Raw genomic sequence first — 72,089 nt, forward strand, 5'->3', positions numbered from 1 at the left:
CATCCTGACAGACACCTGAAGGAAGAGGGAAAGTGAGTTTTTATGTGGACGGCAGAGGAGAACCTTCCAGGAAGAAGAAACCCAAAGCTTGAGCTTCCTTAGGGATTGCAATGGAAGCTGAGGGCATCATCCCTTAGCAAGCATGCGGGGATTGAGAAGCTCGGAAGGGCTCCCAGGTCAGAGAAGTTTCCAGACTGAAGGGATGGAGAGGAAGGAGACCACCAGGCAGATGAGTGGAGGGCAAGTGTGCTGTGATGCTTGGAAGCTAAGGAAAGAACGTGTGTGGAGAAGGGGGTGCCAACTGCATTCACCGAAGAGCAGACATGCAGCAGAGACCCGGATCGCTCAAGTAATTGGTTCTTCCCACGAACGTCAGTGGAGTGGCGGGATGGCTGAAGAGTAGTAAGGCTGGCTGGTACGACCGATCCTCGTTATTCAGGGACTTGGTATTTGCAAATGTTTTCCACATTTCTGTGGGGTTTTTTTGTGTGTTGGTAACTTTGCTGTTTAAAATGCCCCCCTCCAAAAAATGGTCCCCAGACAGTGCTTAGGGGCTGTCTAGTGTTCCTAAGGATGCCTGTGTTGTGCTGTGTGTTAGGTGAGCGCTGTTCAGGCATGAGTTACAGGGCTGTTGGCCACGAGTCCCATGTTAATGAATCAACAATATATAATACATATTCAACAAGGTGTCTTTAAACAGAAGCACACATCAAACAAGGCTGTCTATGAATTGGTTGATGAAATGCTGTGACTGGAGCGTTGCAGGAACCTGACCCCCGATTTCCTCTGGAAGCGAGTCTCCAGGTTTTGCTAACTCAGTTTCCAAGGTGACCATAGAAAACTGTATCTAGACTTCATAGAACCACCATGAGTAATGAGTGTCAGCTCTATTTTGCCGTGTTCTCTGTATTGTTTAATAGATTCCTCACGCTCGTGTTTAAGGACATTTTCACCACGTCGCGGAAGCATGGTGGAGAACTGACATCTACACATGTTCTGTGTAGGCTACGTTCCAGGCCAGGAAATGCAGAACGGGATGGAAAGGAGACGGAGGAGCTGGGTCGCAGGTCCCCACTCTACCACTCACTCCGCTTGGTCTCTGGCAAGGTAGCTAATCTTTCTGCGACTCAGTTTGCTTGTCCGTAGGATGGGGAGGTTGGTAGCCTTTACTTCTCGGCCTGGGGCAAGGATTAGGGGAGAGGAGGGTCGTGCACACTTCGTCCTGTGCCCGCGCATAATAAGGATTAAAAACAACTTTTGCGATTTAGATCAGGCTCTCAGAAGAAGGGAGCGATGCGGTCAGAAGAAAAAGGAAAGACGGTCCCTGGGTGTCTGTAACGGAAAATCCAGGTTAGGCGTGCAGGAAGGAGATGGAGACTCAGAGAAGATGCTCTGTGCAAGACGAAGATCACATCATTAGCTTGGGCTGCACCCTCACTGTATCTCCTGGGAACCAGGAAACCGCCAGGCAGGTAGGGATGGAGGGACGCTTGGAACTTATTTTCAGAACAGCCATTAAAAATGAAAATACGGCCCCTAGCTTCACTTTCCTATCAAAAAGGTTTTTTTTAAGTTTTTTTTTTTTTTTTTTTGTTTTGTTTTGTTTTGTTTTTGTAGAGAGAGACAGAGAGAGCAAGCAGAGGAGGGGCAGAGAGAGGGGTGGGGAAACAGAGGATCTGAAGCAGGCTCTACGCTGACAGCAGAAAGCCTGACGCGGGGCTCAAACTCACAAACCATGAGATCATGAGCCGGAGTCGGACGCTTAACTGACTGAGTCACCTGGGCGCCCCAAGAAAGCATTTAATAAAGGAACCTGATTTCCTTGCTTTCCAAGCCTTAAATATTGTCTTTCCTACCTGGAAACATTATCTTACCTGGGAACTAGAAACTGTCAACTTCATATTGATCTATTGCCAATGAAGAAAATGAAGGGCATCATTCCTTTCCATATTGACCAGCAACTCTCCTCAAATAAAACAATTTGTTCTGCAATTGACTATGTGCTCAGCATATAATCAGGTTTTTCCCTTTTAAAGAATAACTGTAATGGGATCAGAGATTGACAAAAACTTTTGTTTTACTGGGTCCCTTCCTGGTGGAAATGTAATTTAATGGGAGCCACACAAATCTTTAGTAGAGATGTGTAGCCAATATTACTACAGGATTTTTTTTATTTTTTAATGATTTTTTTTTCATACTCTCTGGGATCCTCGGTTGATCTAATTTCAGAAAACTCCTGAGCCATAGTTTAAGTCCCGTACGGGAATGGCAAAGCCTTCAGAATCTACAAAGGCTGAACCAGTTGTTATAAACCCCCTGGATTTCCACATGCCAAAGTGGCTCTGCCAGTTTTTAAAACATCGGTACTGTAGTCCCAGTACTTACCAACTTCAGCATGCTTAAGAATCATCTGGAGAGTTTGTTAAAACAAAGCTTCCTGAGCCTCATGAGCAGAAATCCTGATTTAGGAGGCGTGGGTGGGACCTGAGAACATGCATTTCTGACAAATCCGTGGATGCTGCCCATCCAGGCCACACTTAGAGCTGCGGTGTGGCCAGGCAAGTGGTCTCAGAAGGATCAGCTCACCTCTGCCTTCTTTGCCATCACATCGGCCCGGCCCACTCGTGCCAGGCTCATGTGGGAGCCCATTGAATACCTGTGGAGAGACTGAAAAAGGACTAGTCTGAATCAGCAAACTTGTGACGAAATCAGCCGAGAAGCCTAGACCAGAAGGACCAGCTACTATTCTGCTTGTTTCCGTTCACCTGTCTGTCCTCTGCTTTAATGCATGTGCATGTGTGTGCGCGTGCGGACATGTGTGCACATGTGGGCAAAGGCTGGAGGCAGGAAGGCAGAAATCAGATGTTGGCAACCCGCGCAAGTCCCTGAATCACTGATTTTGCTGCTTTCCCCTTCTATTTTTCAATTCGTTTGGAGGCACTTACACAGCAAACACAGTTAAAAGATTTCAAATCTCAGAGCCTGGCATGTTAGTTCATAATTTGCCGTAATCAGCACCTTGCTAAGAATAGCGTTTGCAGGCTTCATGCGTGTAGTTGGGAGATAATTTGCATCTTTCGTGTTTGCTGACTTGGGTCCGTCCGGAAGGAATACCGTAGGGTGTAGCTCAGGCAGGGAGGGGGACCACGATGTGATGCGTACAACACAGCATGGTCAATTGGCGTAAAGCCAGGAAATTTACTTGCCACTGGGAAGAAGCTGGTCTCTTTTCAAGACGGCTTTGGGTGGAACGTCTTTTCTAAGAGTCTCATCTGGTTAGAAAGTGAGACTACAGAGAAATCTATTTCCCTTAAGCACTGTGTATATTGTGAACGTCACGTTGCAGGGAATCTTGCCAGACGAATTGGGAAGGAGATTTTACGGGGAAAAGGGCCAATGGTAGAGACAACCTAATGGGTGTTCTCGTCCTCTGTATTCTTTGACAATGTTAGACATGGCTAGGTCATGGCTATGTCTGTCCATCCTTGTCTGCACTGCCGTGGAATCCCTTTTTGGTGTTTCTTGTGGGTATCCGGGCTGCTTACTGGATGTGCCCTGTATTATCAAATATAAACCCAGTCCAAGTGCAGTCAAGGACAAAAGCAGTTTAATGGACATAGTTTAAGAGGCTCCTCGGGAGTACAGACATTAACACCACCGTTAAGAACACACAAACCTTGGGGTGCCTGGGTGGCTCAGTCGGTTAAGCGTCCGACTTCAACTCAGGTCATGATCTTGCACTCTGTGAGTTCGAGCCCTGCGTCGGGCCCTGTGCTGACAGCTCGGAGCTTGGAGCCTGCTTTGGATTCTGTGTCTCCCTCTCTCTCTCTGCCCCATCCCCGCTCATGCTCTGTATCTCTCACTCTCAAAAATGAATAAATGTTAAAAAAAATTTTTGAAGAAGAACACACAGACCTTATCTACAGAAAGGCACTTGGTCAAAGACAGCCATTCTGCATTTTGCAAATAGAAGCCTGGGGAACCGAAAAGGCCAGTGAGCTGTCTGGGTTGCTTAAGTCATGCGTAGGCCAAGTTCAATCTTGCTTGAAGAGTTGGATGCGAGTGGCCTCTCCCTCCCTCGACCCTTTCATATCCTGGTAGACTGTGGGCTAGAGGGTCTTGGAGTCAGTGAGTACTCCATGATGACAAAAATCCTAGCTTGGAGTGGGAAAGGCTTGGAGGTGAATCTCTGTTCCTCTGTTTACTGCTGGACAGTTTCCTCAGCAACAAGCTGAAACTTTGCATTGTAAAGAACACTAACTCAGTTTAAATGGCATCAATTACTCTGAGGATTCTGAGCTTCTTCATGAAACCAAAATATAGGATGCTATCAAATCTGAATAGCAAATGGGAGTGGGGCCTGGGATGCGGATGGCCCAGGCTTTCACTGTTGGGGAGTCTGCCTTTGTCCTCGGCATCCCTTACCTTTACAGGTGAGCCTTCCGCCCTGCCATGGTCCACCTAAGAGAATATGTGACAGCTCACTGCTCCCCACCTTTCCATATCTCAGCCCAGACACGCAAAGAGAGACTGATTTGACTTTTTCAGGCTCAAAATGAACATGTTGTCCTGTGGTTACTCTCACTGCAGCCACACAGGTGGGGGGCACTCAGGCAGTCCTTGACCGCAGGGCTCTGAGCAAACCATGCCATGGGGGCCATGTTGCCAGTACTCAATGATATTGTAAGTACAATGTTTTAAAACACTGCAATGAACAGTGTCCTTTATGAAAAGCCCTAGGTACTAGGAGGGGAAAGGAGAAATTAGCAGCAGCCCCAAACAGAGCCAAATCTATGGCTTTAAAACTTGCAGACAGATCCCTTTGATCTTTAAGTTTATCTTCCCTCTATCCTTAGTCTTTAACATTATGATTTGACCTATCTCACTCAGAGAGAAATTACAAGGAGGTAGATGTCGGGTTAGCAGAAAATTGAAGATTTTTCCAAGATTACCCAATCCCGCTGTTAATAAATTTGCTGTCTGTGTCCATATGTAACAGTTTGCGGCTGAAATGTCCACTGATTAGACACAAGCCAGGGCAGGCTTGGTAGATTTGACTCCATTTCTCCCCTTTATCCTTCCTATCTTCTTGCCTCCTCCCCATCTCCCTCTCCTGCCTAGGAGTGGACAGGCCTGTAAGAAGAGGGCTCATTGTATAAGGTAGTCCAAGGACATCTAACCAGGAATAATGGGATGGAATTCAGCAAGGGACAATTTATGCTGAATTATAAGAGAAATTTCCTAACAGCGAGATCTATTAGACTGGAGAATAGGCTCCCACGGGAAGTAAGCGCCATTGCTGGAGTCATTTAAGCTCTGGCTCAGGTCCATAAGTACAAATAAATTTGGTTGTCTCATTTTATTCTCCATTTGTGTGGAATCTGCATCACCACTGAAAAGTTAGGTAGAAAAGTCATCAAATAATTGGCTTGAGGGAACTCTGGCAAACTGGAAAACGATTTATCCCTCATTTGTCTGAGGATGTATATGTATGTGTATATCATATAATTGATATCCCTCGCAAAGTCTGATCAACTAATTTTAGGTTATTTCAGCAGGTGTCTCTGACGTCTTCAATATGTGGGCCACATGACTCATTTTCCCTGACGGCACTTCTTCCGGTGATGTCCTAAGGTCAATGACAAGAGTTAAACGAGGCGAGAAAGAACCAAGTGTCCGCAGGGGCGCCCAGATGCTGGCTTGTGAAGTCCCACTAAAAGCACTACCACCCTGAAAGACATGGTCCCAGCATCGTGCTTGTCTCTCTCCGAAGGCCAACCTCTACCTCCATCTCTTGGAAATGGGTATGCGTGATGGATCCAGAATTTGGCTTCAGAAAATGCAGCCAATAATTTTCACTCAGGTTATGATTTTTTTTTTATGAAGTGACACACATAATGCTAATGTGTTAAGCATTTAACACGATGGGAAATATTTTCAGAGCTTTTGTGCATTAGCAAAGTTCCTAGATAATTTAAGGCAGTCTCGTTTACCAGTTGGCCAGTTATATCTACCGGGTATCTGAAATGTAAAAGAGCTTATCAGTATGGAGAGATGGCAATGGGTCCTTCTCATTCACCAATTGAAGCCAGGGGGCAAGTAGTTTTAAACAGTTAACAACCTTTCGCCAGGAAGGTAAAATGTGCTCATGTAACCACATATTTGAATATCGGAAAACTCCTTCTGTAGAACTTTTATTCATTTGTTTCTTGGCGTTCATGGACGTATCAGAAACACAGGAAGACAGAGAGAAAAAAAAAGCCCATCTTTTTCATTCATCAACACTTTGCTAAGTGGTTTCTTGATTAGGATACCAGTTTGTAAACATGGGCAGAAGTACGAGATAATAGTGAGATGAGCAAGACAAATATTTCTCCCATGTAAGGTTCTATGTTGACGTGGCTGCTCTAACTATGGGATTATCAGGAGCAGGCTCTACCTTGTTGCTCTAGGTCCCCAGAGTGGCCAGCACGGTCCGCCTTTCATGACGCTGGCCCACATGGCCCGCCCCTTCTAGCTACCATTTGTGTGTTTCAGAGCTGGAAGGGAAAATAGCCAGATGGCCACATACTACGCCTGCCGTACTCCTTTGGTCAGAGCGACTGCGTGTGGCCACACTTAGCTGAAAGGTAGGCTGGTAGGTGGCATCATTTTCATTCTGGGTAACCACGTGCCTAAGAATTCAGTTCCTATAAACTAAAGGGACACTCACCAGTCTTCCTTAGAGTCATGGAGACATCATTTTTTTTGAAACGTTTATTTATTTATTTATTTTTGAGAGAGTTGGGGGTGGGCAGAGAGAGAATCCCAAGCAGGCTCCACGCTGTCAGTGCAGCGCCCGACGCAGGGCTCGATCCCACGAACCATGAGGTCATGACCTGAGCCAAAATCAAGAGCTGGACGCTCACCCGCCTGAACCAACCAGTGCCCCCAGATGCCTGTTTTTTTTTTTTTTAATGTTCTCTGGAATCATCACTCACTATGGTGGCTATAACCATACTTTGTAATATTTCTAACATAACTTAATGGGGAGTGGGTATTAAATCCTCAATCGCCCCTTTTTATAACCTCACATAAAGTAGTTTTATCCCAGAAAACCAGAATTCTTCACGGCCATGAATTGCCAGACCAATTCTCTCAGTGTTTTGTAATAGTATTTTCAGGTAAAAATGTGTTATCCGGTGTCTTGGCCATTTGGATACAGCTTTCCTTTCTGTGTTTTACAACTTCTGTTTCAGGAGTGAGAGCTGGGATTTAACCAAGGAAGTACAAATATAATAGGAAGTACAAATCTGGCTTTCTAATAGTAGGTCCGCAGCTGCCGGAACTGTAAATACATCTGTTTTCGAGCTGTTTGGAACAACAAAGTATCCATTATGATGATTTGACATAAATTCTAGCATCTCCTTCTGGGGCTGGTGGATCATTTACAAAAACTCAGGTATCTGAGGTTATAAATTTGCTAGGCTTCGGCTAAATGAAACGTCATTTAAAAATATAGTTTCCTACTTTTTTTGTTATTTAAACAAGTATGTTGAAGTTAACAATATCTTAATTATAGGGAGGAATGGTAGGTGTATTGGTGACATGGGTTATTGATGGGCTCACTGCAAAATACCCAGCATTATTTCCCAATAATCACATAGTAACCGCCTGCTAATTCCATTAGGCACAATGGTAACTGTGGAGTAGTTTGCACATAGCACAACATGGCAAATTGCTCGAGTCACTGCTCTAAAGTTTCCTCACAAAAGGAAGGCATTCTCTAAGCTTGTAAGTGACAGAAAAGCGAGCACGAGGAACTGGCAAACTACACTCAAGCCAGAAATGACCTCATAAAAGTGCTTAGGTGGCTCTGATCAGCAATTTTTTTTTTAATTTTAGTAAAATACAGATTAATAGCTCTGTATAGAAAAGACTGGCTTCCTGCAGACTGTACTTAAGTAATTATTATTATCCCCAAGGGTGCCAGCACCATGTTGGGGTAGAAAGCCCTCAAGTACAGACTCAATGGGAGTCAGACCCCAGCTCCCACTTAGCAGCTCCCTGAGTGAACCCCTCTGAGCGTCTGAAATGGGGGTAATAATACCTACAGTGCCATTAAGTTTCAACGGATGACAAATGTGAAGTATCCATCACATGGCAATTATTTCTATTACGTGTATATGTACCCTACACCTTATTGACAATTTGTTAATGTTAAACAGCAATATCTTTAATTCCTAATGCCAAGGGGTTGTCCATGGGAGTTGCATAAAAAGTATTATAATTTTGCCCAACCAGATGTTCAGCAGGAACACATTCTTCCCACCAAAAGAGGTTGAAAATATTGCTTCCATTACCACAATACATGGGTTCTGAGGGGGAAACAACAGAGAGGATAAGCAGAACCAAATGCTAAGAGGGAGAGTCTCAGGGCTGGCCGGATGGTGGGAAGGGAAGAAGAGGTCTGTAGAGGCTTATTTACTGGGAATTGTAAGTGTCTGCAGATTCAGAGTCCGCAGCAACTGGTCAACAGTGAGAAGGAAGCAGCAGTCCCAGGCTGGAACTGGAACGAGGGGGCATTAAGGTGTCAAAGGAAGTGAGGGCCACAAAGGATTCTGTTCGGGATGGGAAAGGTTATCACGATCTTGGCCTTGCTGGCTTAGAGTTCTCACTGCTACTACATGGATGGTTTTTATGGTTCATTGGCTATATAATGATGATGAAGTCCTAGGTGTAAAAAATATACATGGTTCTAATTCCACCAAGGGGGTTCAATTATTCTCAATAAATCCTGCTCCATAAATCTGAATGTCTGTATTTCCCCCTAAATTCATTTGTGGAAATTCTAACCCCCAAAGATGGTATTCACAGGTGGGGCCTTCGGGAGATGATTGGGTCATGAGGCTGGGGCCCTCAGGAGTGGGATTGGTGTCCTTGTAAGAGCTCCAGAGAGCTCTCTCACCCCTTCCATCATGTGAAGATATAGCGAGAAGTCTGTGATCCAGAAAAGGGATGTTTCCGTTGGCATGTGCTGTGTGGAATGAGAGGCACCATGCCAGCAACCATGGGTCCCAAAAGGCGGAGGACAAGAGTTCTCCCCTCTCACCGCTTAGGGTTGGTGGCATAAGCATAACGTGCTAAAATACTAGGAGGGATGTGTCACCATTTCCTCCTCCCCAAATGCTCCTCTTACTATATTATCCCGGCCAATGGGCACTGTCTTCCTTATCATGGTCCCAGCAGGATTGGGGGCATCCCCATTGAACTGGCTCAGCTCCCATTGCCTCGTAACCAAGGAAATCTCAAGTCTGGTTGTTTTTGCCTTCTTAAAATATCCTGCATCTGTTTCTTTTTGTTCCCATTGCCACGTCCTTAGTTTGGGAAGAAGCCACCATTGCATATCTCGGTGACTCTCAACAGCAGGCAACTGGCCTTCATGCCTCCTGTTTTAGCCAACTCCAACAACTTATCCAATGTCACCTTTAGAAGAGGTAAGCCATAGCATGATTTTCGCCAGTTAACACCCTTCAGTGAGGTTTAGGAGCCCTGGATCATCTGACCTCTAGACTTGCCAGTTAAGTCTTCACTGACCAGACTCCAGCCAAGTAGACCTGCCATTCATGGAAAGTATATCTGTCTGTCTCTTTCCTCTAAGGTACATTCAGTTACCTCCTGGATAATTCCAACATTTTTTTTCCCTCTCATCTTACAAGTTGCTTCTTCTGGAGCTGTGCTTGACTCCTGCAATATCACGTTACGACCATCCCATACAATCCCTTTGCATTTTTTATTTAGCCTAATCATTGCGCCTCCTCACTCTCCAGCAATTATCCCATTATGCAGGTGCTCTCACTGGAGAGATTTGCTCATAGAATCAAGTGCTGTGGCCATCTACAATATCTCCCATTGCCTGGCACCAGGCATGGCTAATAATCAAAGGTGGTTGAATGAATGGATGAATGAGTAGATAGTAAATGAAGAAGCATTAGCGGTGCCCTATGAGCAATGGGGATGAAATGCTAACTTAGCATAAGGATGACTATTTCTTTTATTTATTTATTTTTCTTTTTTTATTTGGGGAGGGGAGGGAACGAGTGAAGGAGAGGGGCCAAGGGGGAGAGAGAGAGAGATAATCTTAAGCAGGTTCTGTGCTTAGCACGGAGCCTGACATGGGGCTTGATCCCACGACCCTGGGACCGTGACCTGAGACGAAATCAAGAGTTGGATGAGCAACCAACTGAGTCACCCAGGTGTCCCAGGATGACTATGTCATGTTTGGGGTGAGGGAGGGGTGGACATGCTGTGCCTTGTGGGTAGTAGGAGGGGCCAACTCAGAGGTTTCAGTGAGACGGGAAGGGTGCGTTCGGCAGTCAGTCAAAAGTGTGGAGATAGATATTAGCTAGTGGTCTAGACTTGTGACATCAGCGTTTATCACTGGAGGGGACATTTAATACAAGGAGTAAGCGCAGTTTTCACAAGCAGAGGAGAAGAGGGCAGCACGTAGTTGTTGTGACATACCTAAAGTCACCAAGGGGGAGGGGAGGGGGTGTGGAAGAGAAGATCAAGAAATGGTAGTAAAAAGTGAGAGATGGGTGCATGTTCTTGAAGCCAAGGGAAGAGTAGTGGTCAAGAATTCAGAACATTCTATCAGTAGAGTGATCAGAAAACACAGGGAGAAATACAGGAGGGGTGAGAGAGAGCAAGTGAGGGAGGGGGGATAAAAATATCCATCTCTGAGATGGAGGGAAGGCAAATTCTACCTGTGAATAGCACGCTTTTTCTTTCTGCGAAGTAGGAAGTAGAATTATTTGACAAAGTTCGAGGCTGAGGGGAGTGTACGAGGTTCTGAGAAGTTACGAGAAGGGTTGAGGGGCAGGGCGTGAGTTGAATCTCCTGTTGATGATGGGCAGTGGACCCTCTGGAGGCGGACGGCATCAGCTCTGGCAGGACCAACTTCACAGCTTGCCGACAGGCCACCAGGCCAGTGGGCTGAGGGGACAGCCAGGAGGTGGTCAACCTGAGCTACGACGGGTCCAGGAGGCCAGGCCCACAACCCAGCGGTGTTTGCTCAGGGAGACACCCTCTACCTGACAATGTACCCATGTGTTAGTGGGTGAGGACAAAACAGTGCCAGGAAAAGGTATCGCTTAATGTTTGAATCCGAATAATGATGTATCCTTCTATTTTGAACATTTTTTATTAACGTGGCTTGGTTCATTTCCACAACTGTTTGCCTTTGTGGAGAAAGTGTCATTTCCTGTTGTAATTCCTCCTGTTACTAGTTTGTATTCACCTGCCTCGCCGTGCCATCGATATGTGTTGATAATGTGCATTTTACAAGTCTTTCGACAATGTATGTTGGTTCTCGTGGTCTCCAAGGTATTATACTTAAATGTGATATGTTAACCATGCGACTCAATTTTATTCCTATGGAAAACACGTTCAATATACATTTCCTTGCAATTTAATGTTCTCGAAGCATGTTTGTGACCCAGCGTGCTTCTTTATGTTGACATATTGTTCATCGAGTTTCATTAGTCAGATGATATGTCACATCACATATGGAACATGAGGAAAAGTGACATTAATGACAATCTGGTGACATTCAGTACTCTGCAACACATCAGGTTAAAAATAAAGCAGGAAAAAAGAGTCTTTCTTATTTTCAGTCAGGTCTTCCTTTTTTCTTGTCTTTCTTTCTTTTCTTTTTTCTTTGTTTTTACTCCCGAAGGAGCTGCTATGTGTTTGGATGAGGCGGTGATGATTACGGGTGAGGTTTTGCGGGGGTATAGTGGCAAGCCCCCCCTGCATTTGTGGGGGCGTCAGCGTAGGGGGTTTTCTGCTGGGGTACCCCCCGCTTCTCAGGGCTCGAGCTTTCCAAACTGCTCGGTGACGACACTTCATCCTGTGTGTATGTCAGCTTGTTTGGCACTCAGCTTAATGGGGGGGGGGGGGTTGGTGTAGCTAGAGGTAGGGATGCCCCAGACCGGAGCGAGTCAGTGCCACGGAGCGAGAGAGGGGAAGATGAGTGCGAGTTCACAAGGAAGCGCAAGCTTTCTTGAATCCGAGGGCTGCTGTCTCTGGTGTCAAGGGAAGACTTCTGATGGGGGCCACCCAGTCACAGAGGCAAAGTAGGGGAAGTCACAGGGGACCGGTACCTCTTCCCGGAGAGGACGTTCAGTTCAGACACAGAGACCCCAGACTTGCCCACGTTCCCTCCCAGGGGCCCCAAGAGGAGGTATTGCCCCTGAATTCATGCACTATTGTCCAGAGAAGTTCTGAATAAAATATATATATATATATATATATATATATATATATATATATGACATCTGGCTAACTGGAGATCGCAAAGTGAGGGAAAAGAATGGAACGTTGGGTTCTGAATGTAAGTCAACCCCTTAATTTTCAGGTTGTGTTTTAAAAAAAATGCAGAAACAAAGGGAGCTCTTCATTTAAAACCTAAGTATCCTGTAATTTTCTACTTTTTAAATCCACAGACCTCATTCTGATACTCTATTTATGCGCATCCCAACGTGGTTTGGGCCGCCTTTATACAACCGGCTGGTTGGATTTCTGAATGCTGGCTTTCAAGAAGTGGGTTCTTCGTTCTGATGACTGCTCCTGCCCCCTGCTAGGGAACCGCCAACGATGCTCCCTCCACCCCTCCACTCCTTCTCAAGGACTACATCTTCTTTATCATCTTCCCCACCTTCTCGTAGGAGGCCATGCTGTTCAAATGCTGGGATTATTCTTAAGTGGCCATGTGTCCGGGCAGATAGATCTACTTTAGACAGTTTATCGCAGGTGCCAGCCTCTGTTTCCCCCCTTTCCCTAGAGCTTAGCTGTTTGAAAGTAAGAGAGACAGGAATCACATAATCACCTGGCGATTTCTAGGCTTTCATGGAAAGGCAAAGGCTCTGTGGTTGGTCACTCATGCTCTGGTTCCTTCTCCAATCTCTATAGTCACCGGCTGCCGTAATTTGGGTGGAGTTAGCTCGAAACAATGTTTATCTCTTTACGTTTTGTTTGTTTTGTTTAACATCTGCTTCCTGTGTACAGCCTTTTTCACTGCTACCAACACCAGAAGAACAATAAAAGTGGCTTTTAGAGGAAACAACACTCAGGCAGGGACAATATACAATTTAATTGATTATGAGCAGAGAAATGATATGCTCAAAACAAAAATTAAGTTAGAAAAAATAATCTTGTCCAATTCTGTGTTTGCCGTCACATATCTGAATTCACGTATTGCCTCATCCGAAGTTTTTATGGGGCTTACTCCAGGTGCAATGGTTTTTTAGAGTCTCCATAACAAATTACCACAAACTGCGTGGCTTAAAATGTCAGAAAGTTGTTCTCTCACGGTTCAGGAAGCCAGAAGTCTGAAAGAAGTGTCACGAGGGCCAGGCTCCTGGAAGAGACAATCCTTGCTCCTTCCTCCTTTCTGACGCCTGCCGGCGACACTCAGCATGCCTTGGCTGGTAGCTGTATCTCCTCAAATTCTGCCTTCCTTGTCACATATCGTTCTTTCCTGGTGCATCCCTGTCTTCTTGTGAGAACACGAGTCATATGGCTTCAGGGTCCACCCCACTCCGGTGCGACCTCACCTTAACCAATGACATCTGCAATGACTCTGTTTTCAAATAAGGTCGCATTGTGAGTCCTGGGGGGATTAAGGCAGGAACTTAGCTTTTCAGGGGACACAATACCGTCCACCACACTGAGCACAACCACCAGCAACAAACCCAGGAGGGCACGGCTTCCACTTTCTGAAGGCACGCTCACTCTGACTGTGCCACAGCTCCTGATGGACACCAGGCTCCGCCAGCCTCAAGACATCTGTTTCCAAAATAACTGGTCATTGAGTTCAGAAGAGTTTGTGGAAAACCAACAAGCATACGGTGGACTTGTTTGTAAGTTTACAGAACAGTTAGATAAGACGTGTGGACAATGACTCACTTATCCTCAAAGTTGGGGATGAGTCTTATCCACTCACTTCTCCTTTTTCTCTTCTCTGTGGGCAGGTGCGGTGTCTCCCAGCTGGAGCCTGTCCAGGTCCCCTGCCTCTTGTCCCGTGCTGTACCGGTGATGCTGCCTCACGCCCTCCTGCCTGCCCCTTGCTTCTGGCTGGGACGGGAGGGACACTAGACTCCAGCTGGGAGCGATGATCCCACCCTAACCACCTCTTCTTCCTGCCATCCTGGCTCTTTCCTTTCATCCGGCTATAATGTCGTACTTTAGCCAATGCTGAAACCGTTCTGGCTGCAGAACGGGGACACGTTCTCAGCGCCGGGTCTTCTCCTGTGGGTATTGATCTTGCCTCACCTGGACCACCGGTTCTGTTCGCTGACAGCTAGTTTCCATGTTCGTTCCAAGAAAACAAAATGAAACACAAGGCAAAGCATAAAACAAAACTACAACCAGAGAAATTTCAATGGGATGGATTCTCCTCTTTACGCCCAGATCTATAGGACACCAGGGGAGACTGGAGTTGTTGTGATTGGGGTCTTTTAGGGGCTTCTTGTCCTCGGTGAGTGAGCTCTATCTGCTCTGTTGAGGACCCCGGTTGACAGGCATTGGATATAGAGATGAACTTGACACCGTGGGTCATGGGTGTTTGCTTGCCTAAGATGGGGCCAAAGGGGCAAAGTTGGTGGCTGCCACTGGCCACAAAGGTGCATGAGAACTGGCCAAGGGAGCATCTGTGACCTCAGTAGAGAGAAGCCACAGTGGCCAGCACTGGCCAGAATGAGATCACGGGTTCTAGTCAGTGAGAAGTGAGTAAGGAGAATCTAGGGCAGGCTGACCGCAGATGACCAGACAGGCCAGAGTCGTTGGTAGCTCTGCCCTGGACAGGGAGAGAGGAGAATACTTCTATTTCTGAGACTGGCAAGCACCCTGTGGAGCCCCTGCTGTCCCTAGTAAGGAGCAAGGGGAAGCCCGGGCAAAGCAGGGGTGGGAGAAACAGTATGTTGGGGTACCATATAGGACTTTAGTATCAGACACATAACACATTCCAGCGTCAGAATTCCTTGACATAATAATAAAATAATAATAGTAATAATAATAATAATAAAAAGAGACTTTCAAGAGGTGGCCCTCAGTTCCCTGGGAGTGCCGCCAGGAACAGTGTCCAAGCTCATTGCAGGGTCCTGTAGTGAAAACCATGGTCACTGTCCCTTGGCTTCAAAGATCTTAGGAGTGAAGAGTAGATACACCTTAAAACATTGTCCCCACACCCGCCAGATGGCGGGCCCTTGTGCTTGGGGCTGCCTCGACCTGGCTCTCTTTCCATTCTGTTTGGTAACACCCCCGTCACCGACAAACATCCATGCTAAGCTATGAGGTCTTGGGCTCCTGCCTTGTGAAGGTGCGATCGTGATGTAAGTAAAATTAAGCGAGACTGGACAATGACACTGGGTCCCAAAGATGCGAATCATCCTCTCCGGCCCCCGCCCCTTCCACAACTGGCCCTACTGGACGCACGATTGTGTAAAACCGTTGCTATCCATTTAAGGTTGGTCTGGGAACTGAATCTTAATTCATGGGCACCTTTAAAAGCAGAGATAGAATGGGGTGCGAATAACCTTGGCACCTCATAACTAATGCCAGCCGGTAGTACAAGTAATCCCTGATTTATAAAGTCTCAGTTGCCAGAGTGAATCTGTGATTGAATTCTTTAGGACCTAAATTTATTTTCTTATAGAAACAAAAACATACAAGGCGTAAGTTTCCTTAGCTAGCCCAGATATATCCATCTAAGCCACAAACTGATGAGACAGAGTTATTAATACTAAGCAGATCATAAGATCTATATTTATATTATAAACACCTATAATGCAGTTATGCTGTATTTATGCTATATTCTATTATTCTCTGTTTATATTATGGGCCAATCCCAACCAGCTGCTCAGATTTCTACGGAAGACTTGTTGCTCAGTGTGAGTGAGAAGGAGAGGCTCTGGCGTCCACCCTCCTCCTCTCCCTGATGTTATTGACCCTCGGGGCTGAGTTTCCACTGATCTGCATATGACACAGCTGCCTGCTAAGTGGAGTAGGGAGGAAGTGCCATAGTCCTTAGGAGACAAGACTGTCCACATGGGCTGGAAGCTCAGAGCAGACTTCACAGATGACGTTGTGCCTAAAGAGAGCTCAGGGGGTCTCTAAACTGGACCAGTGAGTGAGAGATGACAGGGAAGTGTTGGGGAGGGGGTGTGTATGTGGAGGCACCAGTTCTCTCTGCAATGGAATCTGTCTGCCTTGTTTGTTGCTACCTCCAAGTGTCTGGCACAGAGCTTGGCACCCAGTAAACACTCAGTACATATTTTCAAATGAAGAAACAGCAAAAACAGCCTTCTTCCTCCTTTTGGTGTATTCTTATTTTGAATATCTTGGGATCGTTTTATGTACATCTAGGAAGTCAACTGTAGCCGTCTATCTCCCAGCCATCTTCTCTAGAGCAACCTCTTAGACATTTTGGTATGGATGAGGTCTTCCTCAGGAAGCAAAAGGTAGTAGGCGGCGAGGGGGGGGGGAGTGGGGGAGGGGGGACAGCTGAAAGTAGAAGCTAGAAGTTTGAATCTATTGGATGTTACTCACATTTGAAATGTAAAACCAGTGAAGGGAAATGAAGGAAAAACTAACATAAGAATTTTCACGGAAGCAAGATGGCACACCCCAGTGCCAGAGGTGGTCAGTGAAAGCTACATCCCTGGGACTCACTGCAGCCACAGGAACGATAGGCCACCCACTAAGCTTCTCCTCATAAGTCTTCTGGAATGGTGATCAACCATCCTTTTGAAGATGTCATGACAGGATGAAGTGAGCTTACTGTGAGCAGAAGTGAAAGAAACAAGGGGTGGACTGTAACTGATATTGCCAGTGCTTCTCTTGGATTCCCTGAGTCCCTTTCCTGGGTGCCTCTTCCCAGCAGGGGATGCTCATGCCTTCAATGACCACTATCTGTCATGTTTCTTTGGATGACTGTCACAGGGCTGCCTGGACCATTTTGTTTGCTTGTTCAGACAGTTGGAAGCACCTAGGAGTTTATGTTCCCTTGACACAGATCTTAGCCAATGATTGAGACGTTCAAGGATATGATAGCCCAGCCCCTTTGCCTTAGGTCAAGACAACCATTAGGTGTAACTTACACTTCATAATCACCCTAGGGATCAAAATGAAGCTACTTGCTGCCTTCACATCCTTGCCTGGCCTTTCCCTATTTACCCTGCTTACTTCTGTCTCTCATCAGCTTCCCTGGGACCATTTCCTTTGCAAACCGATCATTGTTCATGCATTCTTACCTCAAGTTCTGCTCTGGCAAACCTGATCATAACCAGAATGTAAGATCCTGGGAGGTTGAGATGGTCTCTTTTAATAAGCCTTGGTTTTCTAGTTATTGTGTACAGCACAGGCATAGATATCATAGACAACATTAGAGTCTTAAAATTATCGAATCATTTTAAAAAACTATAAATGATTACATATGTATACATAATTTACAGCAAGATGAAATATCTGCTTACTAAAACTGAGATATAATTTTCCTTGTTTTTTTTGGAAAATTATGGGGAGCTCTTCTATTTTGAAATCTTTGTTTTATTTTGATATTTCCAGCATGATTCTGACACTACTCATTATGAAGGGTCCATCACATTCTCATTAAGGTGAGGAATGACACAGAAAGAATACCTTATGGCAATAAAATTTATTTTTAAAGTAAAGTTTGATTTTCAAAGATCTCACAGCATACAAATGAATTTCCCTTTCCTCTTGGCTATCATAATATTCACAGAAAATTACAATAAGATGAATCATTCACATCAGTCAGAAATTCATGATTTTAAGATCTCATACAATGCCTCTGATAAGATAATGTATAAGGAAAGAACATAATTGAAGTAGCAGAAAAGACTCCCTTTGATAAAGATGACAAAACCCTCACATCGCAAATATGGAACCCATCATTCACCATATGCCAGTTCTCATCCCAAACATGTTTAAAAGGTATCTTCTTGACTTACTTTGTTTCTATGGTACATGTATGTGATGACACAGAAACTGACCTTCTGAAAACACAATAGTTCTAGAAAACAATATGTAGCGGTGAGTGCAAATGCATTTGGAAAGGCAGATGTGCTACTTAAGCATAAGAAATGCTAAGCATGGGCCACGTGGAGAAGTAGGTAAATATGGAGAGATATTCATTGACGGAAGATTCAGGAGTGCTGTCATGAAGTTTTCTGACTCCCCAGGGTCTGTGAACACAGTATATTGGCACTTCCTGGCCCCTCTGTGGCTGGGTGTCGTCACATGATTAGTTCTGGTCAAGGCGGTGTGAACAGAATGCCCTGTGGCACTTCTCGTTGGAGCACTCCATCGCCTGTGTGGACCCCCACAACTCTCTGCTGCCACAGTGGTGGGAGTGTCTGAGATTGTGTCAAGCTGGTGTGGCAGTGAGGAACTAAAATGAGTATGACCGCACCTTGCGCCTATGAGAAGCCTATAATATGAATAAGAAATGAAACTGTATACAGTTAAGCTATTGAAACAATGGGATTATTTCCATAGAACATCAGCCCATCCTTTCCTGATATGAAAGGTGATGTCTACCTTCCATTTTCCCTCCTACCACCTTTTCTTCCACAGCTTTTTACCCCTCTACAGTCATTCCTCCAGAATCCCTTGGGTCCCGTCTCTCATTTCCCCAACCAAAGCCCATTGAGAAATTAATTCACACTATGGCACAGTGAGGCTTAATTTAATACATCTTTCCGAGACCTTTTTTTACAAGCAGGGAAAAAACTTAAGGCACATAAATAAATAATGGATAATGAAGACTGAAGACTGACAAAACTTTGTGGGAGAAAAATCTGGTGGGGGTGTTAGGGCACTGTTTCTATTGTAAGCCCCAGGAGAGCATTAAGATTAAAAGCTCCAGATTAGACAGAACAAGTCTCAAATCCTCTTACTACCAGCTTTCGACATTAACAAAGCTGCATAAATTACCTGGTCCTCAGTTTCCCCTCCAATCATATAGGACAAATATACACAGCTTATGGTTGTTGGTAAGATTTAATGGAGGTAGCGGAGGCATCCAGTAGGAAGCTATGAAGAAACCTTTTTATTATTACTCTTATCATTATTCTTCACATGATTCGCTTTCTGCTCCTTTGTCTGGCCAGAAATTGGCAGGGTGTTGTCATTACTATTTTTATTGAAGACCACTTTTGGAACATCGTCCTCCTCCACCCCCCACCCTGGTGGTGGCCCCCTGTTCTGAGTTCCCGTGTCCTCATCCTCTTCTGTTCGGAAGAGGAGAATCAATCCCACGTCTGGCATCTGCCTTTGGCATATGCCTCATATCTGCTTATTACTTCTCCTCTGCAGAGGATTGAAGGCATTGCCCATAGGTCCCTAGGCCATCTTCAGCCCGCAAGCTGCTGACACAAGCTCTCTGGCCGCAGGGTGGCTCACTGTGGTGTTACACAGCTTTATGCCATCCACTAGCCAGAAAATGAATTGACCCTGGAATCTGAGAAGCAAGACACTTCCTTTTTTTTAAAACTTTTTAAAAAAATATTTATTTTTGAGATACAGAGAGAGAGAGAGCATGAGCAGGGGAGGGGCAGAGAAGGAGGGAGACTCAGAATCTGAGGCAGCCTCCAGGCTCTGAGCTGTCAACACAAAGCCTGACACAGAGTTCGAACTTGGACCACGAGATCATGACCTGAAGTTGGGTGCTTAACTGACTAAGCCACCCAGGCGCCCATGAAAAGCCAGACACTTTCAATTTCATATCTATCTATGTATCTATGTATCTATGTATCTATCTATCTATCTATCTTGTATCTATCTATCTGTCTATCTATCTATCTAGTTTATGTCTGTTCAACTTGACCATGGATCCATGATGTACATCATCAGTGTGGAAGAGTAAGTGGAATCACGTTCACTTTCATGGAGATTCAAAGTCAGTCTCTTTGGGGTTAAGATTTTAAATTTGGGGGGATATGATGGAGGGAGTCAAATAATCAAAACTCAGATTATGAGTCAGGAAAATCAAGGTTTCTCCTTTCTTACTGGCTTTGTAACCTTGGGAAGTTCGGTGCTGTGAGTTTGCATTTCTTTACACATAAAAATGGAATAATATCTGTCTTACCAATATTATAGGTTTTCCTAGGGGTCAAACGATGTAATATGTGGAGTACTGTGCAAATTAGGCAGTTATAATTATGTTTATTATTCAGAAGGGAGCTCACATCATACAAGCATCAAGTGGATAATGGGCAGGGTGAGGTAAGAATAATATGAGTTCTAAGACTGTTCCATTCTGGTTGTGTCATCAGAACATTAGGTAGTATCTTTAAGAAGTTTTGGTCTGGGGTGCCTGTGTGGCTCAATAGGTTGAGCGTCCTACTTTGGTTCAGGTCATGATCTCACTGTCTGTGGGTTCAAGCCCATGTTAGCTGTGCTGACAGCTCAGAGCCTGGAGCCTCCTTCCGATTCTGTGTCTCCCTCTTTTTCTGGCCCTCCCTCACTCGCGCTCTGTCTCTCAAAAATAAATAAGCATGTAAAAAATTAAAAATTTTAAATTTAATCTAATCTTTTTCTGTTAAAACAATTCATTGTCACAGTTTCACCATTTGTGTGGACAATCTTTCCCCCAGGGCTTTCTTCTTTCGGATGTAAGAGTTGCCCTTAGCCAGTGAATTGAGATTCCCTATAATGTTGGAAAGACTCACAAGGGGGGAAGTGGACCACTGTGCGTATTAGAGGGGTATTTTCAAATTAAAGATCACTGAAACTTATTTTGAAAGGCAACAGATGAGTTTATTGTCCTGTTTGCTGAGGATTACCACACTCTCATGTGCCTTTCCTCTTAGAAGAAAGGCTTGTCCTTTTCTGTGTGTGTGTGTCTAGAATGTTGGCCAAGCCACAATTGAAATCCATGAGAGACTATTCTTTTATTACGACCTAATTCAACACAGGTTTAACTAATCTAAGGCCCTTTCTTTTCTGGTTCGTTTTCCAGAACAATCCTAATAAATTCACACTCAAGCCAAACGCTTCTGTGTTTTTAGTCGAACATGGGAGAATGGTGGTGAAATACTCTCTCCAAAGTGGTGACAACATAAGACCCCGGCTAAGGGGACCTTAGCCATGATCATGGGGATCTTGTCTTTCATGTGACTGAAAAGGAAAGCAGAGGATTTAGCAGCTGTAGCTTCTTGTTGAAGACCGAACGGAGACCAAGGGGCATCACTGCTGCGACGTACGATTGACAAAGAAAAATCGGTAAACCACGGCTTAGTGCCCATCCCCCGAGGGGAGGCTGGACGATCATCGCATGACGTCCACGGATGCGGTGGACGGGCCACGGGTCCCCCAAGAGTTTCATGCTTGGTGGAAGGGACCTTCCCAAATGCGAAATGGGTTGTCAGCATATTTTACAGTATTTTTAATACATGTTTCCCTTTTCGCTCCCCATCAATCCGCGCTATCTTTACACATATTTTTCCTTCTTCACAAAATCTTTCTGAAAGTGCTGCTGGAGGGGAGTTCACAGGTCAGTTCTTTTCCTGATTTTCTTTTCATCCTCCTGTACTTGGAGCGTCTTTCAAACTTCCAATTTGAATGGAAATAGGGCTGGGCGGTCTGGGATGTGTGTGTTGCCCACAAGAACCACCAAAGCGGTATTTGCTCCGTCAGACCCTGTACATCACAGCAGTTTCGAGCCTATGGAAGGAAACTGTGCAGCATGGTGAGTGAGCTTTAAAGGGTCATTTGCCCGGATACACATCCCTAAAAGAGTTTGCACACTAGAAAACAGGACCCACCCCCATCAAACACAGAAAACGCTAAAGTGTAAGATACCAAGTGTCAAAATCACGTTCACATTATTGTCGCCAAGAAAATAGCATCTTTACTTAACAATTGTAAGTTGCTGGCCAGTTTAACCGGCTCAGGTTGAAGGCATGCACGGTCGCCATGCTGAGTTAGGGAAATAAACTTGAACTCTGGCACAGCTCCGGTCCTGCCAGCCTGTGGTTAGGTGAGCCCCATTTTCTGTGGCTCTGGGTAGACGCAACCACGTTCCTTTCCAGCCGTCTGACTCTGAGCTCCACTTTCTCACCATTTATTTTCCCTTCGTGTGACTCAAAAAACACATTTTAAAGTGCAATTACAAGAAAGGTGGCAGGATTGTTAAGTGAGCTTTGTATTTGTGTTGGTTCGCCTCAGTGTTTGTGCTTTTCATGTCCTCACCACGATTACAAGAATAATTTCTTATTCCAGGACTTTGGCAGGGGCGAAGGCTGGCCGTGCTGGAAGACAATCACTCTTTTGTGAAAAACCAGAGTCGAGTGGAGATCACGGTTGGGGAAAGAAGGAAGGACTCTGAGGAAAGAAGGACACTCTTTCTTTTCTTCCTTTCCTTTCCTTTCCTTTCCTTTCCTTTCCTTTCCTTTCCTTTCCTCCTCTCCTCTTCTCTTCTTTCTGTTTTTTCAGATTTAAAAGGGGCCAAAACCCATGCGGCAGTGATGAGCCATGCCTCCTTCAGGGAAGTGCCCGGTGTGCAGTAAGGTTTGAGGGCACGGACGCTACATCTACTTTGGGAGGCTCCCATGGCCCCAGAATCCCTGCTCTGAAAGCAGCTCCCAGATCCTAGGCTTGACACGAGCGAGCTCAGACTCCGACTGGAGCGTCCAGGTGGGCGTCCTGGGGGCGGTGCAGGTGGGGAGACCTAGTGATGGCCAAGCTGAATGGCCTGTGTGCCATGCACACTCACAGTAGGGCACTAATTGGATAGTTTTCACATATTCTATTTTTTCTGATCAAAAACATATATCCAATGAGTGTACAAAACTCATGATAGGGTCGCCTGGGTGGCTCAGTTGGTTAAGCGTCCGACTTCGGCTCAGGTCATGATCTCACGGCTCATGAGTTCGAGCCCCGCATCGGACTCTGTGCTGATGGCTCAGAGCTTGGAGCCTGCTTCCGATTCTGTGTCTCCCTCTCTCTGCCCCTCCCCTGCTCATGCTCTCTCTCTGTCTCTCAAAAATAAATAAACATTAAAAAAACTCATTATAGGTTTGAAAAAATTTGAAAATTGGAGAACAATGAAAAAATCACTGTGAATCTCACTTAGAGATAGTGATTATTAATGTTTGGGTGTATTTCCTCCTAGTCTATTTCTCTATGCAATATATATATATATATATGTGCTCTCTCTCTATATATATATATATTTCCTATATATATATTCTCTCTCTATATATTTCCTATATATATTCCCTCTATATATATTTCCTATATATATTCTCTCTCTCTATATATATATAGAGAGAGAGAGAGAATATATATATATATATATATTCTTTGTGAGTGAGATCATTCTACTGAAATTTTCCACATAAGATAATAAGAACACTTTTTTTCACTTATTAAAAGTAGGTACAATAATAAATGGAATTATATTCCATTATACGTTTTTTTTTATGTTTTGTTTATTTTTGAGACAAAGAGAGACAGAGCATAGCAGGGGAAGGGCAGAGAGAGAGGGAGACACAGAATCTGAAGCAGGCTCCAGGCTCTGAGCTGTCAGCACAGAGCCCAACGGGGGTCTTGAACTCACGGACTGCGAGATCATGACCTGAGCCGAAGTCGGACACTCAACCGACTGAGCCACCCAGGCGCCCCTCCATTATATGATTTCAATTAACCTATTTTCTATCACATGTTTTGTGGCTATTATTACAAGCATGTGGATGTCCCACCAGGAGCCTCCACTGTGTCCCCCTGCCTGTGGCCAGCCACACTGCATGTCCTCAGAGACTGACCACTTCACCTGGGGTCCAGGCCATAGCTGTTGGAGGGGAGGATGGTTCTGTCACAGGTGGTATTTATCACTTGGTTGTCCTGACAATGCTCAGGTCGGGAACAAGAGGGACTGTGGCAAAGCCCAAACAGAAAGGCTTTCACATGTGGCTCCATAAGACCTCAATAATGGAATACAATCCAACATGGTTAGGATGATCCTATTTCCTGCCTCTCCTTGGTCTGCCTCCCAGTCTTGACCCCACAGGGGCAACAGTACGTATGTGGTCATCACAGTGAAAATGGCAGCGGTGGACCCAGGGCCAGACAGTGGGAACGGCCACCTTGTCTAGCAGCCACGGCCGGCTGAAGCAGGACAGCCGGCCATCGGACAGTGATGAGGGGAGGGACCTCAACGGAGCAGGGTTGAGACAACTCTTGATACCCGGAAAATGTCTCAAGAAGGACCCAGAGAAAAGGGACAGGTACAGATATGTACAAATAATTGAGTAGATGAGTTCACAAAGCAAATGGGAGATGCCACTCAGGACTCCCCAAAATAATGGGAATAGGTTTTGCTCAGCATTGGGCTTCTGCATTAGCATGAAGACTTGGACCAAAGATACACAAATTAAATCAATAGCTCTGAAATGAGCATCTTTGCATAGACATTTGATTCTTTCAGGCACATTCTTAGAAGTAGAATGATTAGGCCCAAAATAACGTATTTATCTAAGGCTCTTGCTTCGTCGTATTGTTTTCCAGAAAAATGCCCGTTTACATTTTCCCAAAATTTTGAAAGATTTCCATTTCTTTACATCCTGGCTAATACTGGCAGCAGGACTGAAACAATGGACCTAAAGGAGCATGTTAGCAGGAGGGACAGAGGAGAGCAAGCGTGAGCTGAGGTCCTGAGCAGAGAGTGGAGAACAGCGCCAGGACCTGCCTGCCCCAGGGGATGGTGTATGCTCACCTTGGGGCGGACACTGTGGTGGGGGAAGGGGGCTTGGAAGGGAAGGACATCAAAGCTAACCTGTCATGGAAAATATGCACTCATACCCTTATCTGCGCTGGAATACAATTTTCTTAATCATTCAGAAAATGTCTAAAATCAGATACTCTGCAATCGAAACCCTCTGTGTCCACAGTAAATTTGCAGAATGAGCATCTGCTTTGGACATACCTGATTATGTATTCATTTCTCGTGGCCTCCATAACAGATCACCACAAATTCAGTGCCTTAAAACAACTGAAGTTTGTTCCCTCTCAGTTCTGGAGAGTGAAAGTCCACAATCAGGGAGCTGGTTGGCTCTAATGGAGGATCCTTCCTTGGCCCAAGCGGTTCCTGATGGTTCTTGGCCATCCCTCACCCTCCTTGGCCTTCGGGGCTGTGTCCCTGCAATCTGTCTCCATCACCACATGGCCCTGCTCTCCTGGGTGTCCAAATGCCTCTTTTTTTTACAAGGAGACCAGCCGCTGGATTAGAGCCCATCTCAGTCCAGTCTGACCTCATCTTAATTTGATGACATCTGCAAAGTTCCTGTTTCCAAATAAGGTCACACTCACTGGTACGGCACGTTAGGACCTCAATGTGTCTTTGGAGGCAGGGCACAGTGATACCTAGTAACACTTATATATGTATCTCCTTCATTTATGGACTAATACCACATTATTTACTTTGGGTAAAGTCTTTGTAGGTAGGGTCTCCTTCTTTTAGAAATATGAAAACATTTTTGTAGGAGCTCATATTCCCTAAAGTGCCAGGAAAATCTCATTACGTGGGGCCCAATAATCAATGATTAGATGGGTCCTTTTATTCACGAATGGTATTTCTTATATATTCTATTTCTATTTTTATAGAAACTCTTACAAGGAATAAGGAAGGTCTCCATATATCTTGTTCTAAGTCACACTCAGCAGAATGCTGTGTGCACCTGGGCTTTTATTATACATTTTTAACACAATGGTGATAAAAATGAGTCCCAACAAGGCGTGTAATTATTTTCCGCTCATCTTGATGTCACTGACACTGCAGTATGAACTGCAGGCATGTTCCTTGTGTTTTGGGTGCCATAAGCCTCCTTTGGTGGTCTGCATTTTTCCACCTTGGTTCTCACCTTTTTCTCCCAGTCTGCCGATGCATCACATCCACATTTTTTCGCACAATGGATACTTTATCTCATTCCCATAGATATCCTTGTCCTCACCAGCAACTCTATTGCATGCTTTATTGGGGTGAGGGACTGGGAGAACCTCGGATCCGACTCACCACTCTGTATCCCAGGCAAGCATGTGGGTGACCTGTGGCTTCGCCCCAGGGCCCTTGGTTTTCTCGAGTTCATGACCACCAGCTGCCTCCCAGCTCTCCTCTCCCCTTTGTTCCTTTGGACAGTCTCCAGCATAGAGCATAGTGTGACAACCATTTCTGCTTGTAAATGGGGGGAGATAACCAGCTATCACTCTCTCTTCCTCTTGGTCTTTCTTTCTTTCTTTCTTTCTTTCTTTCCTTCTCTTTCTTTCTTTCTTTCTTTCTTTCTTTCTTTCTTGTTTTCTTTCCTTGTGGTTGTTTATTTTCGAGAGAGAGAGAGAGAGAGAGAGAGAGGACATTAATGGGGGAGCGGCAAAGCGAGGGAGACAGAAAATCCGAAGTGGGCTCAGAGCTGTCAGCGCAAAGCCTGATGCAGGGCTGGAACCCACGAGCCATGAGATCAGGACCTAAGGTGAAGTCAGATGCTCAACTGACTGAACCACCCAGGCGCCCCATTATCGAGGCCTTTCAGTGAGGCGGTATCTTTACCGTCAGTCGCAAGGGTGTTGGACCCCATTCTGCTAAGTGGGCTTTGACGTCCACTGCTACTTCAGCAGGAATCTGCCCTTGGACTGGGGAGTGGTTCCCTCGTACCTCTGGCTCCCATTTCCTCCCAGCCCGCCCCTTGCCACTGTGCTCGCAAATGTTCACCGACATGCTAACTACCGTGGAGCACCGAAGAGCGGGGCGATGGTGTCCCGCGCGATCCCGAGACAATCGAACAGCTTGCTTATGCATCTATTTGGCTTGGGTGGAAAATTAGAACAGCTTTAATCTGCTACCAGCATCAAGCAGGGAAGCACTCCCTGGAGTGTGGAGTTAGAAGCATCGCAGCAGGCCCTGATGAAGGCGGCCTGCTGTGGTGTCGATACAAACAGCGCGCGCGCTCCTAGCCGGGAGGGTGCTGGCTTGCTTTAAAAAGAGCATGTTGTATTCGAAGGGGAACCATCTTTAGGCTGAACTGTCCCAGAGCTGAGTCGCTGCAAAATGGAAAAATACAGATGGGGATTTCTTTTTCTTTTTCTTTTTTTTTTTTTTTTTCTTTTCTGGGTGCCCACATCAGTGTGGATAATTGAATTGAGGTCTTTAAAAATGGACACGTAATGCAATTCGGTCAGATGAGCATTTTAGATTTTAGTAATTAGTACTTCGGGGCTTGATGAAGTGTAGGAGGGAGGAGGGAGGAAAGTCTATTTTAGGAGATTGGAGTGATAAGGCCTTTGCATGTTTTTATCAGTTCATGTGGAATTTGACATATGGTAAACAGGAGAAGATAGTATTTAAAAACCCCATAAATATACAGGGTTGAAAAAAATACCAAAGAAGAGCTCAGGGATGCCTGCCAGCACCCCTCCCCTTGGCTTCAATAGTAGGGTAGCATAAAAGGGCTCCATATCATTGTGAGAACCGGATCCAGTAATACAGAAAGTCAGCAACGTCAAATAGAGCGGACGCGAGGCTCTCGGTGGCACGTTAATTAATTCCATCCAGTCGTGCCCAAGTTCTCAGGCTCCATTTTGCATCTCCTCCTGGTCTCTATATTTAGAACCGTGAACTTCCATAATACTACCCACTCTAGGAGAAGCCAAATTCTAGGTTCACTTGATTTGGCACATTCCCTTGTTTTATGGCTTTCTGTCAAAACCTCCAAATTAACGCAATGTTATGTTGACTGTTTTGTTTCTTAATGCCATGAAGCTGTCCTGAAATTACAGTTAGATAGAGCTTTTTAGAAATTTGCATTGACATCATAATCATATCATAATAAAAATGTAATGGAGCCTCATAACTTTGCATGGACATGTCTATTGTCAAGGTATGGCAGTAAGAGAGTCTTTTATGTGATTTTTAATGTAATTTTTTAGTGAAGTATTTTTAAAAAGTGTCAAGGCAAACACAGTCATCATAAACAAATAACATTTGCCTCTGTCACTTCAAAAATAGCTTACTTAGCTATTTGATTTGCTATGTGACGAAATGGTGCCTTGTTTGGCTTGATTTTCGTACTTTTTATATTCCCCAAAAGCATGGAACCAAGAGTAAGGAGATGTGGATCGTAATCCTAATTCTGTCCCTATTCACTGTCACTCCTTGTTCTCCACCATTTGCCCTGACTTTGAGGCCGATTGTGAGCCTCGAGAGAGATTCGATGGGAAAGTGCTTAGGAAAGTTAAAAGTATTAAGAAAATATTAAACCCAGAACAAAGTATTTTTGGTAAGTGAGTAATAATGGCAGTGTAAAATAGTTCATTTTGACTGGAGCTAATTCAGTATTACAGGAAATTCTAACTATATATCTTCCAAGTAAAAGTTTCCATCTTTCTTCAAGACAGGAAATTGTACCGAGATGAAATATGGGGGAGAAAAAGTTTTATTTTTAGTATTAACCGAGTCATGCTAAAGCATCGTATTCATATGCAACCACGTCTTCACGTGGTGTGTGTATGGAAATCACCACACAGAACAGGGGGGAGAAAAACACACACTCGGTATTTACTCACCTAGCATGACTCGAGCCAGCGGGAGCTTGCTTTATTTGCTCCATTTTCTTTTTTCTGATTTGGAAGGAGTTAACCACATTTCCTTTGGTACCAAGAGAACAGAGCCTTCTTGCCAAGTCTTCATAGGGATGCATCTGATGTTTAGTGCCAAAGAAGGAACTGTTCATTCAATCCGCTGCAACCCTTCTGCGTGATGGCAGCCGATGAATGGCTAGTGGTACCTGCACCAGCATGGACCTCCACCTTGGGCCAAGGGGTGAGGGTGAAACGTTCTAGACTTCAAGGGGTCTCATCCTATCTGCATGCCTCTCACATGCTCTACCTGTGGCCTTTCCCCCCAGTTAGTCATTTCTCAAGTGAAACTGTAGATAGAATGCATGGCCCTCCTTTTCTGATTTCCAAAGGCTTTTGTATGATGATAATCATGTGTGCAAGTTACACATTTGGTGCATGTGGGGTGCCAGCAGTTTGTAAGAATTAGTGTCTTCGTTGTTTTAAGATAAACAAATGATTTGGATCTTGAGTGGCCGAAGGGAATCCCAGGAAATCCTGTAGACCATGGAAACCATGAAGGAGGAGAAAATAAACACTTCTAGCTCAAGAGAAGCCGGAGGTGAGCAGAGACGAACAGCTTCGGAAAGTAATAAAAAGTTACTTTGGAAAGAGAAGAAAGCGATAGATGCAGAAAGGCTTCGCTCATTTTGGGGGGCGGAAGCACAGGCGGGCTTCAGAGAGCAGCTGGACAGAGGCTACACAGCCAGATTTGTCTCCGTGTTGAGCCAGGCTGCGCGGTGGGTGCAGGGTAGAGGGTGAACTCGCACATCATCGAGACTGGGAGCGGTGGAGTTTAACCACAATAAGAGCTTCGATCTTTGAATGATTTGCCGGGCTGAATACAGAAACATTTACGTGGAAAAATCAGTTGATTTGCCTTAAGATGGGCACAATATTTTCTGCCCCCAAATTGGATGAAATTGATGAGCATCAAAATCTTAAATTGGGAATTAAATTCTCAGGTTCTATCTGTGTGATACCTAAGCATCTGATCAATTCCTCACCTCCAGATTGGTTTTGGTACCTACGACTCATTCAACAATTTATTTTGACTTGACTGGTTCGTCAATTGTTTTTAGAAGCGCAGATTTGTTTTTTATCAATTAATTTGTTGAAAGTACTTAAAGTTGGTGATTGCATTCCTCACGAGGAAATATGCATTCCCTACAGTTAACAGTACTCATTTATTCACAACAATCCTGTAAGTTTTAGGACCAAGCATGCATATTGGAGCATTTGTTAATTCCGAAAACGGTATTTATCGAGGGTTTGCTGTATGAAGCACAGGATGATTTTAAGATATCTATGCTTGTATCTCCATTTCTAAGGTCAATATTCACTGGCAACTATGCTAACCAGTTTGTACTTTACATTTAATTTTGAGACATTGTCAAATAATACTTTATTATTGGAAAAATAGCCTATAAAACCATTCATAAAATAATGCTTTATTATTGGAAAAATAGCCTAGAAAACCATATGTAAAATTATATCAAAATCAAGCCCATCCGACTCTTTTTCCAAGGATCTATCCTTGATTATTTATTATTTCAACAAGAATCAGCAAAATTCCCTGATGCCTTGATGATACAGTGCTTAACATTTTTATTTACTTGTGTGTTTGTTTTTAACTGTATAAACATTAATAGAAATAAAATAGGGCCAAGAAGCTCATGTGTATTTATCACCCATTCTCCACAATTATCGACCTGTGACGAATCTCATGTCAGCCGTATCTTATACCTACTTCTCACTAAAGATTTTTTAAAACTTTGTATTCAGTGGAATTGTAATATTCACTCCTTACTATTCTCTATTATCTTTTGTTTTGTAAAATACACACAATGTAAAAGTTACCATTAGTGACATTTACTATTTTCACAATGTTTTGCAATAATCCCTGCCATCTAATGTCAGAACACTTTTGTTACCTTAAAAGGAAGCCCTGTATCCATTAGGTAGTCACTCGCCATTCTTGCCTCCCCAAACCCTTAGGAACTTCAAATCTGTTTTCTATCTCTATGGATTTGATCACTCTGGACATTTTATATAAATTGAACCATAAAATATGAGGCCTTTTCTGCCTGGCTTCTCTCACTCAGCATGTTTTCAAGGTTCATTCACATTACAGCAGGTGTCAGCATATCATTCCTTTTTATGGCCGAATAATATTCCACTGTGTGGATGGACCACCTTTTATTTACTCATCAGCTGATAGACATTGAGTTGTTCCTCGTTTTGGGCTATTGTGATTAGTGCTGCTGTGATAGTTGTGTATAAGTTTTTATCTTGAACACCTGTTTCTAATTCCAATATACCTGTAAGTGAAACATTTGGAATTTTGTATGGTAAGTTTTATGATTAAAAATATATGATAATTTTTTGCCCATTTATCTGCAACATCTATTTAGATCCTTGGTCCATTTTTACACTGGGTTGTCTCTTTACTGTTGAGCTGTAGGGGTTTTTGACTACCCTGAATACTTGGCCTTATCAAATTCAGAATTTGCAAATATTTTCTCCCATTCTGTGATGAGTTCTTTTTCCACTTTTTCGGGGTATCCTTTAAAACACAACAGTTTTTATTTTGATGAAGGTCCAATTTATCTCATTTTTTTTTCCTGTGGTTGCTTGAGCTTTTTGTGTCATGCCCAAGAAACCATTGATTCATACACGGTCATCCAGATTTATGCTTATGGTTTCTTCTAACCGTTGTAACTTTTAGCTCTTACATTGGGGTCTTAGATCCATTTCAAGTTTATTTTTGTATGTGTTTGAGACAGGAACTAAACTTCATTCTTTTGCACGTGAATATCCAGTTGTCTTAGCGCTGTCTGTTGAAAAGATTATTCTTGGGGCGCCTGGGTGGCATAGTCGGTTAAGCGTCCGACTTCAGCCAGGTCACGATCTTGCGGTCTGTGAGTTCGAGCCCCGCGTCGGGCTCTGGGCTGATGGCTCAGAGCCTGGAGCCTGTTTCCGATTCTGTGTCTCCGTCTCTCTCTGCCCCTCCCCCGTTCATGCTCTGTCTCTCTCTGTCCCCAAAATAAATAAACGTTGAAAAAAAAATTTAAAAAAAAAAAAAAGAAAAGATTATTCTTTCCACATTGGATGGTATTATCATCATTGTCAACAATCAGTTGATGATAGATGTATAGATTATTTCTGGACTCTCAGGTCTGTTTCATTGATCTGAGTCTTTTTGCTTAGATAAACATATTAAACAAACTATATAAATATGTATTTTCTTAAGCAAAATACATCACGAGATCTTACTAATATTTCCAATTGAAATTCAGCGCAAGGGTTTTGCTCAACTTGTAACATGTGTCCCCTATCTCCAATGCTGGCTTTTCTTTGTTCATAATGACACCAACATAATGGCTCATTTGCTTTATGTGACTACACACATACAAGAATTGCAGAATAACAATATAAGAAGTACCACCAACATTATAATACCTAAAAAAGTTTTTGAAATATATTTGCCGTGGCAAAGAATTGCATGTTGACACTTCTTAGTTTCAGTACTTTAAAGATGTCACTCCAGGGGCACCTGGGTGGCTCAGTTGGTTAAGCATCCAACTTCCGCTCAGGTCACGATCTTACAGTTCATGGGTTCGGAACCCGCATTGGGCTCTGTGCTGATAGCTCGGAGCCTGCTTCAGATTCTGTGTCTCCCTCTTTCTCTGCCCTACTCCCAGTCTCTCTCAAAAATAAACATTAAATAAAATTTAAAAAAAAGATAAAGATGTCACTCCAGTGTCTTCTAACTTAAATTGTTTCCAATGAGAAATTTATTAGCATTTTCATTTTTGTTTCTATTCATATAATGCGCCATTTCTCTCTGATTTCAGTATTTTCTGTTCATTCCTTGAGTGAAGCAATTTAAGAGGTGCCTCCATGCAGGTGTCTTCACGTATCTTGTGCTCTCCCTTGTTCACCTTCTCAATCTGTGGGTTTGAATCAAATCTGAAAAATTTGCAGTCATCATTTTTTCAATTGCTTTTTCTTCACCTCTCCCCACCTCCTTTGGGAACTCAAATATCATGTATACAAGGTTGTGCTACTAATTAGCTTACTGATACTATTTGCAGGTTTTAGAATTATTTTTCATATGTTTCATTATGAAACTATGTTGCTATGTCTTCAAGTCTGCTAATCTTTGCTAATCTTTTCTTCTGTGCATCTAAAATTCTGTTAATCCCACTCAGTATATTTTCTTTATCTCAGATAGTATGTTTTTATCTTTGGAAGTTTAATCTGGATTTTTTAAAAATATGTTCAATGTCTTGCTTTCAGATTTTCTCTAGTTTCTTGAACACATGGACTAAAGTTATAATAATTGTTTTAATGTCCGTGTCTACTCACTCTATCATCTGAATCATTTCTGGGGTCAGCCTTGATTGACTGATTTTTTTTCCCAGTTATGGACTATATTTCCCTTCTTTTCTGCATACCTGGGAATTTTTTATTGAAAGCCTTTCACCATGAATTTTTCATTTTTGGATGCTGGGTATTGCTTGCATTTCTAAAACTATTCCTGAAGTTTGTTCTGCAATCTAGTTAAGTTACTTGGCAATACTTTGATCCTTATGAACTTTGCTTGTAAGTGTTGACTGTGTAGACGAGAGGGCCGTTTAATCTTGGGTTGTTTTTGCCTTTCTACTGAGGCAAAATTTCCTTCCAAGTAGTCTCTCCCATGTCCATTAATTGTGACATTTTCCACTTGGGCTGATGGGAACAGGCACCATCCCCGGTCCTGAATGAGCCCCTAAGATTGCTGCCTCTTATCCTGTTGAATGTTTCCCCCTCAACTCTGGATAATTTCCTCACACACATATAGTGATCAACACTTAGAGGAACAGTCAAGTGGGAGCCTCTGCTGAATACTTTAGGGCCATCTCCAGACCTATGGGTTCTCGTTCTGTGCATCTGTCCATTCTGCAACTCCATCCTGAAAATTCTAGCTGCCTTGGCTTTTGTGATAAATTAAATAATGTCTGAATCCTAAGCCCCAGAATCTGTGAAGATGTTACCTAATATGGCAAAAGGGACTTTGTAGTTGTTATGAAACTAAGGATCCTGAGATGGGGAGATTATTCTGTGTTTTCCAAGTGGGCCCAGTATAATTCCATGGTCCTTATAAGAGGGAGGCTGAAGGGTCAGAGACAGAGAAAAAGAGATTAAAGGATGCTATATTGCTGGCTTTGAAGATGGAGGAAGGGGCGGAGAGCCAGGGGATTCGGGAGGGGTTCTGGGAGCTGGAAAAGGCAGGGAGCAGATGTTTTCCTAGAGATCCCAGGAAGAACACGAAGTGGCTGTCCCATTTTGGACTTCTGGCCTCAGGAATGGTAGCTAATAAATTTGTTTTGTGTTAAGCTTGTAAATTCATGGTGATTTGTCAAGACATGTTCCATCTCCTCAACTCGGGATGACACCTGGGCCCTCATGTTCTCTTTGTCACTGCGCTGTGGCCTGGGGATGCTCTCTAGGCAGGAAGCTGGGGTGAGGGTATTGCTAGCTTCACTGATTTCCCATCCCTCATGGGTCCTGTTCTTCACTACCTGGTGCCCAGTGTCTCCAGCATCATCACGTCCTGCACTGGGTCCAGCTGTTTGGCTCTTTCAGGTGGGAGGGTTAGTCTGGTCCCTATCACTCCATCATGGCCCACAGCGGAAGTCACCTCTCTATATGGCCACGCCACCAAGCTGATAGCCAATGAGTTTCATTTTTTAAAAACTATTTTCTTTCTATGTTTTTGGTGCTGTCTTTTAAAAATAGAACTTGACTTGGGACTGCTGGGTGGTTCAGTTGGTTAAGTGTCCGACTTGGGCTCAGGTCATGATCTCACAACTTGTGGGTTTGAGCCCCATGTTGGGCTCTGTGCTGACAGCTCAGAGCATGGAGCCTCCTTGGGATTTTGTGTCTCCCTCTCTTTCTGTTCCTCCCCCATTCATTCTTTCTCTCTCTCTCTCTCTCTCTCTTTCTCTCAGAAAATAAATAAAAGTTAAAAAAATAGAATTTGACTTAATAATGTAAGATATTTTAAATGCTATTTTAATTCTTGCTTATCTTTCTTGTGCAGGATAAACTTTTTGAGTGCGGGAAATATATTTGCTCTTTGTCTTATGTCTAAACACCTAGATCAAAGGAGAATAATCTTCTATTGCTGGAGAACATCACAACTCTAACAGGGTGCTAACATCGGAGCAAATGAATGAAGACTCTCCCTTTACAAGAGATTTGTCATCCTTGCAGCTACTTAGAAATACACATTTCTGAAAATTTTCCATGTCCCATGGATAAAGCATTTCTACAGTCATAATAGCAGATCCTACTCTCTTTAGCAAAAGTAGCATTTCAAAGTCTTTTTCTGCGCCCAGCCCGACCACAGCACCCGCGGGGCTGGTGTTTCCCTTTGTCTTTCCCATCAGCCTCCAGGATGCGGGAGGATGCTCTTACCCTCTTGATGGACTTTTCCAGAAGGTGCAGTCATGCAATCACTGCCCCGCGTATGGCACTGGGGGACTGACTCACGAATCTCAGCCCTGCAGGAGGGCCAACAGTGCTCTCGGTTTAAGCATCAAGGACCCATGAAGACGATACCAAAGTGTGTGAATACCTGACACATTTGCACATCATGACACCAAGCCTTATTAGCCTAGGTCACTAGAGAAGGGTGACGTGAAACTGTGTGATCCAATGAGGGAAGATGGACCGACTTTGAAGCAAACACAATCCCAACTCTATGTGATTTCAAATGCTGGGCTGTTTCACTCATAAGCCCTCAGTATTCCCATTCCCTAGGTGTTTTTTTTTTTTCTTTTTAAACTGAGGTTTGGAATATTTTCTTTTTTTTGAAATTTTAATATGAAATTTATTGTCAAACTGGTTTCCATACAACACCCAGAGCTCATCCCAACAGGTGCCCTCCTCAATGCCCATCACCCACCCTCCCCTGCCTCCCACTCCCCATCAGCCCTCAGTTTATTCTCAGTTTTTAAGAATATTTTATGGTTTGGCTCCCTCCCTCATTCCCCTCCCCCATCATCTTCTGTTAAGTTTCTCAGGATCCACATAAGAGTGAAAACATCTGGTATCTGTCTTTCTCTGCCTGACTTATTTCACTTAGCATAACACTCTCCAGTTCCATCCATGTTGTTACAAAAGGCCATATTTCATTCTTTCTCATTGCCAAGTAGTATTCCATTGTGTATATAAACCACATCTTCTTGATCCATTCGTCAGTTGATGGACATTTGGGCTCTTTCCATGATTTGGCTATTGTTGAAAGTGCTGCTTTAAACATTGGGGTACAAGTGCCCCTATGCTCAGCACTCCTGTATCCCTTGGGTCAATTCCTAGCAGTGCTATTGCTGGGTCATAAGGTGGATCTATTTTTAATTTTTTTGAGGAATCTCCGCACTGTTTTCCAGAGTGGCTGCACCAGTTTGGAATATTTTCTAATGAAATAAATATGTATCCAGATTTTACACTCTGTCTTTTCACTTTTTGGGGGAGAATGCACATGACTGTATCTGAAATCATGTGCAAATGGGAAAAAGAATTAATGTCATTTTCAGTATACTAATATTGTTAGACAATGCTCAATTGCACATTCTACAAGTAAACGGCAAAAGCACTAAAATGCATCACTGCTGTTGATGTAACTGAGAAATCGCTTCTCGACCATTCAAAAACGCGGGCTTCATTTATGCTTTAGGAAGAAGAAAGAACACTACTGTCTTTGGAAAATAGAGAGATGAAGATATATCCTTTTTGTCAGATATGGTATACACATGGATGAATTAAAAATATTTTTTTTGTGGTCTGCAGACCCCTGAGCAACCAGTTTGGGGATGCGTCTCATTACAGCAGGTTGCATTTATAATCTGATGGAATCCTTACAAATTAGCTGTTCATACTTCTGTCTTATCGTGTGGCTCGCACTCTCATTTCGTCTGAAAGTCAAAGTCAGACCTTCATGGCACCAGAACGAATCTCTGATCTATGCATCTCTTAAGTGATGCTGATATGCATGATATTAATTTCTTTCTTGCATGAGTTTTAATGTTCTTGGAAATTTGTTTGACAAATCGTTCCAAATGCAATTTTCAACCTAGAAGTTAAAGTCTTATGGAAGCTTTTGGATCTGTCTACACACATTGTATTTTCTGCAAGATCTCACTAACATATTGGTAGATATTGTTTTTGAATGCATATTTAAAAATTCACTTAAAAATTTTGTGCTCTTATTTGGGAAAGAACCTAAGATGAACTCTCTCTTTTTCCTTACACATAAATTTAAAACTATTCATTACACTCTTTATTTATTTATTTATTTATTATTTATTTATTATTATTTATTTATTTATTTAATCTATTTATTACCCGCCCCTCTGTTGCACTCCTATGTTGCTTTAACAAAAATGATTTTAGTTTTGTATATCATAATTTTTATGTAAGATAACTTCTTTTATCTAACTACAGACTTCAAAATACATGATAAGAAGTTAGTTTTTTTTTTTTCCCAACTGAAAATGTCTGAATAATCTTCTGTTCATATTATCTTGGTTATCAAAACAGAACGTAGTGTCAGCTGAAACACCTATGTCCTTACTAGTAACCAACTCATTATTACTTAATGCCACGATCTCTTTAGAATTTCTCAATATTCATTTTACGCTGCAAAACTGAGTTTAGAGTCCTGTAAAGCAGAAAGAAATTGGAGACACCTGGGTAGAAATCTAAGTATTATTTGGTGCGAAGGACTCGTGTAGAAAGTACAAAATATTATTTAGTGTTTTTGAGAGGCGAGCACTGCAATAACAAAATAATTTCCATTAGTACAGGGATGGGCCCCCCTCCGGCTCACTGCCCCCTGGATCCACTCACGTGTCATATTACCGACACAACAGTTACGGGCTCTCCTGTGAACATGCGTGCAAGTGTGCCCAGCAGAGCTTGCTTTCCATAGAACAGTGGTATTCTGACAGTCTATCTGCCAGAAACTTAACTTCCTTCCCACGAGTTTTCTTTCTTCCATGACTTCCTCCTCCTGCACTTTTTGAGGGGTTATTTTAATTACATACTAATTTTATAGTGGGTTCAGAGAGAAAAGAGAAATACTCGCTAGTTTTGGTGAAAAAGAAGGAAAAGATTTAAATAACTGAATGCAAAACTTAAGTTACTGGCAAAAGAAATTTTCCACCCACAGAAGTGGTTTTCTTCCATTGAAGTTGGGTGTTATTGTTATCTATTCACCATCGCCAATGGAGGGTAAGAATAGGCAGTCTTTTACCTCATCACAGAAACAAAGGCTGTCCTGTATGATTATTTACTACATCACCTATTTTGCTATTGAGTTGTTCTAGAAATGGTAGAATTAAGACTGCTGAATCCTAAGGTACATGTGGGAAAATTAGAAAGGGATTCCTTCTCACATTGGTGAAAATTGGAGAAAGGCAGTCTTCTGTCCAGAGAGGAGTATTGTCATACCAGGGTGCACGCCTTGTCTTGCTGGGGACAGCAAGGCTGGACCTCTTCCCTCTCCTGTGCCCTCCCCAGAGAAACCTGCTGCAGAGCACAGCCTGGGGAAGTTGTAGGTAGTTAGGAGCCAATGACAGCACATACTTGCTTTTGTTGAGTTTCGGTTTTTATGGTGCCATTTTGCCGTATCATTAATAGTGACTAAATCCATCTGTGTCCCAAGTCAGAATGGGCTTTGAGGTTAGGGTTTTACCCTATCGTTGCCTGTCTTCTTTTCTCCTTCACCGCTCTCCTCTCCTCCAGGAGTTATCTTCCACAGCTTGGATCTTGGCACCCATGGAGAACTGCATGGACAGAGTGCAGATATGGTCATACGGCAACCGCAAGAGTATAAAGAGAAAACCCGCCTCTTAACCACTCCAGTTGACCCATTTCCATTCACTTCAAAAGCTCAGAGGCATGATCACACATTGTAATAAATTAATCCTCAGCTAATTCCGGAACAATTACATTCAGGCCACACTACTAAATCTCCAAGTTTGTTGTGGTTGCTGTTGAAGCCATAGTTTGCCTCATGAAGAGCAGTACCCAGGGACCTTCCTGCTAACAGAAGCACTAGGAGGAATTCATACAGTGAGAACAACAGCTATGCCCCAAACTAGAAATGGGAATTGACAGGAAACACTATGCGAAGGTTACTTTGTGGACCTTCATTTTTTCCTCTGTTGAAAATAGCCTTTTAATATGTTTGTTAAACACACAAACTGTACAAAGAAGCACAGGGCAAGAACTACCACCCACGCGACTCTGCTACTTTGAGATGACCATTGTGGATGTCCAGATAAAGACTGTTCCAGACCTCTCTGTAGACACATCCGTCGCACGCACACACACACACACACACACACGACTTGGATGCATGCCGTACGTGCACGGTCCAAGGCCAAACTTCAGGTTTCCATGTCGACAATGAACTACCCGCTTAGGTGGCAAAATTAACATAATTACAGATTTTCCAAATGAAGATTATTGCTTTCTCTATTCCCGTGTCACTATTTTGCTATTCATTTTTATTTTTACTTTTTTATTTTTGTTTGACCCTTCAGTGGCACATTTGGTTAGCGCGCAGTCTTATACGACTATTTTTCTATTTTAATTGCTAAAGCTTCAAAACTTATTTCAATAAACTTTTTTCCCGAGGCTCTCAATATTGTAGATTGTGATACCACACACAGCGCATTTTATGGAGGTTATGTACTTCATTTGCTACAATCTTCACGGACACTTACACCCTACACTTGGGAGCTGAGCACATTCTTTTTTTTTTTTGTAACTGTAATATTTTCGATCATCCCTGCCCTTATAATTGCCAATTTTATTCTCTGGTCATACTGAATTTCTTTAAAACTTTTAATAATAATAGATGCACAGAAATGCTAGACAAACAAAAACCAAGCAAACCGAAACAACAAGAATGTGACTATACAGTTACAAACTACTGTGAAAAAATAACCTTTTTGCTTTCTACAAGAACTATCACATATGTTGATGATATTTTGTACTCATGTGCTTAAAAGTGGATGATACTCCAAAAATAAAATGACCATATTGATCAATACGGCAGTATTGTAAATAACTCAATAAAGGCTATAACATAATGTGGCGTCAGTGAGAGGAAAAAACACCCTACCCAAATATTTGAAGAATTGGAAGTGACTCATGCTGGGTACTTTCCTGCCCTTTTAGCAGAACGTAACATTCAGGCGTACAATGGTATTCTATTTTAAGCATGGACAAATTTTAGGATAAAAGATGTATTTAAAAATAATGCTGTGTCTAAAGAACTTAACTATATCTACTCTAACACAGCAGGTAGTATGGCCGCCCGGCCAAAGCAGAGGTATTTCACTGTGATACAGAGACCAGAAGCTCCCTTCTCTGTTGGCTTTGGGGATGACCTTCACTATTGACCTTGGGATTGACCAAGCCCACGCTCCTCTCTGTGATGCATGAGGATGTGAGGGGCTGAGACTTGAGAGACCCTTTTCCCCATCCCCTGGCTCACTTCTACTCCTCCCTTGAGTGCGAGGAGATACCAGGAGAACTCTTAGGTACAGGTGAGTTCCCTGGGGTCTGAACTGAGGGGCCTCATGTACGTTCTATCTTGTGGCCAAAAGGGGTGAGTTTGGGAAGCGTCAGAGAATAGCCTAAAGATTTGCTATCCCCGCAGGGAGAATTTGCAGACAATCTAGGAGAACAGAGTCCTACACTATATGTGAATCCTGAAGGCACTTTTCAAGAGCCAGATTAGGACCAGGGATTCCGTCGTCCGTCCAAGCCCCTGTCACACCTTTCCGCTGCTGCATTCTGTTCCACATTCACAAAGAGGGGCAACGCTACACTTGGAAGAACAGGGTGCACATGGTGGGAAGTTCTGGCTCCTCTGGTTATCTGCATGGCAGTCTTCCTTCAAAAGTGAGCCCACGTCCTAACCCTCCTAAGCCCCGCCAAGACTCTCCCTGCAGCACCGGTCCCTCCCAGTTCTGGGTTTCTATCTCAGTCACTGTAGGTTCAGCAGATGCTGCCTGTATTTATTTTTCAGCTATTTTAAGGGTGTTGGTTTTGTCCCTCCACCCGGATTATTAGCTTTTGAAGTCTGTGACCACAAGTTTTCCTCTTTTCTATTTTGCTCATGCTCAGCATTGCATCAGGCCTGCAGAAGTTGCTCAATAGATACTTGCTTATTCAAAGATATGTAGAAACTCCAAATGGTTATACGGAATGGATATTGAAGTCCCTCCTCTTCAGGAGAAGAGTCGGGGGGGGACCCAGAATGAGTTGGTGGTGACCAATCAAATATGGTTGTGTGCCCAAGACAGTCAGTCAATCACAGTTATTGATTGAGGACTTACCTGGGGGGAGATTTTGTAGCCAATAAACACTACCTTTCCTTCCTTCTGAGGCCTAAAGGTAAGCCGTTTTGGTAACCCCTCTTTTTATAGAACCCCCCTCTCCACGCTGGGAGCTGGTATCTGTCTCCGGACCCAAAACACAGGCATCAGGCCGCATGGAGGTTGTGGTCGAGGTCAGAGAACTTGTACCAGGAGTGACTCCTATTATAATGGTAGCTCTCTTCCACTTCTCAACGGCTTCAGCAAAGGAACAAAGAAAGGAAATGTTTGGATTGATCTAAAATTGGCTGTTTGGCTTACTGGTGGGTGGTTGAACAGACAAAGCACTGGGTGTCGGGCACGCAGGAGGGAAAGTGGGGGGAGAGCATGTCAGGGAAGTCGAGGTTTTTTTTTTTTTTATTTTTTATTTTTGGGACAGAGAGAGACAGAGCACGAACGGGGGAGGGGCAGAGAGAGAGGGATACACAGAATCGGAAACAGGCTCCAGGCTCTGAGCCATCAGCCCAGAGCCTGACGCGGGGCTCGAACTCCCGGACCGCGAGATCGTGACCTGGCTGAAGTCGGACGCCCAACCGACTGCACCACCCAGGCGCCCCAAGGAAGTCGAGGTTTTAGAGACGTTAGGAACAGGTCGAGGAGGGACAGAGAACATGCTCTAAGAGGAGAGAAGGTTGTGGTCAGAGGGCAGGACGTCTGAATTTAGGATTTCAGATGTGGAGTTGCTCTGGGTGAGGGCATACGCGGATGGGGATACAGGGGAGTGGTTGGTGCCCCATGAGCCTCGAGGGCAGATGGAGCATGGGGTGGAGACTGCGATCTAGAAGTGGAATCCTCTAGAGGTCAGTCACAGCAGCAGGCCCCCCATGTGCAGAACATGCTCCCGCCACCCCCAGGGTCACGGCAGTCCAGTCCCATCCTTGCATCAAGCTTGAGGTCTCGTCCTGATCCAGACTCAGGGCCTTTCGGTCTTGTGACTGGTGATCCGCTCCCTACAAATCCAGGCGCCGCTCACCCCCTCCCAACAGAGAACAGTGGGACAGGGATGGGACAGTCCTTGCGAGCGCTCCTGCAGCCCAACAGGGGAGATGGGCTCCAGGAAGCCTGGAAATCCTGCCTGAGCTCAGCTCGGTGTTGACAGTGGTTCTTGCACACTCGAAACTCGTTTTCCTACTTGCAATGCTTCCGGACATCTCAAGTTAGAATAACGCTATTATTTTAAATATTTATTTATTTATGTTGAGAAAGAGAGAGAGAGAGAGAGAGAGCATAAGTAGGGGTAGGGGCACAGAGAAAGGGAGAGAGGGAATCCCAAGCAAGCCCCTTACTCAGTGCACAGAGCCCGACCCCACGGCCGCAAGATCATGACCTGAGTCAAAATCAAGAGTCGGATGCTTAACCAACTGAGCCATCCAGGTGCGCCTAGAATAACTCTATTAAAAGATGCCTTAACCTCTTGTGGATTTTTGCACTTAAAAAAACAATTGTAGGGGCGCCTGGGTGGCTCAGTCGGTGAAGCGTCCGGCTTCGGCTCAGGTCATGATCTCACGATTTGCGGGTTCGAGCCCCAAGTTGGGCTCTGTGCTGACACCTTGGAGCCAGGAGCCTGCTTCGGATTCTGTGTCCCCCCCCCCCCCCCGCCTACCCTGCCCCCCCCCACAGACACTCATGCTCTGTCTCTCTCTCTCTCTCTCTGTCAAAAATAAATAAACATTAAAAAAAATTAAAAAAAAAAAAGAAGAACAAACCCCACGTATCACAGGGGTCTGGCAAGCGCCACAACGGAAAAAAAATCAGTCCCTGTGGCTTTGTCCCCCTAGGGCCACCGTCCCAGGGTTTATGTTTACGTGTGAGGTGATAATACTTTCCTGGGAAACTGTATCTATAAATGTAATGATAAAACATGGTATTTGAGCAGGTATCTGCAGAGTTTAGCTAAGTGCTTCTCACTGACCCACCCTTGGGCTGATTGAAACCCGCCATTCACTCCCGATGGCGAAACACAGGTTGTTCTAGAGGAAACCGACTCTGCCAGCTGGTGGGTGGACAGGCAGAGGAGAGCCCCCGATTGTGCATGTCTCTGCTTCCCTTGCTGGTTCCCCCGAGCCCCCGATTCCGCGAGTCTGTGCCTGTGGGGAGGGCTTGGACTGCCGCGCAGGGTAAGGAAGTCAATACGGGGAACGGGGGAAAAAAATCTAATAAAGCGGATCTTGTCTTTATCAGACTTCTATTGCAAGTCTTCCGATTTGCCTGTAAACCTTGGCAAAGTTGCGGAGCTCTCCCTTTATAAGTGTGTCTTCATCCCTCTTGGCAGTTGGGACCCCGAGAGGGCTGCACCCCAAGTTGAGGCAGGCAGGGCGGTGGGGAGCTGAGCAGACACCCCGGGGACAGAAGCACATGGGCTTGGGCACCACCGGCAGGGGGATTGTTTCTCTGGTTGGAACCTCCCTCTTGAGTGCATCTGGTGGGTTCGGAGGGCGAGAGGCCGGAGAGGGAAGCCGGGTGCTGCGTGCAGGGCCTCTGGGTGGATAAGGGCATCGTGAAGCCTCAGGCCTGCAGTCTTTGTCCAGCGCGACGGGCCCTTGGAGACTCGCAGCAGTGGAGCTGAGGTTTACAAGCAGGGTAATGACAGTCACCAGTCACCGCGGACTGAAGCTCCCACTCGGTGGTGAACTAATTGGGCCCAAAGGTGCCTGGGGGACGGGCTTTCGGGGAGCACGGGCTTTCTAGGGCACGGAATAGAATCCCAAGGAAAAGAATTCTATTGGACGCTGGCCGCGTTACAAAAAGTAGGATGCTTGAAGAAGTGATCGCTTTTTAACAGCACGTCTGCAAATGGCTTTTCTTCAAGACGAATAAAAGTGAGTAACAGACCCCGTGTCTCAAATGCGGCACCGTGATAGTGACCTTTAAAAAGCAATGATCTGGGTTTCGTTTTCTTTCAGACACAACCTGCTGGCCTAAAAACGTTTTCCGAAAAAGTTTCTCCTTGTGCCACTTGGGAACTTCTTTCTGCCTTGCTTCACCTTGGCTCCTGGTTGGTTTGGGTGCTGGGAGGATACAGCAGTAAATAGCAGTAAATAAACAGCTACGCCCCAACCTACGCAGAGCCGGGAGAAGAAACTTGCTTCCAGAACGAGAGCTATGCTCTCAGCTTCTCTTTTCCCCTCTGCTCCCCACCCTCTATCCTGACCCCGGAGCACTGTGTTCCAAAAGACGTTAGTAACATTTATACGGACTCCAATGAATGTGATGCCTCACGGCTGTCCAGTGTCCAACTTGCACAACAGTGCTGTAACTGTCCTGCGAGGGGAAATTTATTAATCTCCCAACTCTATACACTCTGCAGACATAAGACTGCACGGAAATTAAGTTCTCTAAATGAGGTGATTCTAATTATGAAAGGTATACATTTAATCATTTTTTCAGTACATGTTCATCAAGTGGTCCTACTTCGGGATGGGGTAGACTTAAGCTCTGGAGAGAGAAATGGACTAAATAGCGTAGGGGAAAATTTGTGTTTTAGTGGAAAACTTTGGATTGCCTCGACGCTAGCGAAGTCTACAGGAGAAGCCTCTGAGTTGTCTGATTTTGATTCTGTGAGAATTATTTTACAGCTTGCAAACTGTAGAGACTGCGAGCGAGGCAAGACAATTCTTGTCTATAGACTCACAAATTCTGTCGAAGGACGTTCAACTGAATTACACCTTTTCCTTGTGCAAAAACCAGCTTTCCTTTCATTTGCACATTTATTCCAACATTCTATCGCTCCGTAAATGTTTGTGTTTTTACAGTTTCTTCTTTGAACTGGTTATGACACCTGTTTGGTTCTCTCATTGGTCGAGTTAAATAAAATATTTAGTATGTGTCCTTTTTCCATCTGTTGGGGTAATTTTACCTGTTACGAAATTGCTAATATATAGGTTACATCTTCAACCTCACAGAGCAGAAAACTTATAGAACAAAGAAAAGGACAGTAAATTAAAAACCAGATGATCACTGGTAACGTCATCATCCGGAGAAAAACACTGATAATAAATAAAATCCTTCTATATTTCAATGAGCATATAAGCATAGATTTCTGTGCATAGAATTGGACTTACTCTGCACACAGTGGTTTGTAACATGTTTTATTTTTACTTTTAGCAATACACTAAATAACAAGCCTTCTTGATGTATCCATAAGCAGGTACCATTCACCCGAACTCCACTTTGATTTAGGAATTAACGAAAAGAATCGTGACGCGTTCTGAAACACGGAAGTGGTGTAGACATTATGGTAGCAAAGGGGGGTGTGGATCTGTGGCACACGTGATCTAACAGGTGCAGTAGACACAAGGAGTCTGTAGACAAGTATGGTCTTGGAAAAGGTATCAATGATGGGCTAGTGCCCAACTGGGCTTCTGCAAAGACATTATTTTCCCTTCCTACTTCATAAAACTTGTTGATTGAGGGGCTCAGAAGAGGGGCTTACTCTCCTGTTTTGCTTCTGGGATACACTTCCATGAATGCACTGATGTGTGGCACGTGTGAAATTCACGGCCACGGGCGCCATTGAGAAGTTTTAGCGTGTGCCATATTGAGTGGACTTACCGTTCAAAATCGGGCCGCTGGCTTCGCGTGTGACACGCACTTGCCTTCGTGTCTGTTCTGGTAATGACCAAGGCAGCAAAGGCCCGTGATGCGACGATCTGAGAGAGGTCAGCTATATGGGTCAGAGTGGGCCTCCCAGGGTCCCCGACTGTCCTTCCAGAACCCAACAATAAGACATCTCTAGTTAGCATGCATGGTTTATCCCACCCATGGGAATAACATCCATGCATGTTCAATCAAAGGGTGTGGCGGTATCCAAAACACCTCTGACTTCCTTAGACAGCTAACGTGGATCTGTTATTCCAAATGGATCAGAACCCTTCTTGAGGTAGTTTTCAGCTTTGGCTACTTTCTGGACGTACTGGGCTATGACTTGCCTGCCATGTGACGCAATATTGTTTTTCTGTCTTCCCCAACCATCCTTCCAGATGCAAAAATTGAATTGATGCTCTAGTGTCCTTGGATCCGGAGAGTACCTGGGTTTACTCTATGCATTTTGCTTAGTATTCTAAGCTCTACGTTACATCCCTCTTACCTTTATTGTTGGTTTCCCTCTCATCTTTGTTTCACAGTGGATCGCTAGCGGTGACCAGCCTCACTCATCTGGACTTGTCTCGTAAAACCTGGCACGCCGTCTGCACGTAATTGGTGCACAGGGAGGGTTGGCTGATTTAAGTTGATCGATTGATTCCGTAACTAATACGCAGAATCTGCCTTCCTCTTTCCAGAATACGAATACCTTTCCTCAGTTCTTTACTTCATGTTCACAGCGATGCTCCTCTTGTTAATGACGGAAGTGTTCCGATGTCAGCATAGGCCACTGACTGGTTGCCCCTGGGGGTTCCCTCAGCTGGCTTTCACAAGGGGCACCATGTCAGCCAAGGTAGCGGGCTGAGGCCACCAAGACCCACCTCAAGCCCCTTTCTGAGCCTGGAGGACAGAATAGCGAGGTGGAGGCTGTCCCAGTGGTATGCACGTCCACTTCTGTGATCGCTAAAGACAGGACGTGCTGTGTCATTAAACAAGGTTTCTTCACCAGTAAGCTTGTCTTGCAAAATCCTAAATACCCCTTGGGGGGAAAATTACTAGAAACTTTGGAATTACTTGAAGCGATATAGAAGTTTCAAACCTTTGACGGAAATGTATTTTCAAAAGAAAGCCATCCATGGTTCTAGCCGCTGGCTTATTTGGAAAGGACCAGTTTGTTTGGAAAGACCAAAGAGGGGAACACACGGAAAAGGGACCGACCGTGTTTTATTTTAGAAAATGTCTTAATGCGTTTGCAATCTGTCGGGGAACCCTGGGCATCCTGGTGGGATGTGGAGCTCTTGATAAACTCACTTCTGAGTTATCTTAAGTGAAACCCCCCCTCCTCACGTGGCCTTGTTGACTGCTCCCCCGGGGGACACAGGAGGCCTCTGTAGGAATTGGTGGGGTCGGGATACTGGTAGGCTGCCCCCAGTGCATCAGCGGCTCTGCAGACGTTCCGGAAGGCTCAGTTCGTCTGAAGGGCAAACAGAGGTAGCCACAGACAGCCTACTTCCTGAGTACTCTGAGCCTGGAGGGTTTTGACTGCCCAAAGCCCTCTCATCAGGCCACTTTGCATGGTCCCACAGCCACTTGGCCAGGAAAGATCCAGAGAGAATATAAAACCTTATCTTGGAGATGGATGGCCGGGCGTGGAGCTTAGTCCCGTCCTGTGGCAACAGGCCGGGCAACAGCACTGTGCACTCACGTCTTTGAAATTCACCGCATTTCGCGATTTATGCAAATTTGGAACCCTTACGTCCTCGCCTGAAACCACTATGATGTTATACGCCAAACGCATCTCAGTAAGAAAACCACCAAGGTGGTGAATCTGTCATTGTTCCCGCCAAACTTTTGGGAGAGAAAATGAAAGTCAATAAAAGAAACTCGCAGACCTGGAAGAGATCGTTTATTTCTTTATCCTGATACTCACGTTGAAAGGAAACCCTATCATCCAGCCTGGATCATTTGTTCTGTAAGTATTATGATCCACCACACCAAGCACCGTGCCCTGGCTGAGTGTGCATACTCACCAGCTGTGTTCTGCACGCGGAGCCAGCGCAGCCAGCCCTAAGTCTTTGTGGGGGGTGCACACCTCAGGACTCTGCGGGGCAGGTGCAGGGTACATTTCAGCCCCGCAAGCCCTGGCCGATGCAGGGGCTGAACCCCAGAACCCACCCCATGCGGCCCCCTATTCTGCATGTTCCTTCCAGACCGCCTCTCAAAATTCAGCTGTGAAGATCTTCCAGCTCGTCTGTTTCCTTTCCCATCACATAAGGAAGTCACTGATCCTTGCACCCTCCTTTTGTTATGGGTTTCCAGAAGGAAGAAGGATGGGCGGCAGTTGGGGTGGATTGGGAGGCCCGCCCGCGGATCACATCCGTCAACGCCGCCGCAGACCGAGTGTTAAACGCAGCCTCCACGAGAGCAGCTCTCCTCTCTGCTTTCCTCGCTCTCTCAAGTTTTAAATTTCCCCAGCTAGTGTAAAACTTAATGAAAGCCCTGGAGTATACAATAGCATTTTGAAAACAGGAATTTGAGACTGCTGTGAATCATCACTCACAGCAGGGACCCAGAAATGTGAATTGTAGGAGGAACACACAGAGGCCCCTCTCTTTTTTACTGGGAATTTATTACAGGCGGGTCATTATTTACAACGCACCATTCACATCCTCTAAAGAGCCAATAAACTAGCTGCTGAATATGCATTTTGCTCTGTGGTGAACACAGATGTTTCCAGCTAATATCCATTTCATTTAATTTCTTTTCTCCCTTTTCTTTCTTTTTTTTTTTTTTAATTCTATCTTGCTATTTCTGGAGCAGCTGGGTAAGTATTTGCACGTCTTCGGTTTGGGAATCACTCCTCATATTTATTATTACTGGTGCCATTCACGTTGCTATACTTAAGGGTCTGTTAGCATCGCCATTAAAAGCTACTGTTTCTGCAAGTTCAAAACCAGGCTGGTAAAGTTTTCTGTGGCTTAAATGCTGGGCATATGAGGTCCCAGCTTGGGATCAAATCACTTTAACAAAGTGCAGAAATAAAATCAGTTAAGATGTTTTAGTGTTATGGGTTTGCACAGCAAATAAAATTGGGGGGAGGGGGTGGGCACATTGATTTCAAAAGCTGTTTGGCATTTCTGTAGAGGAAAGACGGCTTTTTTCAACTAGAATTATCATCATCATCATCATTATTTTGCTGTTCATCTCTCGATGTTCCTAAGGTTTGGCGGAGAGAGGAAAATTGACAGCGGTAACTGAACGATTACCCTTGAAAGCAGATTTTACATCACTTAAGCACTGGGTGACAATTCTGCCCTGGAAGGGCCTCTGTGCCTTTCCAACAACATGCTGACATGTGCATCCTGTGTCCCCACGCGGTGCTCAGCCCTGCACCTGTAGTGCGGGAGATAGTCAACAGACTGATTAATGGAGCTCAATCGCGGCTCTATTGTCTATATCAGGGATTTTAGCACTTAATTTTATCTACAGAAGCCCTACTATTCCATGCATGTAACAGTGTTCTCCCAACTGACTGGACCTCTTTCTAGCAAGGACAGTAAAACAAACCAGCAGACGTCTCTCAAGCACTTGCTAAATGCCAGGTGCTCTGCTAGGCATTTTCCTGAGTATTTTCTCATTGCCGCCTCACGATGACATCACGTGGTATAAGAGACACTAGCACGCTGTTGACTATTGTGGAGACTACTGTCCATTGGGCTAGGAGCGAGTAAATACTTGGAACTAGAAATTTTTTTTAAATCAATTTATTATCTATTTATACTTAGAGAGAGAGAGACGAAAAATGGGAAAGGGGCAGAGGGAGAGAGAGAGAGAGAGAGAGAGGGAGAGAGAATCTCAAGCAGGCTCCAAACTCAGTGAGGATCCTGATGCAGGGCTCGATCCCACAACCTTGGGATCACGACCTGAGCTGAAATCAAGAGTTGGGCGCTCACCCGACCTGAGCCACCCAGGCACCCCAATACTTGGAATTTTTATTTGTATCTTCCTCATATTTGCAAGTCATACGGAGTTAACCGATCACTCCACAGAATGCAAGGACTAGCAACAAGAAGGGCGTCTCACAAGATAAAATAACCATGCCCAGACGAACCCAAACAGTATGTGAGTAGGAATTCATCTCACTTCAGGTGAACGAGTTCAGGAAATGTGGATTTCACTCTGCACATGGTTTCTGTACTTTATTCCCAATTCATTTCCTACACCAAGTCTACGTGAAGATTGTCAGCTGGGGCATGTACAGAGGCCATCCCTCTACGGGCATGGTCAGAGCTGATGAGTACTGAGATTATTAATGCAGTATTAATGGAGGATTAATGGAGGACAGTCGTGCAAAACAGTTACTGGAGAGGGAGAGTACATTGCGCAAATTTAGACGTTCAAATTATTCTAGACTTCAGATCATCTTAGCATTCATTCTCATAAGAAATTGAAATAGCTCTTTTAGCTTGATTAAAAACGGTCAAGTTTACATTTAAAAACATCTAATTTATAACGTTCGTTGATATTCATTAACCTTGAAAAAGCCTTTCAGATTGAATTATTTTTGCGGAAGGTCCTCCAATGTATGTTCCTGAGATAATCAGGGCTTTTAAAATCTCTCTTCCCTTTGAGCGATGGCCTCTAACTTCTGTCTTTGTGTCTTGGATGGTCTTTGGAGCAGGAATAGTCTTTTGTCTACACTGTCTCAGATGTCCTCCTCACCTCAGGGAAATTTCTCATTTTCTGTCTCTGTTAAGCAAACATCGGAGACAAATGAAAAAAAAAATCCACTCCTATGCCAAAAATAAAGTTAAAGGAACACTAATGAGGTGGCTTAAACCCCCAAATCCCAGGGCGTTCATTGACTGAAAACTGAGACTCCATCCTTCACCCGCCAGGACGTACCTGGACGTTTCCCAGGACGGAGTTCTCGCGGCTGAGGGTGACCTCACCTTTGGTAGGAAACTGGATAGCCTGGGGTCTCACTCTGGGAAATTGCCTCTCTTTCCTTCCTCCCCCTGTTTCTCCAATGCTGTCACTCTCCCTCTCTCTTTTCCTCTTCATTCCCTACTCTGTCTCTTACTGTCTTTATACTCAATACATTACCCAGAGAAAACATTTATTTAGTCACTCTTAATTAATATGTATACATGCATTAAATGACAGTTTTGTTCAAGTGTTTTTTTTTCCCTCAAGATCTTTTTAAGCCTTCCAATGGTTTGGCGTCTCAAATTTTCAACTCTAATAGGCCATTAATTAAATCTAGGAGTTAATGACAATAACAATAATGTTTATTTTAAGAATCTTGTAATCACGCAAAGACTCAGTAGGTGGCAATTGACAGGTAACAGCTACAAACTGGAAACAAGCACAATTTCCTTTAATAGGTGAATGGTTACACATACTGTGGTCCGTCTGCCCGTTGGCGTAGTGCAGCGATGAAAAAAAACAAGTTACTGATAATGCATGCAGCAACTTGGATCGATCTCAAAGACGTCGTGGTGTGTAAAACAAGCCAACTCAAAAGGTTATATGTTATATAACACATATACCATTCTGATACACCCGAATTATAGTATGAGGTGGAGAATAAGTGGTTGTCAGGGGTAGGGATGATGGGGGCAGGATGGTTTGACACTAAGGGGGTAGTAGAGGGGAGATCTGAGTGGTGATGAGTAGTCCTGTGTCTTGATTGTGGTGGTGATGATACAAATCTACACACATGATAGTTGTCAAGGGACTAAACACACACATCGTTCTGATGCTGATCGCCTAGTTTCAATGTTGTGTGATAGTTTGGGAAGACGCAGTTGACAGGAGAAGCTGGCAAAGGGAACCCAAGGCCACCATATTAGTTTTGCTACTTTCTGTATATTTATAATTATTTCAAAATAAGAAAGTTAACACACACACGCACACACGCACACACACACACATGAACTAAAACCAAATGTTATATTTAACGGTGAAGCACTGGAAAAATGCCCATTAAAATCAGGAATGAGACCATTTTATTTGCGATCAACAACGAGCTCATAATTCATGCAGGGAGTTCCAGCTGGTAGAGAGGAAGGAGAAAAAAATACTAGAAAAATATCCCACAGTTGTTTGAAGTCTCTACAATGATATGCCTCTAATACCAAATTAATCTAAATTTTTTTTAAATTAAAAAGCAAAGTGGTGTAAGGTTAAATAAATATAAAAAGGCTTTTTAAACACCAGTAATAATAAGCTTGAAATATTTATAGCAAAAAACATTTATAATATTAATCAGAAGAAAATGAGTAAGTCTAACCTTAAGAAAAATTTTAGTGAAAGTAAATGGAGAATATGACCCTTAAGCACTATAAAGAGATTTTAATGAAGGACCCCAAAGGGTACATACTGTGTGATTCCATTTATCTGACAAAAAAGAAACAACATACATGTGATGTTTCTAGATAGCGAATTATCAGAATTATCAGAATTAACTGAATCTTCCTCAGTTCAGTTTTAGTGTAAAAGTGAGGAGATTTTGGGGGTGACTCAATGAATGGTCCTAACATAATCTGAAAAATAAATAGTGAAAATGATTTTTGACAGCTTTATTGAGGTATACTTTACATCCTATAAAACCCTCTCATTTTAAGTGTACAACTCAATGATGTTGAGCATATTTAGAGACTTGTCAAAATGTCCCCACGGTGTGGCTTTGGAAACTCTCCATCACAGCAAGAGGGAGGGTCATGCCTCTCCAGGCACCTTCCCCAGGCAGCCGCTAGCCTACTTCCCGTTTTTGTAGATTTCTCTGTTCTGGACATTTCCTGTAAATGGAATCGTATACCACGTGGCCTTGTGTGTCTGACTCCTCTAACTTTAAGCCCAAGGTGTGCAGGGTTCGTCCACATGGTCGTACGTGTGGGGATTGCTTTCTGTGGCCGAATGATGCTGTTATGTGGGTACCTCACCTCCTGTGTGTTCATTCCGGCTGGATGGACGTTTGGGTTGTGTCTGTTGTTTGGCTATTATGAATCACGCTGCCATAGACAGTGATATGCTAGTCTTGTGTCCACATACGCTTTCTTTCTTTGGGTAGACACGTAGGACTAAAATTACCAGATCGTATGATAATTTTATGTTTAACATTTTGAGGAACTGACCAACGTTGCCCAAGTGGCTGTATACCATTTTGGGAAAATGATTTCAAAAGCGTAAAAAACAAGTACGGTGGGAAACTCTCAGATGTTATAAAGCTAACGTATTATATTGCATTTACTAGATTATATAAATACACAGTATATGAGTCATATCGCAAAACCAACGTAACAATTGAATGAGTTTGCTAATTTACAAACATATGCAAACAGGCTTGTAAAATAGATTATGCTGCCCAGCAAAAGACCCTGGGACACATCAGGTTTTGTGGCAAAGAAAGCATCGTAAACCACTGTGGAAATAATGGATCGCTCAACCAGTTGTGCGGCTGACGTGGCCAGTTGGGAGGGAAAGTCAGGCTAGGGTTTCACATTGCTCTATATACTGAAGTGTGTTTTCAATAGATGAATAAGTTAGAAATTTTTTAAAAAAGCACCAAAACACAAGATGCTTTTTCTGATGGTCTATAACATTATTTTCAGAGGGCGGAGAACTTCCAAAGAATAAATAAAATAGAACAAATAACAAAGGAAGAGAGTAATGGGTTTGCCTGTGTCACAATTTAGAACATCAAAAATATTAAGATATCAACAAATGTCATATACAAAATTTGACAGCTTAGAAAGTAGGAATAAATGTAATCTCGGTGACAGTAAAATACACTAACCTTCATACTTATTAACCTTAATAATTAAATTATTATGATAATTAAATTATTAGCCTTAATGATACAAAGACCGTGTCCAGATCCATAAGAAAAAATATTAACACCCCGTTTTGAAAAGATAGCAACATGCAAATTGCAAAGTAAGTCCCCATTGAACACAATGGAACCTCTTTTGTTTTAATTAAATTAAAAATAGTATTTTTCCCCTATGAAAAAGGCGTTATCTGCTTGTAAATTTTGAGGGGAATACTCCATCCGGGTGAGGGGGCAGAGAGGAGGACGTTTTCTGCATGGGGGAAAGAGAGTAAATTTATAATATGGGGACATTGCCTCAAGAATGTCCTCTCTGTTTAATTCCACACCTAAGAATGTATCCTCAAGAAATTACTAGAGGGATTCCTGGGTGGCTCAGTCAGTGAAGCGTCTGACTTCCACTCAGGTCATGATTTCATGACTTTGTGAGTTCGAGTCCCGCGTCGGGCTCTGTGCCGACGGCTCGGAGCCCGGAGCCTGCTTCGGATTCTGTGTCTCCCCCTCTCTCTGCCCCTCCCCTGCTCTGTCTCTCTGCCTCTTTCTCTCTCTCGAGAATAAACAAACATTAAAGGCTTTTTAAAGAAATATTTCATGGCTATCAAAAAGCGTGCTTTCAAAGGATATTTAGTGCCAGATTAACATTCTCAAAACACATTAAATAAAACACAGTGTCCCGTACCATATATAGTATGATCTCAATTTTAGAAAATAAAATTGTATTCCTATTTACTCTTATTTTTCTTTGGCATCAACGATCATAAACATAGAAATACATTTTCCAGAATGCAACTGTGGCCATTTCTGGGAGGAGGCATTGCGGATGATTTTTACCTTCTTTACATTTCTCTGCATTTTCCAAATTTCGCCCAAAAACGCGTGTTGCCTTTCTACTCCAAAAAAAATAAATAAATAAAAATAATAAGTTCTGGGGCAAAAAAAACGATCGCTTTTGCAAGCTTTTCCTAAGGCAAACGTGCTTTTTAGTTTCTGCAACCTTCTCGGAAAAATCACAAAAGAAAACGAGCCATCTTTAAGCCCTGACAAATACAGAAAGGTACGAAGCGTGAACATAATTAAGGTGTCAGCGAGGCTAAATCAAAGGCTGGCTGCAAGGGAAAGGCGTGAGGAGGCCAGAAGGCAGGGGCCAGTGTCCCCGCACACGCGTGCTGGCACTTTGGGGGCATTTCGACTTTCTGGCTGTTCCTTGGCGGATAAGGTGGCGGAGGCCTCCTCGCTGCCCTTTCCCCTCCTCCCTGTGTGCTCCTCTCTGCCTTTACGCCCTTGCCTGTGGATGGGGCCTCCTGTCGCCTGTGTCCCGGGACGCCCTCGTCCTGCACGCGCACTTGGAGGGCACCGCACCGTGTGGCTCGCATCCCGGGCCCCGGGCGTGGACAGCGCCGGCCGGAACCACAGCCCGCGCTGGGTGCAAAGGAGAAACACCTGTTCCCCCGCATAGATCTTCATTCGCTGGCCCGGGGGTGTGTTCCCCGCAAGTAGAGCGTCAGTCGCACTTGGTGGCCGTGAGCGCCGGCTCGGCCGCTCCCCGAGGCCAGCGATATTTAACAAGTCCCAAGCACACGGCTGGAGCAGGCCCTCCAGCCTGTAAATCGTAGGAATGCCAATAGCTCACGGAGGGCGCGGGAGAGGCCCCGGGCGAGCCGGCTGGGCCACAGGGGGCAAGGCTGGTGCCCACGCAGGTCACCTGGCTCAGAACCCGGGACGGCGGCCCACTCCAGGCTCCGGCCCTGATGAGACTAACTGCGACTCCCTGGGGGCTGGGGGCAGAGGGACTGACCCCACGCTGTCTCCACTCTCTGAAGACATCTGTCTGGCGGCAGAAAGCCAGGCTTGTGTCCCATGTTTCCGACGACTTTCCATCTTTGGGGGCACCATGGTTTAGCCTCCAGGGCATCTGCCAGTGACCCCAGGTAGTCACTGGGGGGACTGAGGGGTGGGAAGAGCAGCAGGAGCCCAGAAAGGTGTGGAAGGATCCCAGAATCCCCCAGCTGCGGGACGGACCCCAGGACCCCGGAGTCCCTGTCTGCATCCCCTGTACCCGCCCCCCCCCCCCTTCCTGCAAAGCCCACGCCACCCAGGCTCCGATTCTGAGAAGGGAAGAAGCATTTGATGGGAGGGCTTCCCTGTGGCTGTAGTAACAACCGAAATGCATTTTGAAAAATCAGTTTTAATAAAGCCCCAGCCCTGACCCCAGAAACGTAAGTATTTATATTATTGACTTCTGTATGGGGTAATTTGTTAGGAGGGGGGGAAAAAAAGAAAGAAAAAAGTCTTCTGCTCTTGTCTTGAGACCTGAGGAAAAAAAATAAGTAACATTAGAGAAACTGGGGATCTAAACGTAGTGAGTGGAATAAAGCAAAATACCTCTGGGGTGTTCATCTGCCATGGTAGCCATTTCATATCTCATCTGTTATATGGATGTGATAGTTTTTTCCTTTTTGATAGTATCATTATGTAGACGCTACAGATTCAATTCCATTTACAAGTCAATGGTGTGAGATTTTACGACAATTCTTTTTTAGTGGGTTGATTCTGTATGATCCTTCTCAGTCAGAAAAAAAAAAATTTAAAAGCCAACCTAAGTGGCTGCCTTTCAGAGCTCTCCATACAAGGGCTGGAACTCACTGGGCATTTTTTTTATTGCAGGGCTTGGGTTTTAGGCTCATCGGGAATGCCTGGGAACCAGGTCTGGTTAGCCTCGCTCTCAGGGAGACAATAATTTGTAAATTTAAGGGCCTGGGGCCTGAGCGCATGAACATTTTGCGTGCCGTGTGGAGGAACTTTGGATCTAGTTTTGAAACGGGAAACGCAGTGGAAACTCATGGGGAGAAAAGAGCACTTATTAGACGTGGGCGTGACTCCATCCAAGGCAGTGACAAAGGGTCTTTAAAGGGCAGGTGATTAGATTAAATTAAATTCCTCCAAAAGACAGACCAAGATGTGAACCTCCAGAATCACAAGCGAGCGAACAAACAGAACTCTAAGCTCTTCAGGATTTCAACGATCAAAGAAGTCACATTCTTCAGGGAGGGAGGCGGTGTCACAGGTGGAATTGTACCCCGGGCTCAGGTGCCTGCGTTGAATCCTTGCCTCAAAACACCAGCATGTGAGTGCATCTGGATGGAGACAGTCGCTAAGGAGGTAATTAGGTTAAAATGAGATCATAGGGTGGGTCCTAATCCGATAGAAGTGGGGACCTTACGGGAAGAGGAGATACGGACACAGAGGTACAGAGGGAGGACACCTTGAAGAGCGAGGGCGGAGACGGTCGTCCCCAAGCCTGGAGGAAGCCTTGAAGCGGGTCTGCCCCACAACCCCAGAGCCCAGGGAAGGCCCCCAGCTGCCCCAAGGGCGGGCCAGGGGTGGGTGCCATCCCAGGAGCAGCCGACACCTGCACCCCCCCGGGGCCCATTTGTGGAGTACCTGCTTGGTGCCAGGAGGATTGAGAGTGACACCATGTTCTCGTCGCCTTCAAGACCAGCCCGCTCTGATGAACGGCAGGCTAGCAAATACGCTGTGAACCCGAGAGACGAGATCAGAGATGAGGGCAGGAGAGAAGGCTGAGGCTCCCAGGAAGGGTGAGGACAATCCCACCTCAAACAGGAGCAGGTGCCCAGAGAAGGCTGCCGGGGTCTCCAGGAAAGGGTGGGGGCAGCCCAGCACCTGGGCAGGGGGGACGGATCTCGCAGAAAAGAAAGCTCCTGGGAAGGGCAGGTGAGCAGAAGGCAGAAGGGAGAAACCCAGGATAGCCCCTGCACGCGAGGGATGGGGGGTTGGTGAAGCTTCCAGATCCCAGGACGCTGGATTCCAGGCAGAAGGCCCCAGAAATCACAGAATTTAAAGTTCTCACAACGGCAGGTTTGTGCTACGGGTTCATTTCTCTTCGTTGACAATGTTGGCCCCAAGTGTATTTTTATGACTTTTAGGTGTATTTTAGATGGAAAGAAAATTAAATCAAATGAATTCGTTCATTGTTTTACCCTTGTAGAAAAATTTAATAATTTCCACTAAACTGGAATTTAAAACAGATTTTTTTTTCTTAAACAGGACTTGGAGTTTTGGTAGAACGTTGGCATTTTTCCCTAATAAAAAATTATAATATTGTTACTTGCGCCACAAAGTATTTCTTTAAGGAAGGAAGTGAGTATGTTATAGAGTGACATAGTTATGTGTTTCCATGACTAACAAATTGTGTTACTGTTTTCCAACTCAGTGGTTGTAGCTTTCCGTGCTATTTCTAGCCATTTAGCTATTTTATTTCCCTTTCTATGGGCCTTTCATCTTTTGGGGGTGGAAATTTGACTAACGTGCAGCCAGAATGTCCAGAATGGAGGCATTTTGGTAGAGGTAGAAATCCAAACTGATAAACTGTCTTAAAAGGTCCTATGTTTGGGCTTGGAATGTGATCCTTAAAAGCATCATTCATTACAGGAACATCGTTGTGTTTTCGCTTCTTCACTGACATTTTAAACTTGATACGTTTAGTTTCTTTCATGCATGTTTCACACCCACCCTGGGTCCCTCCAGCTCCCACTGAAGGGCCGGACTCGGCGTCTGCACTGCCAGGAGCCGTGGGGGCTCTGCGAGGCTGCACCCCACTTCGCCCGGGATCAGAGGGGCCCCTGCCCAGGCTCTGTGAGGAGCCCAGGAGCGGCTGGAAGGACCCAGGAGCAGGAGGAGGCCTGGTAGAATTTCCAAGGGACTCAGTTTCCAAACCCTATTCTATCTCTGTAGACCTCACCCCTCTCCCTGTTTATGAACTGCCAAAGTTATCACCTTAGATGACCTTGAAAGAAGGAATGAGCCTCCGGAAGGCTCCCGTTCAGTCCTTCTTCTCTGCCATAACGCTTGCCCTGGTTGTAAGTCACACCCACCTTCCCCTCTTAAATTCCCTGTTGCTGATCTCATGAAGGTAGGAGATTGTCACGATGGGTGGGTGTACTGGGTTGAAGAGGGTCCCCCTACATTCCTGTCCACCTTTGACCTCCCACTGTCACCTGATTTAGAGATAGGGTCCTTGCAGATGTAGTGAGTTGGGCTGAAGTCATACTGGAGTGGGGTGGGCCCTAATCCCATGACTGGTGTCCTTCTAAGAAGAAGAAAGGACACCCAGAGACAGAGGAAGAGGCTGAGGTAGGAGGGATGCAGCCATAGCCGATCTTCGGGGACCATCAGAGCCTTTGGAGCACGTGTGGCCTTGTTGATGCCCTGATTTCAGACTTCTGGCCTCCAGACGGTGAGGGAACACATTTCTCTTAAGTGATGGCTCGTCCTGGAAGCCGTGGGAAAGTCCCAAGTGGCACTGTGTGTTTTCTGTCCTTTCTTGCAGGAGGGCTGAGGGCTCCCATACCCAACACTGACCCCCTCCCCAGGGCGATGTGTGTACTGACACCCCGCCTCCCGTTGTGAGGCCAGTCCCGCTCCTCTCTGTGACCCCACCCCCCACAGTCTCCCCACTGGTGGATAACTGACCTTGATCTGATCGCTGAGTTCTATAAGACCAGGCAGTGTCCGATTAGGCAGAAACCAGCTTCACAAGAATGAGACAGATGCCTCAGTTCGTCACCTCTAAAATGCAGAACTAATATTGAGATCACAGGGCTGTCCCTCCCCCACCTCCTTCGCCATATAACAGCAGGTATGCACCTTTCCCCTTCTAGTGTGTTTCTTAGAGGCAAGAAAATGGCTGGGTTCAAAGCTCGATTCTGCTGTGTATAGGTATTTTCTTTCATGCACATTAACTTAGCTTCTGTGCTTCCATACATACAGCTGTGAAAGGAGGCTCAAAAATAGAGAAGTGACTTCCTAGTGTTGTTGTTGATGTGAAATGAAGACACGTCAAAGGCTCAGAAGGATGTTTGGGGGGTAATAAATGCTCAATAAACATTAGATTTTATCCTAGAAAACCCCAAGTCTGTTCACTCGACGGGCTTTTGACCAACGGCCTGTGCAGAACCCAAATGGGGCTGTGGATGTATTCCGGATCGACCTCTGGCCAGCCAAGCTAGAAGGTGGTTACCTCCGTGTTAATGAAGCCAAATCACGCCTGCTGGTGGCACCGAGAGATCTTCCCGTGGAGCTGGAAGAGCGTCTGGCAACACTGGACAATGAGCTCCCGCCAGTTGGAGGGTCCCCTGCTGCACGTTAAACATAACTCACTTTCCTGCTATGACCCCCACTTTTAGCTCCTTCTCCTGGCCAATCAGGAGCCGAAATGCTCTTGCTCTCTCCAACCAGGTCCAAGAGGGATGAACTGGGTCCATTTGGAATGAACTGGTGTGCGTGGCCAATGGACAAGTTCCCAGATTTAATCATGCAACAGTCTGGCTACAAGGAAAACCAGTCCTGGTTCCAGGCTCCCATCCCTGAGGATCCTGGCCTCAGGACAGCATCACAGGCACTGGCCTGGCCAACAATCCCCACGGGGTGGCCGAGCCATCAGGGGAGGGCTCCAGTTTTCCCCCACGTAGCTCAAGGAGCCCGCTGGGGGAGCCCCCCTCTGCTGCTCCAGAAAGCAGATCAGCTGTTTTATGAAGCTTCCTCTCCCTGATGGCCTTGGTCTCAGGCTTCTAACCAGTGACCTGGTTAGAAGGGACTCTGGCTGGTGTGGCTCAGTAAGGCTTGCCATCTCACCCCCTTTGGGGGCAAACCTCCAGTGGAAGCTGGCTGGGCTGGAGGACCCTCATGGGGAGGGGGCTTGGGAGCAGCTGGCCTGATGGAGGGTTGGCCCTGGGGTTCCGTCCTGCAGTTAGCCGGGCCACCTCAGGGATGTGTGGGGAATCTGGGGGCTCAAGAACAACCCACCTGTCTGGCCAAGGGCAGGGACTGTGAATCTGGCAGCAGCAACAGCAAAATGCCTACAACAAAAAAAAATATCAGTTTTAGGAAAGATAGATGGAGGTTGAGTCCAAACCCGAGAAAATCACTCAAGCTCTCTAAGCCTTGATTTCCTTATCCATGAAGTTGGGGGTAATGACACCTTCTAAAGGGACTGCCGGAAAACAGCTTGATGGGATGTCCAGCACAGAGTCAGTATGGAGGCTCCAGGGCAGGGCCTCCCCAGTGGGTCCTGACTCTGTCCTGAGAACACCCGGTGCTTAATTACGTCTTTAAACCTCAATGACATCATCTGTAGTAGCACTTGCCCTTTAAGCGGCTTTCCCAATTACTACTATTTTTAATTTTGTTTTATCGTGGTCAGAACACTTAACATGAGACCCAGATTGATGATAAATATCACGTGTTAAGTACGGCATCGTTAACTAGAGATGCCATGTTATAGAGTTCGCTGGAACTTTTCCTCTCACGTACCTTGAACTTTATACCCATTCATTAACAACCCTTCATTTGCCTTAGATTTTTCACGTAAGTGGAATCATGAAGTACTTGTCCTTCTGTGACTGCCTTATTTCGTTATCACAAGGCCCTCAAGATTCATCCATGGGGTCACATATTGGAGAATGTGCTTTCAGGCTGAATAGTATTCCAAGGCATGTATATGCCCCGTGTTCACTCATTGATCCTTCAGTGGACTTCTAGGTCGTTTCTATGTCTTGGCTGTTGTGAATAGCACCACAGTGACGTGGGCTGCTGGTCACTCTTCAAGATCCTGATTGCAATGCTTGTGGGGGAATACCTAGAAGTGGATTCCTAGATCATATGGTAGCTTTCATTTTTATTTGGGGAATTTGCAAAGATTGATGAGCTGTTTAAGGTGGGAGGCAACATCCCAGGGACTTGCTCAGTTAACAAAAGGTGGTACTCAGTTCTCTTCCTGGTCTGTGTTGCCAGTTACGGGCAGACGCTACACTCTTCCTGTCTGCCAAACCGGGGGTCAAACAACAGTATAAGTGCTGCATGCCAAGTGCCAAATAGATGACAGATAAGATGTCGCACAAAGGCCTGTGAGAGGGAGGAGTTACTCCGTGCGGGAGATTTATGTGGGACAAGACCTGACCTAGAAATAAAGGTCTTCAAAGACAAATAAAAATGCTTCTTGTGTAGTCCCCATGGTCACGGATGGTACATTTCTTTCCTGAAATCAGTCCAGTCCGGATAACCAATCTCTTTATGATCTATTGCAATACCTACATGTTTATTTTGGAAACATATAACCAAGCAAAAAGTTTGGAAATACAATTCAATTGGCCCTATATCTCAACTGTGAATAGAAATCACACAAGAGTAGCCTAATTGTTTTTCTTGGCCTGAACGGCTGGTGGCAGGTCTTTTGACTAAACGTCACGGTCCTGCCATGACTAATATCTACAAATTCGATATGATACACAAAGAGGGTATGGAAACTAAGTTTTAGAGTAGCACATTTATCATCCACAGGTAGGTACTGGTGTGGATCTGGCTCTACGACTTTGATGGGAAGCTATTTCAAATTTGTTATTGGAGTGATGAAGTTTCAAACTCCCACTGGATATGTAACAGTCTGAACACATAACTTCTTTGTAATTCTTTGGGTTTCCAACACTATTGTTATCATGAACAGGTCCACAACTTTTTCCGGATAGTTCCTCCAGTAGCATTATCACTGTAGCGAGGGAGTTTCTGCTCAGACGAACGGTTGGAAGCGGGGAAGGCACAGGAGTCATGGACTTGGAAGATATGAGCTCTGCCCTGCCACTTACATTTCAGGAAACTTACTCAACCATTTGCCTTCATTTGTTAATCTCTAAAAAGACATCAGTGATATATACATTGAGTGATATATACCTGAGGAGGATATGGTGAAAACCAGACTAGATAGCATATGCCAGTAGGTTTTAAAAAAAATATTTTTAAGTCTATATATATATTATATATATATATATATATATATATATAATATATATATACGGCATACTAGTATATACTAATATATACTAATATATATATATATTACATTATTTAGAGTAGTTTCAGGGTCACAGCAAAACTGGAGGGACATAGGCACAGCTCCTTCATTGTCGATGTCCCCCACCAGAGTGGTACATTTGTTGCAACCAATGAATCTATGGTGAAAGATATACCCAAATCACCCAAAGTCCATGACTTACATTATGCCACACTCTTGATGTTGTATGCTCTATGGGTTTGGACAACTGTATAAGGTCACGTAGCCACTATGGTAGTATCATACGGAGTATTTTCGGTCTTGTTGAGATTTTTTTTTAACTAGGAAATATGATTCCAAAGCAAGGTGCGTTGGGGCTGTGCATATATTAACATATACATAGATATATTAATCTAATGCATTTGGTCAGATTACTCCATTCAAGAAAGTCATCTGAAGTACTTTTGGGCTTCATGAACCAATTTGGTCCAATTGGAAGATTGATTCATTTGAGATGGTCCGTGTGGTAGACCATGTGTCTGGTCTCAGCTAGGCTGAGTGTGCAATTAAGAGCCACTTTACTCTTGGCGATCTATGGCCCATCATCCCCACCACTACATTCCACTGAGCTGCCCACCCACGTACCATCTATTCTCTTGAATTTCTCTTCAACGACAGCCTGCAGTTCTATATCGCTTCAGATTCTGTGTCTCCTTCTTTCTCTGCCCCTCCCCTACTCGTGCTCTGTCTCTGTCTCTCAAAAATAAATATATGTAAAAAAAAACATATAAAAATGTAAAAAAATAATAAAATAAAAATGTATTAATTTATAGAATAAACATCAACGAAATCTCACACTTGGACTCTCCAAGCTGTGGAGCCCTATTCATGCATCTATGCATCTCTCGTACTAGAGTAGTTTCAGCGCGTACAAGCGTGAGACGGACCCATTTAGTCACGTCTTTGCCGGGCTGAAGCTTTCCCTCATGCTGCCTTCAAATCATGAGATGTCCAAGTTCCAAACATCAGTTCTGGGACTCAATAATGTCCAGCACTTAGGACAATAGGTTGTCCCCTTGGGAGGGTGCCCTGCAGGGCTGTGCCAGGCAGTGTCCAGAGCCCAGAGCGTCCAACGAATCCATTTCTCAATGAGCCCATGGCTGACTGTATGGACAACGAGGGCTGCTTTTGGAAGGCAGCCTCGCAGCTGCTGGGTGATAAGTCAGCTTCTTCCAGCCTCCAGTGCTCCTGGTGGACGTCCTTTCCCTAGTTGTCGGAGGCCTTGCTCCTTCCCTCAGTGCAGTATGGTCCCCTCTTCCAGAAGATGTTGCGTCTGGACTCTGGGGACAGTGGAACCCTCTCTTGCGGGCTTGTGTCTTAACCTTCTGGTTCTGCAGTGTTGTCTCTCTGTCTCTTTCTCTTCCTGTTCAGTGCTCCTGGGACTGAGGAGCAGGGGGACTGTCTTTGGGATGCAGTCACAGGAATGCAGTGAATGGGGGACTATTAGTACCCAGAACCCATCCACCAAGATTGATGATGTTTGAGAAGAACCCCTTTCTCAATGTTTTATTGGTGTCTATGTTCATGTTTGGGGGGTAATGTTTTAAGATATTATAAAATTGTTCATATTATTATAAATTATTATCTATTTCAAGCAACACTTGTTCACTAGCCTCCCTATGGGAAGACCCAAGTTAGGCTTCTCTGGGAGCATAAAGGTGGAACCAGTGCTGTCCCTTCCTCTAGGGCCCCCCTCCCCCCACTCTGGCAAGGGCACACAGAGCACACATGACCATGAGCAGGTGAGGCGGGGACCCAATGCCGAGAAAGTCGAGGTCTGGGCAGAGATGCCCAGGAACCGGGCATGCTGGGAGACTCTTCAAATCCGAAGTGCTTTGAGATGGGGCCCAAGGATTGAGGAGTGTTTCTCTGAAAACTGTCCACCCTCTAATTTCTACTTTTCACGAAAGACATGCAGTGTCTGTGCCGACATGCACAAATCCCGGTTTCCGCGAATCACCTCCTTCCCTCCTGTCCCTCACTCCCATGTCCGTTCCTCACATTCATGACGCACATTTGCCTCTAAAGTGAGATGTTTCTAGAAGCATAGCCTGGCCTGTCCATAGCAGTCAGACTGACGGGTTTCCTGTTTTTATGTGGGATTGGACGACCGTCAGCCCGTCCGGCGTGCGGTCATCGGGTGGTCCCTGGGAACATGAGCATTTTGGTGGTAGAGGCCTTGCCCCTTTGAGAGGCACCACTCACGCTATGTTTTTCCCACATACACCAACTTCTTCCTTCTCCTTGCTCCTCAAATCAGCTTTGATCGATCAAATCCAATCAGATCCAATCGAATCGGTTTTGGAGAATATTTCAGGCTACATAGCGGTGAGTCTCCTTGAGGTTGCATTTATGGCCAGCATCTCTGTAGAGCTGTCTGGGTTCTCCAGAGAAGCAGGACCAGCAGGACATACGTACATAGGGGTGAGGAGTTTTTTTTTACAGGAATAGGCTCGTGCAGAGGTGGAGAGGTCCCCAAATGCACCGTCTGCCAGGTGGAGAACCTGGAAAGTTGGTGGTGCCGTGCAGGCTGTGTCCGAGGGCTGGAGAAGCGGGAGCACAGATGTCCAAGGGCAGAAGATGGGTGTTCCAGCTCAGGTGGAAAAAGAACCCACCCTTCCTCCACCATTTTGTTCTATAATTTAGGCCCTAAGTGGATTGGAAGTTGCCCACGTGCCTTGGTGAGGGCGACCTTCTCTACTCTGTCTTCTCATTGGGATGCTAACCCCTTCCAGAAACACCCTCCCAGGCACACCCAAAAAGAATGATGTGCCGGTGGGCAGTCCTTAGCCCAGTCAGGTGGATACCTACAGTTAACCATCACACTCTGAGACCACAGTTACGATCTCAGTGTCCTGCACACGTTGGACGGAGCAGGACTAGGCAGCGTGGAAACCACACTCTGTGTGTTTTAGGCTCATGCCAGTGGATGCCCTGCGTGTATCCCCCAACTGGCCAATCTGCAGCCTGGAAGGGAAGTTCTGGGAGAGGAAAGAAATCCCCTTCTCAGGACTCACTTCCTACAGGACGCGATGAACCTGGAGAGGAAAATGTAATACCTGAAACAGGTCTCACGATCCGATCATGAGAACAGAAAGATCTCTTCGTTGTGTGAACCTGGTAAGCCTCACTGAGTTGGTGCTACGGCTGTGATCTGTAAGTCAATCAACACGTAAGAGTGCTGGTCTGGCTGTGAGCTTGCCACTGGGTGAGGGAGCGAGGGCCACCGGCTGTGAGAGTATCTGTGCCAGGAACTTTCCTGGCCCGTTTCCCTCGTGATGTTTGCTTTCTGCCTTCGCTTCTCAGCACTTTCCTACCCGTTTGGTAATTAATGAAAAAATTACTTCCTGAACCACTTCTAATTTTCCACCTCTACGATGCATAGACCATAAAAATGCAAACCCTTCGCTGCTTCAGATGGCAAAACCGTCATAAATTCTAAACAACAACAACAACCCTCCTCCCCACACCCCCAAAACCAAAAAGGAGTGGAGAGACATCCTGCATTTACTTTCTTGAAATTCTGCTACATTTTTAAAAGTAATCTCTGCCCAAGGGGGGCTCGAACTCACGACACTAAGGTCAAGAGTCCGATGTTCTACTGACTGAGCCAGCCAGGCGTGCCTGCTCTTTTGAAATTCGGGAGACTGTCATTTACCAGTGGCTTAAAAATACACCTCTGCCGGCTGTAGTCCCGGAACACTTCAGATCTATGCCAGTTTTAACCTTTAATGACCACAGAACAGAAAGCCATTTTGTGCACATACTTCACTCCCCATGTGCAGAATTTTCTATGCACATAAGAGTTAGTGGTGTGCAATTTTTTTTTTTTAAACACAATTACAGGCTGCTCCTCTGAGACAAGCATTTTATGTCCTTGGGGTTGACATGCACTAGAAAGATACACATTAAAAAAAAAAACAAGGGATAAATATAGATGGGAAGTCTACATTTTCATGCTAAGGCTCTCTTGGAGTGAGATTCAGGGTGCTATGGAAGCTATAATAATATAAAGCTTCCTCCCTAACCCTGTGACAACTTATCTCTAAAATCAGGACGACATTAATTTTGATCAGGCCTTTGAGAACTTTAGGGTACAATTCACAGTCCGGTGACATCTGTCGCTGAGATAGGAAAACAATGCAGATTCTTTTGACACACCGAGAATCACAGCCTTTTCTTTTGTCAGTTACCAGAGACAGGAGACAGAGAAAGGAAATTATAACATCCAAGAAAAATGAACGCTTTGGGTCTGGCCGCGCGAAAGATTCTGGACAACATGTGAAATTTCTGGGTTGCCCTCAGCAGCACAATTCCTGAAGGAACCGGTGCCAGGGGCTCCTTCCGGGGCCGTCACAGGGCCAGTGAGTAAGAATAATCCTCTTACAAAATTCCGAAGCATAAAATTCAGCTGAGGTTACTGCGGCTATTAAGGAATGAAGTATGGCCTTTCTGCCGGCTGGGGGTGGGGGTGGGGGGTTGCGGGGGAAGGGGCGAGGATGCACTTTGCGCCTCACCCCGGGGATGCCGCGCGGGCCGGGGGTGGGGTGCGGGGGCCCCCCCCCCCAGGACCACCCCGGTGGGGGTCAGGCGCGCGCCCCCGCGCGTCCCGGCCGCCGCGCCCCCGGGGCCCCTCCTGCCCCCCCGCTCCCCGGTTCACGCCCGTGTGCGGCATGTGGACGCGGACGGGGAGAGCGGCGAGAGGAGGATTTGGCTGGCGCTCAGAGCAGCAGGAGCAGCCGCAGATGCTGCTATTTACAGTATTTTCACAATTCCGCAGAACAAAGAGCAGGAGGCTGCCAGCAACTCTGGGGAACTCGGCGATTGCCCTGCTCGCAGGCTCAGCCAATCCGGGGGCTGCGGCAGCCGGTCTGCTTGGCGGGCGCGGAGCATCTCCCGGCTGATGGACCGCTCTGCCCGCAGCCCGTGCGTCAAGCCCGAGGAGGAAGGACATCAGGACTGCACTTGTCACCGGCGCTCCCACGTCTTCTTGGGGGGGGGGGGGGGGGACAGCGCCGAAAGCCCCGCCCCCAGCCTGAATGCGGCAGAGGGGACAGATGGATGGCTTCAGCCCTCACCCCTGCATTTGAATTGTAGATGCGCCCAGCAGGGTCTCCCCTGGGTCACGGGCAAAGCGCCCCCTTGTCCGGGCTGCATATTGCTCCTCGTGAAACTCAAGATGCTGTCTAGAGACCAAAGTTATTTACTGGGGGGACCAGATTACCACAAATTAATTCCTGGACGGGATCCAGCAGGGCCCCCGTGCGGGAGACCGGGGAGGAGGGACGCGGGCATCAGTTACTCGGCGTCAGCGGCGCTCCTGGGAGGACACGCGCTATATTTAGCCAAACTCGGCGCATCCTGGGAGACTGGTATATCACCGCAGAGCCCACAAGGTGCCGGGGCTGGTTGAGAAGCACTCACCATGGTGGAACCATCTCAGCTAGACTGGAGAGATGAATAGCCCTCTGGGGGATTTCATTGGGTCCTACTCACCAGTCACATCGCCAGGCAGAATCCGTTTGCTTCCCTGGGAGGAGATCTGTTGAAAAGCATTACAATAAAAGTTATTTAACTCACATAGTCTTTAATCTTCCAGGAAAATATTGTGCCCATGCCAGCCGTGAATCATATTGTATTGTTATGCCTTTTTATAGTCTGATAATCTGTATTGTGTGTTTATAACCCTTGTATGCTGTATTTTATGGGGGGAAAAAATCCCCGCGACCAGCAATCCACAACGCGTGGATTTACCACCCTAACTACTTGGGTTGACGGAGAGCGGTGGAACAGATTCCAGGTCAGAGAGAGGAAAGTTATCTCTACATCAGGCTTGCTTACCTCCTGGCAGCTGTGACGCCCTCCCTGACTCCTCCTTACTCAGACACCACCCTTACCCCCTGAAGAGGGTGTTTTCCCAAGTCTCAGCCGTTGGCGGAGGGCGCTGAACTGGTTATAAATCAGTCTTTGACCACAAACCCAAGGAAGCTTGCCCTTGAATTTCATCTTCTGGGCAGGGACAATCTTATTTATTTGGGGGTTGTGCTGTAGATGCTCATGCAGAAGCCATGTCGGAGATGTGCAAGGTCCATTTCTCCCCAAATCTTGATGGCCGGCTTCCCAGGCTCATCCTCCGGTGCCTAAGTTGCTCTGACATGAGGGCGGAGTTCAACCTCTCCATCTGCCAATGTTTCTGGGTGAAACTGACTGACACAGCCCTGATTCTTGTCTCCTTTCACTGTGGCTTGGCAATGGGGTAGAGACTGCTGTCCCTACATCCCTGCGTGTCTAACCCTGAGAAAGGGACCCCACTGAACCACAGTGCTCTCTAAGGATTGGCCCAGAGATGGCAGGTCAAGGGGCAGGGAGCCTGGGTGTCCTGCTTGTGCAAACCAGGGCGTGATTCAGACGGGGAACCCTCCCGCCTAGTGGCATTAGATGTCTTCTGGGACCCTTGGTGTTAAACAGACTCTTATACCCCTCCTCCCCACCGTCCCACAGTGACTGGAAGGAGTCTGGTGTCCTGTGCCCCGTGTCTGGTATATTTGGGTGATGTGACGCTCACTTGTTGTGATTCCTGTTCCCAGGAGGCCTCATGAAGCATCCTCTTGAAGAACATGGGTTGATCTGTCCTCTCAGAGCCTCCTTGGCCAGTTCCCCTACAGAAACTGAAGCCTGGCTAGGGTTTGGCCGGCTAACCTGCCTCCTATAATATCTTTTCTTTAAACTTGCCCCCCCCCCGCCCCCCGTGGATGCGCTGATGTTTTAACAGTAGTTTCCACATCCAGCCCGCTGTCAAAAGCCCACAGACTATATATCTGGCATACGGAGGCCAGTTTGGATTCGTCACTTTCTCCTGGGCTTGTGCCCTCACTGCTCCTGGTGTGGTCTTAGCTCTTGCGTCCATCTCTGGAACATAGTCCCAGTATAAAGCTGCTGAATGTAACCCCCAGCCCTTCCCACCCCCCCACCCCTCTTGGGCATCTGGGATTTGCCCACCTGCTTCTTTACTCACGACCACCCAGTTGCCCTTGTCAGTGTCCATCCACTCGCGTCTTTCATTGCGCGTGAACCTCACAGGAAAAGACCCACCAGCATCGCCGGGCCGTCTCAGTGTCCTAAGGACTGCACGCAGGCATACCCACGCCCTTTCCCGCCCGAGGGGGGGACACACTTCCGCATCTCATTTGGTCGAGCCACTGCGGTGTGGCAGGGACTGCGAATGCTCAGGGAGTAACAGGACTCGGGAGGCATAGTTCTGTCCTGCAAGAACACGCGGTCTGTCTACCAGGGCAGGCACCTGGGTGCAGCATCATGTGCTGTGTTCTCAAGGCGGCTAATTCTGGGGGCATTTGCTGCTTCGCACAGGAGGCTTTCACTGCAAGCAACAGCATGTGGACTACAGTGACCGAAGGCAAGGGTACGGCCGTGCCTCACTCTGTAGCAGCACGTGTGTGCGCGTGCGCGTGCGGGGTGGTCAAGAATGTGGGTGTGTGCAAGCGTGAGGGTGTGCAGAGGTGTGGGTCAGTGTGCGTGCCGGAGAGTGTGAGTGTAAAAGGGTGGGCTTGAGGTAACAAACGGGGACCGAGGGGTGATGCCTTGGCAGGTGAGGGCTTCCTTGGGTTTGCAGCCACGCCCACACTTACAAAAGGAAGCAGAGCCATCTGCGCGGAACTTCCGGTTCGTGGCCACCAGGTAGCAAGACCGGGGAGGAATCCACGCGCCTTCTCAAGGCCGAGTGCACATGATTTGGGAACTGTCTTTCATTTTACTGCCTTTGGCCGGCTCCGAAATGGAGTTGGGGGGCACAGATAAAGTGCAGGAGAGCAGGAAATTGTTACGCTCTTGTAGTCGTTAGGTTTGGGTTAAAATACAGATTCCTCTCCCCTCACCCACCTCCTTCCTTCTTCCACAGAATTCCACTTATTCTACTCACCTTTGTCTTGGTGCTCCCTCTGCCTGGGCGTCCTCCCCAGACACGGTCCTCCAGGCCTGTGCCCAGTTTCCAGCTTCCCACGCGATGGACCCTGACCTCCCTGTCTCAGACTGCCACCGGCATCTGCCTGGTTCTGACCACAGTCACCTAACGTATCCCGTGATTCATTTGTTTACTAGGTGTGTTCCTTATAGTCTGTCTTCCCAGCTAGAATTGAAGCTCCAGGAGGGCAGGGTTCCATGTCTACAACAGCGCCCAGTGTCTGGTGGGCACGCACACAATGAATATTAGTTTAAAGTGGCTGGAAGAAGCACATGGCTTGACTTCCCTCAAAAATTGAGATCCGCATGACAAAGCAAAAACAGGCTTATCTTAGCTGTGAATCGCTGATCATTTAAAAGGGACCAGTTCACCCAACCTTTCTGAAATTGTGCAAGATAAAACAGATTGTAAAATACACTACCTTTGACTCTGCAACCCCACCTCTAGCATTTGGCTTGAAGGAAATAATTGCTTTAGGGCACAAAAATATTGCAAGCCTGTTTGTAATCGTGAAAAATTGCAGGGAATGGGGACTGGTCGTTAGGAGACTGGTCGTGTACATGACAGCTCAGGACACAATCCAAGGAGTTGTAATAACTAAAAAGCACTGTGCTTTGAACCAAGGTAGTGAGAAGGGAGGTGGTGAGAAGGGGTTAGATACTGTGTGTGTGTGTGTGTGTGTGTGTGTGTGTGTGTATGGGATTTCTTTAGAGATTGGACAAGGGATGTGAGAAAAGCAAGAAATCAAAGATGACTCCAAGATTTTTGCATAACTGGTAAGTAGGCTGGACGTTAAAAGACAGAGAAATCACCAGTGGGGTACATTTGAATTGGAAGACCAAAGTCTCAGTTTGGACAAGTTAAATTTAAAATATCTAGTAGCCATATGCTGTGAGTTGAATCGTGTCCCCGAAAGATATGTTCAAGTCCTAACCCCAGTACCGCGAGTGTGATCTTATTTGGAAACTGGGTCTTTGTGGATGTCAGTGGTTACTGAGATGAAGTAGGGTGGCCCCAAGCTATTACTGGTGTCCTTATTAGAGGAGAGGAAGATACACAGAGGAAGAGGGGGAAGCGGGGAGGTGCTGATGGCGACAGAGATTGAGGTGACGTGTCTATAGCTGCACCAAGGATTGCCCGCAACCACAAGAAGCCAGGAGAGGGATGTGGGACAGACTCGTGTTCAGTGAAGACAGAGGAGGAGCTTTGGATTTCACCAGATGGAGGTCATCACTGAGCACGGGGACAGCAGGGACAGGGCAGGTGGGGGGGGGGGGATAAGGGATGCACTGAGCTGTGTTTGAGGAGAATGGGAGGAGGGTTAGGAGGGGTAGCAGCAGGGACAACCATTGCAAGATTTCCGGGAAAAGGCAGAAGAGAAACGGAGCAGTAGCAGGTGCAAACGTGTGGGCAAGAGAAAGTTCCTTTTGCTTTTGCTTTTCATGGAGACGTAACAACGCAGTCGTATGTTTTGGGGGATGATGCAGAAGTGTGAGGGGCTGGGTGCCAGGTGCTGTCCCGGGAAGGCACGGGAGCACACAGTCTGTCCATCGGCAGAGGGACAGGCTTTACCAGGGCAAGCAGCCCACACCTGCCCAGCGATGGGCTGCAGTGGCTGGCGGTGTGGAGGCGGAGGGGGCGTCTGTGGAATGCCCTTCTGATCATTTCCGTGTTCTCAGTGGAGTG

Source organism: Prionailurus bengalensis, chromosome D3, assembly GCF_016509475.1.
Source record: "Prionailurus bengalensis isolate Pbe53 chromosome D3, Fcat_Pben_1.1_paternal_pri, whole genome shotgun sequence".
In the NCBI taxonomy this organism is placed as follows: domain Eukaryota; kingdom Metazoa; phylum Chordata; class Mammalia; order Carnivora; family Felidae; genus Prionailurus; species Prionailurus bengalensis.